We start from the raw sequence: 72,089 nt of genomic DNA on the forward strand, positions 1-72,089 counted from the left end.
TTGGTTTTAGCAAGCCTTCAACGAGGATAATCCTAGGCAAACATTGAGCCGAGGATGTCACCAAAGTGGCCAACGAGTCCACATGTGTGTTTCCACTTCTAGAAACATGAGAAAGGATAAACGAATCAAACTCGGATTGTAAACACTTGACCTGGGTCAAGTACTCTTGCATTCTTGGATCCCTAGCCTCCATGATCCCTGTCACCTGACCCACAACTAACTGAGAATCCGAGAACATATGAACTTCCTTTCCCCCCATTCTACGTACCATATTCATACCAACCAAGACCGCTTCGTACTCGGCCTCGTTATTGGTGGCCGAGATCGCTAATCTCAATGATTTTTTGAAGACGATTCCCTCAGGGGATACCAAAACAAGTCCAACACCAGACCCCCTCTGGTTGGCTGCCCCATCAACGGACACTTTCCAAATCGGAGGTCCTTTGTCCATAATCATGCCAACTGATTTTTCATCCATGTGTGATTCCTTCGCAGTTTGTTCTAACGATGGTTCGACGAACTCTGCCACCAAATCCACGAGAACCTAGCCCTTCACCGAGGTGCGTGGCATGTATTTGATATCAAAAGCTCTCAAAATAGTTCCTCACTTAGCTACTCTTCCCGAGTAGTCAGCACTTTGTAACACTGACTTGAGAGGCAGTTGGGTTAAAACCACAATGGTGTGGGATTGAAAATAGTGAGGAAGCTTCCGCGTGGCATGAACTACAGCCAGAATTGCCTTCTCTAAAGGCAAATAACGCACCTCAGCTTCATTCAAGGATTTGCTGACATAATAAACCGGTCTCTGTACCTCGCCGTCTGCCCTTATAAGAACCAGGCTAACTGCATGGATGGCTACGACTAGGTAAGCGAACGGGATTTCATCGACCTCCGGCCGAGACATAATGGGCGGCCGGGAAAGATATTCCTTAAGTTGCTGGAAAGCTAAAGCACACTCCTCGGACCATTGAAATCATTTCTATTTATTTAACAGTTGGAAAAAAGGTCTACACTTATCAGCTGACTAAGAGATAAATCTACCGAGAGCAGCAGCCATCTTGGTTAACTTCTGAACTTCTTTTGGATTCTAAGGTGGTTGCAATCCCTGAATGGCTCTGACCTGTGCCGGATTCACCTCTATTCCTCTATGAGTCACCATGTAGCCTAGGAATTTTCCGGAACTCACCCCAAAAGAACACTTTAGGGCGTTAAGGCGCAGCTTGTACTTCCTAAGTATTTGAAAGGTGTCGTCCAGATCTTTTACATGTATAGGTAATACCTTACTCTTTACTACCATATCATCCACATATACCTTAATGGTCTTTCCAAGTTGCGATTCAAACATTCTAGTCATCATCCTTTGGTAAGTGGCCCCGACATTTTTCAATCCGAACGGCATCACTTTATAGTGGTAATTCCCTGTTGGAGTTATGAAAGCAGTCTTTTCTTGGTCACCCAACGCCAATGGTATTTGGTGATAACCCTAGAAAGCATCTAAAAAGCTCATCTGAGGATGCCCGACCGTAGCATCCACAAGCTGATCGATGCGCGGCATCGGGAACGAGTCCTTTAGGCAGGCTTTGTTTAGGTCTATGAAGTCCACACACACTCTCCACTTTCCGTTCTTCTTTTTCACCACAACTGTGTGCGCCAACCACTCCGGGTAGAAAACTTCTTTAATAGCACCAACCCTTTTGAGCTTGAGTACATCTATTTTGACAGCCTCAGAATGCTCTTTGGAGGAACGCGGAGGTGGTTGCCTCTTAGGAACAACGGCAGGGTTGATGTTCAAATGATGGCAAATGAAACTTAGGTCAACCCCTGGAACCTCATAGGGATCCCAAGCAAAGACATCGATATTGTTTTTCAAAAACTTCACCAATTCCATCTTCTCTTGGTGTGGTAACCGTATCCCAACTTGAAAGAACCTCTCGTGGTCATCGGCTATTATAAACCTCTCCAGATCTTCACACATAGCTTCCTCTGCTGTCATCGCAATGGGCGCATCCAGAGTTGTTAATTGCTATAAGTTTTCCATAGCCGAGGCCGAGGACTCTGATTTTGCTTGATGTAGTACTGCAGCCGATATGCATTGCCTGGCCATTGACTGGCTGCCAAGAATTTCTTCGATGAATCCCCCCGAAGGGAATTTTACTTTAACATGCAAAGTCGAGGAGACAGCACCCAAAGCGTGCAGCCAAGGCCTGGCAAGGATGGCCGTGTATGGGGAATATGCATTAACCACAATAAAATCTACATCGACCGTTTCCGAGCCTGACTGCACAGGCAATTGAATCTATCCCTTTGGTACAACAGCCTTCCCTTCAAAACTTATTAATGGCGAGTCATAAGGAGTGAGATCCTCCAGTTTCAACTTAAGCCCCTTGAATAAGTTGGGGTACATAATATCCACACCGTTGCCTTGATCGATCATCACCCTTTTGACGTCGTAATTCCCTATCCTCAATGTGACCACCAGGGCGTCATCATGGGGTTGAATGGTCCCAACCTTATCCTCATCAGAGAATCCCAAGACAGGCACACTCCCTCTGATCCTCTTCGGCTTCGAGCCTGACTCATCGGTTTGGGAATGTGACACTACCATCACCTTAGTAGGATAGAAACCAGTCCTGCCAGTTGCAGCGAAGATGACGTTAATCTTTCCCAAAGGTGACAGAGATGAGTTGTTCTTCTGATTATTTGAACCTGACTGACTGCCTTGCCCGTTAGGTTGGTATAGGTGCTGCTTCAACTTCCCCTCACTAACAAGCTGCTACAGATGGTTCCAGAGGGTCTGAAAGTTCTCGGTAGTATGAACCACATCCTGATAGTACTGGCAAAAAAGGTTCTGATTCCGTTTCGTAGGGTCCCCCTCCATCTTACTGGGCCATTTGAAGTAGGATTCCTTACGGACTTTCTCCAATAGTTGGTGCACTAGTTCTCGGAATACAGTATTAACTACTTGAAGAGTGGCTGGACCAGATTGCCTAAAGTAATCTCTCCTCAGCTTGTTGTTATGGTACCTGTCCGACCTTAAATCCCTTCTCTCCTGCGGAATAACCTTCGCCTTACCCTTACCTTGCTGTTGATCTTCCTCAACTCTTTTGTACTCGTCAATACGGTCCATGAGGCGACGTACGCTCCGTACGGGCTTTTTGGTCAGGGATTTCCTTAAATCATGATCAGTGGGAAGGCCCACTTTAAAGGTATTAATTGCCACCTCGTCAAAATCTCCATCTATCTCATTGAACATCTCCAAATACCTGTCGGAGTATGATTTCAATGTCTCTCCCTCCCTCATGGCCATAGATAATAGTGAGTCCAACGGTCGAGGAACTTTATTGCATGTAATGAACCAAGACGCGAATGCCTTAGTAAGTTCCCTGAACGAACTAACAGACCCCGACTTTAGTCTATTGAACCATCTTATAGCAATAGGTCTCAGGCTAGAAGGAAAGACTTTACACATCAAGGTTTCGTTATGAGAATGCATCGCCATCCTCTGATTAAAGTGGCTCACATGTTCCACCGGGTCTGTCCAGCCATTATAAATGGTGAAGGTGGGCTGGGTGAACCGTCTAGGGAGCCTTCCATTCTCAATCCTGCGTGAGAAGGGCGATTTGGAGAGTTGGTGTAACGCTCGGCTCATAGCATTGTTCCCCAAGCCCCTGAAGGGAAGCGTCCTATGCTTACGACCTGGTAGGTCATCCCCTTCGCAAGAGAAGGTTTCGCTAGGGGGAGTCTTGGATCTTGAACTGTAACTGCTTCCCCGGGATTCTCCTGAAGAAGGATTGGATGGGGGTGAAGCCCGCCTTCGTCTGACACGGTGCAACTTCTTCTTGAGGTGGTCAATCTCCCTCTGCATGGCCTTGGCATCATCCTCATGGGTGGCACTGCCTCCGCCACGCGTATGACTCGCGCCAAGATATACGATATGAACACTTCCCTCTCGATCCCTTCGGCACTCAAGACGCTCAAAAAGATCTTTGGGCTGTGATCCCTGAAATTCTGCATGATGCGAACCTAAGCCTGCCATGATGTTCCAATTCCTTCAACGCTAGATTTCCCACAGACGGCGCCAATTGTAAGTGCATAATTGTACCCGGACCCAAAAACTAGAGTTAAGCTCAGGCCCAATGAGCCTTATACAATGAAATTTGTAGAGTATGGATTTGAAATCTAGGTTCGGGATGTTGGAAGTTTGATTAACAGGTTAGAATACCACAATCTGTGCAAATGATAAACGAATATGACAAAGAGACCTCCTCGGACGTAGGCCGAGGACGCTTAGTATAAATATTCTCCTTCTATGCCAAAGTTTACAATTCTTAGTTCTTATTTTTTCTCAGCAGAAAGTGCAGATTCCCCTCTCTTTCCTCTCTCGTCTCCTTATATACTTCTTTTTCTTCATTGGTTCATCCACGTGTCATACAAATCTTGCCCTTGGATATTTGTCCCATCCACCACATTCTTGAAGTCTTCAAATAATAGCAGGAATGCTGAATTCTACTGTTCAGAGGTCATTTCCCCATTAATGCGGCCAGGGAGGTAGATGCAGGGCCTTTAATGTGGTGGTAGCAGCTTTTTTCTTAGATATTTCTCACATGTTCCTGCTTCTAAAGGGTGCTTGGATCACCCTCTTACCCATCAGTTCTTCCAAAATTCTGCCTCTAACCCATTTAGCAAGTTCCAGGGTCATTGTTGGACCTGTCCTAGGGGAAACTCCTCCTCGGACAACTCCTCGGACTATTACAGTGTGGGTTGACTGGTACCAACCGATCAGGCCCAAAGCCCAAACGTTTATTCAATAGCTTTTACCCCCTACACCTATACTATTATCTTTAACAACATGCATGCTAGCTTTGGTTTGTTGATTAAAGTTTAAAAAAAAAAAACTTGGTTTAACCCTAATTCTTTTATCTCTCAGGTACACAAATTTTTTGGAATTATTATATATGATACAAACCTCCCATGAAGTGGTTGTTATCTAAGAAATTGTTGTAAAAAATTTTCTTTTGTAATAAAAACTATATTTATTGTTTGTATAATTCTATGTGAAATTCAATTTACATTTTTTTTAATAAGTTTTCATTTACTACTACATTAAAAATGTTAAGTACCTTTCCTCGATTTTAAAGGTAATTGATAAATTTTAAATTTAAGCTATTTTTAACTTTTGTTATGGATGTGTAGTAAGTAGCTAACTTTTGGGACTAAAAAAATTAAAATTTTGGATTAAACAAAAATTGATAATTGTTATTACATTTAAAAAAAAAAAAAAGAACAACAATACCACAAAAAAAAAAAGTGTATCTCTTGCCATACATAAAATTTTAAATTTAAGCTTCTATTTACTTCTGCTATGGATGTGTACTAAATGACTAAATTTTAGGATTAAACAAAAAAATATAACTGACATACATAAAATTTGAAAAAAAGAACAACATCAACAACACCAAAAAGGAAAAAAAAAATGCGGATGTGTAGTTACTAAATTTTAGGATCTTTCCAGGTGCATTTCCTTTAACAGAAATGTTATTAATTTACTACTCCATAAAAAATGTTACGTACCTTTTTCTCTGTTTTAAAGATAGTTGATGATAGGGCATGCTAAAATGCAACTTTAGCGTCATCCATGAAGGTCATCCAGACAAGACCAGGAAAGCAAATGTTGTAAGAACCTCGTCTTAGGAGATTGTCCTTGACAGGAAGATGCTTGGACGAGGTTCTCATGGCCATGTTTTACAAAACCTCATCTCATCCAAGGAAGCCATCAACCTCGTCCTGAATAAGGTCGTCCACAAAGGAACAACCTCCCTTAGAAACGAGATACGCTTAGCAAGAGGACCTCTAGACGAGGATAACTGGACGACCCTTGACACTTAGAAAAATTCCTGAGTATGTACAACGACTCCGTATCACGCGCATAACTTCCAATGACCGTTACGTGAGAAAAATGTTACTTCTAAGTAGTTATAGAGGTTATCCCTGAACCCACACACCTCCTCAAATCCAGGGGAGGTTACAAGTCTAATAACTGCTCTTATGGCACTATATAAATGCTCATTCAGACCAGACAAATGGTACGTTTTTACATTTCCCAAAAAGTTAGAACTCCGAAATTATAGAGAGAAAACTAACTTTGCCATCGGAGGGTTCTTGGCTGGCAACCCCGGCTACCTTTGATTTCTTTCCTTTCTTTTTTAGACCACCAAGGCAACACGTAGTCCTTTCAAGTCCGAAGCATCCAGCCTACTGATTTTCTTCACATCATCAGTTGGCACCGTCTGTGGGAAAATGTATTCTTTTTGTTCGATTGATTGTTTTCAACGATTAGCCTTTCCTAGACAAAAGGCTGAATGGTTCGAACAAGATCAAGGGCTACCAGCCTAGGCCACCAGGAGAGTAGGGATACTTCCAGTAATCCCCTCCGCGATCGTCAGTCAGCGCCTGTCATGCAACCGCCTTCTGTTCAACACATACAGTCCATGGCTGCCGCTATGGCGGAATTGACCTGTCAGAATCAAAAGTTGAACAGTGAAATCAATCTAAGGAGGCAGCGCCATGATGGGCACATGGAAGGGCGAGCCCAGAGTCAGGAAGGTGGAGGAGAAAATGTTGAGTCAGAATATCAGACAAGGGGTACTACTTCAAGAAGAGTGCCACACTTGGAGAGGGAGATGGACCGGATGAGAAAATCCATGGATGAAATGAAGGAGAATATGAGGCGGGCGAACCCCGTGGATGATTTAGTTCACCGAACGGACTCCCCTTTCACGGCTTCCATCAACAGTCACCCTTTACCCCCGAAATTCAAAATGCATTCCTTGGATTCGTATGATGGAAATTGTGACCCGTGTGATCATATCGCTACCTTCAAGACGACCATGCACTTCCAAGAGGTCCCGGATGAGATTATGTGCAGAGCTTTCCCTACCACACTTAAGGGACTAACGTGGGTGTGATTCAACAAAATACCCCCAAATTCTGTAAGTTCATTTGAGGAGTTGAGCAAGCTATTCGTCAAAAATTTTATTGGGGGGCAATGCCACAAGCGTTCCTATTCTAGTTTGCTAACTATAGAACAAGGGGAAAATGAGAGTTTGCGGCCCTATATTACCCGGTTCAATAGAGAAGCCTTGACGGTGGACGAAATGGACGACAAGTTGTTATTGACTGCCTTTTACAATGGGATTAGCTCTATGAACAGGAACCTCAGACTATGGCCGAATTCGTCCACTCGGCCCAATATTTCATGAATGCTGAGGACGCTATCATAGCCAAGAAGAAAAAGAGAGCAGAACGCTCGGAAGGTCACCAACGTTATCTAGATCAGGGTCCTCATCCAAAGAAGGCTAGGGCAGAAGAGAAAAAAGAAAGGGATGGTAAGAAGACGAGTTCCTCAGTGAGAAATCAGCAATACACACCCCTGAATATGCTACTAAAGCAGGTGTTTATGCAGATCAAGGATGATCTGTCCTTGAAGTGGTCGGAGAAAATGAAAGGAGATCCTAACAAGCGCAATAGGAGCAAGTATTACTGCTTTCACAGAGACCATGGGCACGACACGGACGAGTGTTTTGATTTGACGCAGCAGATAGAGAATCTTATTAGGCAAGGGAAGTTAAGGAATTTCCTTGGTCAAGATCAAAAAGATAAGAAGCTGAAAGCCAAGGTGGAAGAGTCATCACGACCCCCACTTGGAGAAATCAGGGTTATTATAGGGGGAACCTTGGCAGTAATGGTCGTCCAAGTCGAAGAAAACATAGCTGAAGGTGGTGTAAAACGTCCAGCTGTCTGGACAACCTCCAAGGACGAGGGAAGCAAATGAGCAAGCCATTATGTTCACGGACGAGGATGCTGGATGAGTTCACCACTCACACGATGACGCGATAGTCATTACCCTACTCATTGCTGACTATATGACCCAAAGGGTGTTGGAGGACAATGGCAGTTCGGCGGACATTCTGTATTACCCCGTCTTCCAGCAAATGAGGCTCAGACGAGATCAACTCTGACCAGCGAATTCCCCATTGGTGGGATTTAGAGGAATGAAGGTGTAGCCTGTGGGCACCATCACATTACCAGTGGTGGTTGGAGCGTATCCCCAGCAGATAACCAAAGAGGTAAACTTCCTTGTTGTTGATTATGCATCATCATATAACGCTATTATTGGAAGGCCAACTTTGAATAGTTGGAAGGCGGTAACCTCTACCTATCATTTGTCTGTCAAATTCCCGACTGAACGCGGGGTAGGCCAAGTACAAGAGATCAATTAGCCGCTAGAGAGTGCTACCTAGCCATGTTGGCAATGGATGAGCACGTACAGACAATGAGCATAGACGAGAGAAGGATCACAACCGAACCCACTGAGGTGTTAGAAAATGTCCCTTTGGACGAGAGTAGACCCGAGAAGTTCACTAGAATTGGAGCGAACATGGAAGAAGAGGTAAAGCATACTCTGGTCCAGTTTTTGAAGGAAAGCCTTGATGTCTTTGCATGGAGTCATGAAGACATGCCGGGTATTGATCCGAGTGTCATTACTCACCGTCTGAATATGTGTCCCTACTCCAAACCAGTACGTCAGAAGAAGAGAGTTTTTGCTCCTGAGCGAGACAAAGCCATCAAAGAAGAAGTCCAGAAATTGATTACCGCAGAGTTCATTCGAGAAGTTTATTATTCGGACTGGTTGGCAAGCGTAGTCATGGTAAAAAAGGCCAACGGCAAGTGGCGAATGTGCATGGACTTTACTGACTTAAACAAGGCTTGCCCTAAGGACAGTTATCCATTGCCACGCATTGACTAGTTGGTGGACTTGACAGCAGGTCATAGGTTGTTAAGCTTCATGGACGCCTTCTCAGGCTACAACCAAATAAAGATGGACAAGGCAGATCAAGAAAAGACCTCATTCATTACTAGCCAAGGGTTATTTTGCTACAAGGTAATGCCCTTCGGTTTGAAGAACGTAGGGGCGACTTACTAAAGACTGGTTAACCACATGTTCCAACCTCAAATCGGGCGAAATGTGGAGGTTTATATGGATGATATGTTGGTAAAGAGCCTGGACGAGGGAAAGCATCTAGATGACCTTCAAGAGACCTTCGATACACTTCGACGGTATAACATGAAATTAAATCCAAGCAAGTGTGCTTTTGGAGTTTCGTCGGGGAAGTTTTTGGGGTTCATGGTTTCACACAGAGGAATTGAAACAAATCCAGACAAAATCCACGCGATACTGAATATGAAACCACCGAAGAACATCAAAGAAGTCTAGTCTCTTACCGGACGAGTTGCCGCCCTTAATAGGTTTGTTTCGAAAGCTACTGACAAGTATTTGCCATTCTTTAAAGTCCTCAGGAAGGCATTTGAGTGGATGGACGAGTGTCAGAGGGCCTTTCAAGACCTGAAGACTTACCTCATGACAGCACCATTATTAAGTCCATCTGTACCTGGAGAGGAACTATATTTGTATTTGGCGGTGTCCTCGCACGCTGTGAGCTCGGCGTTGGTTAGAGAAGAAGGACGAGTTCAGAAACCGGTGTATTACACAAGCCGCGCATTAAGAGGGGTGGAAGGATGATATCCGATGATGGAGAAGCTAGCCTTTGCCTTGATCACGGCTTCTAGGAAGCTGAGGCATTATTTCCAAGCTCATGTTATTAATGTCTTAATGGATCATCTCCAAAGAAAGCAATGAACAAGTTGGAAGCTGCAGGGTGACTGATTCAGTGGGCAGTGGAACTTAGTGAATTTGATGTTAGATACCAGCCAAGGAGCGCGGTAAAGGCATAGGCATTGGTGGATTTCATTGCAGAGTTCACCCCCAGCCAAGATGAGCTGAACAAAGACGAAGGAGATGAAATGTGGGTTATCAATGTAGATGGGTCATCCATACTATATGCAGGAGGGATTGGAGTCATACTAAGATCCCCGGAGGGTGACAAATTAGAGTACGCAGCCTGTTTGCAGTACCAAACCACCAACAAAGAAACTAAGTATGTTGTGCCACTTAATGTAGCATTAGCATAGGTAAAAAAAAAAGATAAAAAGAAAGAGAGAAAAAGAATAAAAATATTTTATATTATTTTAATGAGTTGTATCTAAAAATAAAAACTGAGATGTTGGTTGAGTTATAAAATGAGATATTATAGTAGATAAAGTAGGTTTTGAGAGTCTAAGATAGGAATTTTTTTTATTCAGCAAAAAAAATAATAATAATAAAAGGAACTTTTTTGCATCTCCATATGCTAATGCTCTAAGTTTTCTACTTTTATTTGTCCACTGAGAATTAGCACAACTTTCATATGACAACAAAATAAAATTATGTCTGATTCAAATAATAATAATAATAGCCTGTTTCGGTTTTGCACTACATGTTAAAATGCAGGCTCATACATGAATAGCCTGTTTCGGTTTTAAAACTATCATTCAACCTCAACATGAATGTAAATTTAATTATTAGACTTTTTATTTGAACAAGTAACTATATACATATTAGATTTGTGATGAATCAAATATTCTATTAGTATTTTCCCTAAAAGCTTTTTAATCACATGATCAATACTTTTGAATGTCCTTTCTATCATGTATACATTATATGATTAAATTCAGTGATTTTTTACGGTAATACTAATATAAGATTTAATTTCTTACAAATCTAATTTGCAGAATTGTTCAAATAAAAAATCCAATGATCAAGTAGACAATCATGTGAAAGTCCTAATGTGAAGTGATGAACCAAATTTCTAATAATGTTTTCAATTCTTTATTTAACGGTGACTAAGGCTCTTTGAATATTTTCTGCGGGCATGATTAATATGCTCATGATTTGATTATATTAGATTATTTAGGTGTGTGTTGTATAGGTGTGTGTTGAGTCTTACACATGATGTTTATTAGGTGAATTTTAGGCTTATAAGTGATTGTGAGAAGCTCCAATTATAACATGACTTTGTCCTTTTGAGAGATGAGCACATATGTAGCTATCACTTTCCTCTAGTAATTACAAATAGTATCGGACTAAACCTAGTAGCACCATGTGGCTTGACACAGGATGTGAGTTCTCATTCATCTCTTTACAACCTAAAACTACTTATTCACTAATCTAAGTATTGCATGTCAGATGGAGTTTATTTCCAAAACAATAGGAAAATTTCTCCAAAACAATGAAGTCATTACATGGCGATTCGAATGACCATCCAAGTGTACATGTGGCTTGACACACAATATGGGTTTTGATTCTTCTCTTTACAACCTAAAACAACTTCTCCACTAGGTTAGATAATGCGTGTTGGCTATCAACACATAGATAAAAAAGGAAACAAATGAAGGATAGTGTTTATTTCCAAAACAAAATGAGCCGTATGATTTAATACAATTGGATGGATTTATTAATCACCACATAATGATGGGTTGGATGGAGAATAAACCTTGTTCATATCAAAATTATACAAAAGACAAAAAAGAAGAAGAAGATAAAATATAAAGAAGGCAAACATGAAAACTTGCTTTACAACTTATCTATGTGAGCACACACAAGGAACTTAAGGAATAACTTAGATATCAGATTCCCCTATTTCTGTTTCCAAGAAGTGCCAATTTGATTTTGTTAACCTTGGCCACCACGTCTTTGATGTTGTGTGGGCCTTTTTTGCAAATGTTGGGTTGAGCCGCTTGCCGCTACACTAGGCCCAAAGATTTCTGGATCATGGAGTTAGGATCGGTCCAAGAGTAACCCTCCTTGGTCCAGCTCGTGTGCAAATGATGAGTCCAAGCCCAAGGGAAGACGCTGCAAAGTGGGATTATTCCTTATTTCTGCCGCAGAAGGAACTTTTCCCTAGTTTCTGCCGCAGGTCTAACTTCTCTGCTATGCAGTAAAATTGCCTGCTGTAAGGCCTTCTGCTGTGCAACAAAGCTGTTTGCTGTGTTAATAAAGCTGTCTGCTATAAAGTCTCCTGCTGTGCAATAAAGTTGTCTGCCTTGCAGTAAAGCCTTATGAAATATGAATGACTACTCTTCATTTTTGCTACAGAAAAACTTTTCTACTTCCTACACATAAACAAATTTAAAACCCAAGGAAGATACCAATCGAGCAAACGTTAGGTTACATGGGTTAGCATATTCTCAAATATATACATAAACATATTCATAAATATACTTATATAGGTGCACAGAACGTGAGAAACAAAATATATGTATAAATGTACTTATGGCAGGATAATGGGTTAGAAGTAAAACACGTAACAACAAATGTAGAAGAAAGCTTCGATAGGAAAGGTTTAGATAGTATAATAGCTAATACGGTAAATACAATAAAAAGGTGCTACAACAGAATAACTAGTTCAACAAGTAAAGATTTCACAGTAAGACAACTGATGCGGCATACATGATAAAAAAAAAACGTGCTATAGCAGGATAACTAAATACAGCAGATATAAGTTTTAATGAGTGAAATCAAATATGTTTGTGATCAAAATCAAATATTGAGTCTTCTCATAGAATAAGTAAACCAAGAAGGAACCCAACCCCCAAATTGAACAACCTTGTCATAGGCTCCTGCCATAAGCTTTTGCCATCAAAGTTGTGCATTTTGAAGAATAGGCCTAAATGGCTACTAGCTATTACATTTTTGGAGACTTCAAAGAGTGGGTTTGCTAAGAGGGAGGGAAAAGATGGTCTATTGATGCATGCTCCTATTCCTGCCGAGTTTTCTCTCTTCTTTTTACCACTTTTTGTCTTTCTCTCCGTTCTTTTTTTTACTCTTAGTTTCCTCACTGCTATCTTGCCGTAAGTTGTTTTTCTCACTTGGGTCTTTTCCTTTAGGTGTTTCCTCTCTTGGGTCCCCTTCCCACTGAGTCTCCCGTGCTTACTGCCTCCCCCCGTCCTCATCCATGGCTACCTCCTTTTATAGTGAACAAATTCAATGAGATTTCTCCCTTTTACCCCTAGGGCTTCACCAATTGTTTTTTGGTCCGTTGTGGGCATCCATTCAAGACTACCCATTGACCCATTGGTTGCCCTGACCACTACCATTGCTCAGTTTGTTTGCCGCACCATTACTCATTTCACGACAAAATTCCTTTTTGCTTGTTCTTGCTGTATACCTCTACCTCTTGGGCTATCTCACTACCTAACTCTATGGCATGCATCAGATGGTCCCAACCATTTATTACTTCTTTTGTGTAAGATACCATCCCAGCAAGGTATACTCCTAAAAGAAGTTATGGTAGGAAACCAAATATAGACCCCCTTTTCCCCCCACCACCAAACCACGCCCTCTGAATCTCCTTGACCATGGGCCCACCTCCCTTGTATTGGCTGGGTACAGGTTGGTGGTGCCCCGACCTTTCTGTGCTTGCTTCTTTGTCTTCTTTCGTTCCCACGTCATTCCTGCCATAGCAGATTGGTTCTGTTTCTTCCTACTGCGTGTTTTTTGTCTTATTTCTTCATGCGTTCCTGCTGCATTTGTCATTTTCTTTGGTTTGACTTTTCTTTCCTTCACGTGATTCCTGCTGCTGACACTTTCTGCCGTGCCTTGTTTCTTTTCATCGTGCTTCTTCATATTAGCTTTCACGCCTATATTTTTTTTTATGCAAAATGATTTGAGTCTTTGTGGGCCAAATAATGATGAATGGATCAAAAAGGTCTTGGGCCCAATTCATCTTCATCTGCCGAAGCCATTCTGCTGAAGAACTATATTCTGCGGTAGATCTGTATTCTGCGGCAGATTCGTATTCTGCGGCAGATTTGTATTGCTGTAGCTCATTTTCCCATGCATTTCTTCCTTTAGACCTCTTTTGCTCTTTGGTCTTCTTGGTGGGCCTTTGGGCCTTACTTTTCATCTTGCAACTTGTTGGGCTTTCTTCCTCATAGGCTTTTGGGTCTGAATTTGCAAAAATGGGCATCAACAGATGTCAAGTCTTTGATCTGGTAATTCTTTAGAGCACCTCAAGCCTAATTCAAAGATAGATGATAGAATAGTTTGCATGAAAGTTACATCCCTTCCATCTTCTATCCTAAGTAAACCATCATCCACGACTTCCATTTTGTAAGGTAGTGATACAATCCATTGCCTCATAGCAAGTTGTCCAACAAACATATCATCGGTGGGCTTCTTTCTAGTGATCATCTCCAATAATATTATCCCATAGCTATAAATGTCACTTTTGGTGGACACTCTCCCTTCAAAACCATACTCTGTCATGCTCACATTTGTTAAGAAGTTTTAAGTTAGTGATCCACATGCTTGAAAAAAAAACACTTTACAATTATGTCCTTTTAATACACCAATATTACACACACACATTCTTACATTATTTTTTTTTTATGTGTTTACCATATCCATATATACTAGATTCCTTTTCTTTTTTTTTCCTATTTTTTATAGTTCATTATTATTATTGGGGGTCCTATTATGTCCTAATGGTTTATCTTTGTTATTTGGATTTTGGAGTAATTATCAGGCTTACTTTGTGCCTCCATTTAAGTTAGACATTGAATGATTTATATTAACTTGGAGGCTTGTCACCATAGTTGAAGTTTTTTTTAATCAATTTTAGGACAAGTGAAGTGATTGACTGTTTTGGTAAAGTGGTCTCAAACCACACATTTTCAAAATACAATTTTAATTTTTTTTTTAAACTTCCATTTTCTCTATGTAAAGCATTTTCAAATAAACAGATTTGAAAAGAAAGAAAAAATTTTAAAAATAAACTATACCAAAAGTGCATTAGTATATAGTCAACAACTATAAAATGAGCTATAAGTGGGCTTAAGGCAAGCCAAACAAGTATTATGATTGTATTAACTAGTCCAATACTGAAACTCACACTATCTCGATCCTATTTAATTAATTCGTATTTCACTAGTCAGCATGGCTCATAAAACAAATAATTTGAGTAAAGTGTATATTCCTATGAATTTAATGCAACTACAAATTTGAGCTAGTGAAAATTGGCACACATAACACATTGTTTTTCCTGCAAATAGCCATTGTTAAGTTATTCATGAAATTAGCCTAGTATTAAAATAAGTAGAGGTGAATTAATATACCTGGTGCGATGTAGCCAATAGTACCAAGGGTTTTGGTTTGTGTTATGTCTTTATTTTCAACCAAAATCTTTGCAATGCCAAAGTCACCCACATGTGCAACCATGTCTTCATCCAGGAGGATATTATTTGGCTTCAAATCACAATGAACCACAGGTTCTGATTGACCATTATGAAGATAATCCAATGCTAATGCAACATCAACCATAATGCTTACTCTTTGAACAAGATTCAAACAATAGTTGTGAGAGTATAACCACTTTTCAAGGCTACCATTTGACATGTATTGCAGCACCAAAGCTTTAAACTCCGTGTTGGAGCATGCACTTATAACTTTAACTAGATTCCTATGTCAAATTGCCCTTAACACCATGCATTCAACATCAAAGCTTTTAAAAGCACCCTCTAATTGTAGATTTAAAACTTTGACAGCAACAATAGCCCCATCAGACAATGTCCCTTTGTACATAGAACCAAAACCTCCAGTTCCAAGCAAGTTGCTTTCACAGAAGTTGTTTGTCCCACAACAAAGCTCATGATATGATATCATTTTATAATCCACAGAAGGCAAAGTGATAGGTAAACCTAGAATATGTATGTTACATCTTGGATGTCTTCTCAGCATAATGACAAGTGATGCAAAGATTATAAATGATGCAATGACAGGTACAATATATTTAAGAAAAAGTTGCTTCACCTTTAATCCTCGAGAACTCGAACTTGTGCAAGGTGGAACTCCAAAAATTGAATTCCCACAAAGTGCTTTGTTACCTAAAAATGACTTCCTTGTGAAGTTTGCAAAAGGTCCACCAAATGGAATTTCTCCTGATAAGTCATTGAAGGACAAATTCAAATAGTTGAAATATGGAAGTGCATCAAGAGACTTGGGAATTGCACCAGAGAGATTATTGTATGAGAGATCTAGTTTTTCCAATCCTTTCAATTGTCCAAAAGATTGTGGAATGTCTCCTTGGAATGAGTTCATTGACAAATTTAGATAACTTAGGCTTTCAAAAGTACCAATGGTACTCGGAATGTTTCCAATAATTTGGTTATGAGACAAGTCCATGTCTACAATAACAACCAATTTTGTCATGTTTGTAGACAATGATCCAACAAGGGAATTCAATGATAAATCCAAGAATATTAGATTTTTAAGACTCCACAAATTCAATGGGATTGATGATGTTAGCCTGTTATGACTTAGGTATAATGTTTGCAAAAGATTGAGGTTTCCAATGCAATTTGGGATGGATCCAAAGAGGCTATTATTTGAGAGAATCAATTCTCCCAAATTCTTTAATTTACAAAGTTGTTTTGGAATGAATCCTTCAATCTTGTTGTCGCCAAGACGCAATCTTTGCAAGCTCTCCAATCCCCCATATGATGACGGTATTTTTCCTGTCAAACTATTACCCGTCAATTCAATCAAGTTCAAGTTTTTCAAGGAACCCATTTCCATTGGAATTTGACCCTTTATTTGGCATCGACCTGCATAAAAGCGTTTAAGTGAAACTGAAAGGTTTCCAATGGCATCCGGGATTGTAATCTTCAAGGGATTGAGGGATATGGATATCTCCTCCAAAAATCTGCAACTAGCTAAAGATGTAAGGAAACTATGCTCTTGATCTCCAGGCTCCCCAGTTAGCTGATTATCACCCAGACTAAGTATTTTGAAAATTTTCAAGTTTCCAAGACTTCTGGGTATTGGCCCAGAGAGTAAATTTTGAGCAAACTCTACTTCGATGAGGTTGGAACAGTTTGAAAGATATGATGGGATATGACCACTGAATTTGTTGGAATCAAGACACAGAATTTCAAGATTGGGGCAAGAGATCCTAGTATCTAATGGAAGATCTCCAGACAAAAAATTGCCGTCTAAGTCGAGCTCTTTTAGAGAGGTAATGTTGATAATATTTTGGGATATTGTTTCAGTGAAATAATTCTGGGAAAATTGCAAAAATTTCAAATTTGGCTGACGCCATAAGTCACTTGGAATGCTACCTTTAATTTTGTTGTTCGCAATGGAAAACTTTTGTAACATGGACAGGTTGCTTATGGTTGGAGGTATATTTCCAGTGAAGTTGTTATCTCCGAGATCAAGAATTTCAAGCTTTTCTAAACTCCCAAAACCTTTTGGAATACTTCCATCAAACTTATTGTATGACAGAGATATGAGTAAAATCTCTCTACAATGATTAAACTGCGAGGAAAGCTTACCGCTGAATTCATTGACGGAAAAATACAGTCCTTGAAGATTAGGACAATGCTTGCAAAGATTCATCGGAAGAGTTCCTGAGATGTGATTTTCTGAAATAGCAATAACCGCTATAAAAGACAAGTTAAAGATGTCAAGAGGGAATGTACCAATGAGGTTATTGGATTGCAACTCCAAAATCTTTAATGACGACATATTGCCGAGGGACCGTGGAATTGCACCCATAAGACTGTTAGAGCCAAGGAATAATTTGCGAAGCATAAGTAGCATGCCCAACTCTTTAGGTATGCCACCACTTAACTTGTTGTTATGAAGATTTAAATATTCAAGCTTCTGGCAATTATGTATGGTTGGAGGGATACTACCTTCCAATAGGTTGGATGACAAGTGAAGTACCCTCAAGCGGTGTAGACTACTTATCTCATGAGGCAGAAAACCATAGAAGCTGTTGTTAGAAAGATGAAGTGAGACTAGGAAGTGTTGGTGTTGTCAAAGTTTATTCAGTTAATAAATCCTATTATTTAGGACACGTAGGTAGAGTTTGACCATTTCCTTAACCATTTACCATGTTATTAGCCATTTAGCAAGTGGGTTGTTCAACGTGGGTTGTTTGTTTCCTATTTTGTCTCTTTGTAAGGCTTATATAAGTCAACAGTTACTTTGAATTCAATAAGATATTTGTTTCAGATATTTTCTGAATTGCTTTATGCTTAAAGTTTACAACAATTTGGTATCAGAGCACCATCACGGGGCCTGATTGTGAGAGAAAAGAAACCGCAGTTTCTTAAGAAGAAGAGTGAGAACGAGAGAGAATTGAAGTATGGCGGCGGCTGAAAATAATTTCGTTCAATCGCAATTCCTAAGTTTGATGGCCATTACGATCATTGGTCCATGCTTATGGAAAATTTTCTTCGTTCAAAGGAGTATTGGAGCTTGGTGGAAGCGGAATCCCCTGTGCTTGTAGAAGGAGTGGAGATCAACTGAAGCACAACAAAAATCAATTGCGGACCGAAGGCTGAAAGACTTGAAGGTCAAGAATTATACGATTTCCAAGCCATTGATCGAACCATTATGGAGACGATCCTCAACAGAGACACTGCCAAGCACATTTGGGACTCTATGAAGCAGAAGTACCAGGGTTCCACAAGAGTCAAAAGAGCACAGCTTCAAGCTCTTCGGAAGGAGTTTGAGGTTCTACAGATGAAAGTGGGTGAGAGTGTTGATGCGTACTTCGCTTGAACACTCATCATAGCAAACAAGATGAAGATTCATGGTGAAAACATGCAGCAAGTGGTGATCATTGAAAAGATCTTGAGATCAATGACCTCAAAGTTCGACTATGTTGTGTGTTCGGTTGAAGAGTCTAATAACTTAGACACCTTAACCATTGATGAGTTGCAGAGTAGCTTATTGGTACATGAGCAGAGGATGAACGGGCATGGAGAAGATGAGCAGGCATTAAAGGTGGCCTACGATGATAGAATTGGTGGAAGAGGAGGCGGTCGAGGTTGTGGAGATTTTCGAGGAAGAGGCAGAGGAAGAGGAAGACAAGCATTCAACAAAGCTACAGTTGAGTGTTATAAGTGTCATCAATTAGGGTATTTTCAATATGAGTGTCCTAAATGGGAGAAGGAAGCAAATTATGCTGAGCTTGAGGAGAAAGAGGAAATGTTGCTGATGTCATATGTGGAGCTTAATCAATCAAGGAGAAAAGATGTCTGGTTCCTTGATTCAGGGTGTAGCAATCATATGTGTGCAAATAAGGAGTGGTTCTCGGATCTTGATGAGGAATTTCGGCACTCTGTGAAGCTTGGGAATAATTCCAAGATGGTTGTGTTGGGAAAGGGTAACATTAGATTGCAAATTGTTGGAGTAACTCAGGTAATCAGTGATGTTTTCTATATACCTGAGTTGAAAAATAACTTATTAAGTGTTGGACAATTGCAAGAAAGAGGTGTAGCTATTTTGATACAACATGGAGTATGTAGAATCTATCATCCCAAGAAAGGGCTTATTATGCAAACAGCAATGTCTGCAAACAGGATGTTCATATTGCTTGCACAAATTCTGCAAAAGCTTCCATTTGCTTCCAAACAATTCTTGAAGACAATACTCACCTTTGACTTGCTGAGATACGGGCATCTAAGTTTCAAGGGTCTGAGAACATTGCAATATAAGCAAATGGTGAGAGGGTTACCACAATTGAAGGCACCATCCAAAATATGCACTGATTGCATGGTGGGAAAGCAACACAAGAACGAAATTCCAAAGAGGAGTTTATGGAGAGCATCACAAAGACTGCAGTTGGTACATGCGGCATGCATACGCGGACCTATCAAACCTGTTTCCAATAGTAAGAAGAGGTATTTCATAAGCTTTATTGATGATTACAGTCGTAAGGTGTGGATATATTTTCTTGCTGAAAAATTTGAAGCTTTTACTATCTTTAAGAATTATAAAAACCTTGTTGAGAAAAAGACAGGAGTTTTTATTCGTTGTACGCGCATACGGATAGGGGTGGAGAGTTCAACTCTCACGAGTTCAATGATTTTTGCAAAGTTAATGGTATTAGCGGGCAGTACTGCGGCCTACACTCCCCCGACAAAATGGAGTAGGCGAGCGCAAGAACGGGACAATCATGAACATGGTTAGAAGTATGTTATCGGAGAAGCAAGTTCCAAAGAATTTCGACGAAGCGATAAATTGACGGACACGTGCTCGATAGAAGTCCTACATTGGCGAGTGAAAGATATGACTCACGAAGAGGCTTGGAGTGGTGTCAAACCCAATGTTCATTATTTTCGGGTTTTTTGGATGCATTGGCCATGTTCATGTGTCGAACGTAGAGAAAGAAGCTAGATGATAAAAGTTTTCGGTGTGTCTTGCTAGGGATGAGTGAAGAGTCTAAAGCATATAGACTTTATGATCCAACATCCAAGAAAGATAGTTGTAAGCGAGAGATGTGGTTTTTGAAGAAAATGAGTGCTTTGGGATTGGGGAAGAAGTAATGAAGAAGCAAGACTTGATATCCTTGAGTGGGGAGATAGTAATGAAGAAGGAAGTAAACATGATCAAAGTGAAGAAGAATCGAGAGGAGGTGGCGGCGAGAGAAGAAGGAGGAGAGGATAGCTTATCTTCAAGTGAGTCACTTGGAGAGAATTCTCCAACATCTGAAGAAAGCTCACCAGAAGGGAGGAACAGAAGAGTACCGTTCTGGATGGAAGATTATGTGAGTGGGGGAGAATTTTCAGATAAAGAAGTTGAGCATAACAATTTGGTTACTTTACCTCAACTTCGATCCGACTACCTTTGAAGAAGCTATTCGAGTTCCAAGTGGAGAGCTGCAATGGACTTGGAGATAGAAGCGATCGAAAGAAATGGAACTTGGGAGTTGACAGATTTGCCTAAGGGAATGAAGAAGATTGGAGTAAAGTGGGTTTTCAAAACTAAACTCAACGAAAATGGCGAGGTTGACAAGTGTAAGGCTCGGTTGGTGGCGAAAGGGTATGGACAGCAGCATGGCATAGATTATACTGAGGTGTTTGCGCCTGTGGCTAGGTGGGATACGATTCGAATGATAATTGCTTTAGCAGCTCGAAATAGTTGGAATGTGTATCAGCTTGATGTCAAAAGCGCTTTCTTGCATGGAGAGCTAAATGAAGCAGTGTTTGTTGAGCAACCACAGGGGTATGAGAAGAAAGGTGAAGAGTATAAGGTATACAAATTGAAGAAGGCATTGTATGGCCTTAAACAAGCTCCTCGTGCATGGTACAGCCGGATTGAAGCATATTTTGTCAAAGAAGGATTTGAGAAGTGCAACTGTGAACACACCTTATTCATAAAAAGGGGAGATGGAGGTAAAATTTTAATTGTTAGCTTATATGTTGATGATCTAATTTTTACTGGTAATGATGAGAGTATGTTTGTTAAGTTCAAGAATTCTATGAAACTTGAATTTGATATGACTGATTTGGGAAAGATGAAATATTTTCTCGGTGTGGAGGTTTTACAAAATCCTGAAGGCATTTATATTAGTCAAAGAAAGTATGCAAAAGATGTTTTGGAGAGGTTTAGGATGGAGAAGAGTAATAGTGTGAAGAATCCCATTGTTCCTGGAGTTAGACTAATGAAGGATGAAGAAGGATCCAAGGTGAATGCTACCATGTACAAACAATTGGTCGGAAGTCTTATGTATCTAACTGCAACAAGGCCAGACTTGATGTATGTGGTGTCTCTCATTGAGATTCATGGCAAGTCCAAGTTCGAGTTGCATTTGCAAGCTGCGAAAAGGGTGTTAAGATACTTGAAAGGTCTTGTGGATTTGGGAGTTTTTTATCGAAAGGAGGGTAATGGAGAGTTGATGGCATATACGGACGATGATTATGCGGGAGATGTAGATGACGGGAAAAGCACTTCCCGGTTATGTGTTTCTCACTCACCGGAAGGAGGCTGTGTCCTGGTCCTCTAAAAAAAGCACTGTAGTTGCTTTGTCCACTGCGAAGCGAGATTTGTGGCAGCCTCTCTGTGCTTGTCAAGGGGTGTGGATGAGGAGAGTATTGGAGAAGCTTGGTCATTCTCAAGGCAAGTGTACCTCTGTGTTATGTGATAACTTGATTCTACCATTAAGCTATCCAAGGAATCCGAGTCATGGACGCAGCAAACACATTGATGTAAGATTTCATTTCTTGCGTGATTTGACCAGAGATGGAGTTGTTGAGCTAAAGCATTGTGTCACACAAGAACAAGTTGCAGACATAATGACAAAACCACTCAAGCTGGATATGTTCTTGAAGCTGCGTGAGTCAATGGGTGTGTGTGTGGTATCACAAGTAAACTGAAAGCATTACTGCAATCAGTTTAGGGGAGGAATTGTTGGTGTTGTCAAAGTTTATTCAGTTAATAAATCCTATTATTTAGGACACGTAGGTAGAGTTTGACCATTTCCTTAACCATTTACCATGTTATTAGCCATTTAGCAAGTGGGTTGTTCAACGTGGGTTGTTTGTTTCCTATTTTGTCTCTTTGTAAGGCTTATATAAGTCAACAGTTACTTTGAATTCAATAAGATATTTGTTTCAGATATTTTCTGAATTGCTTTATGCTTAAAGTTTACAACAGGAAGGAGAGGTTGGCAATATGAGGGGAAATGGTGCCGTGGAGACCCACGTAGGAAAGGTTCAAGGCCGAGACTCTTTGTCTGCGTCGACTGCAAGAGACACCAAACCACTCACAGAAGTTTGTTGTTGTTGACCAGTTACCAGCAGCAGTGAAGGCAGTATCGTTTGGAGCAAAAGTGATTTTAGATTTGAAGGCAATAAGAGCTGATTGATCAGTAAAGTTGTTGGAAGATTGGGACATGTGAGGTATGCATGGCTGCACTAAGAGAAAAGCCAAGAGCAGAAGCAAGAGAGTGGATGGCATTTCTATTAGCATCATGACTTGACTAGTGTGCAAGGGAGACACATAGAAGAAGGCTTGAGTGTGCAAGAAAGACAGCTTGAGTTTAATTTATAGGTGACGATTCGATTCCTGTTGGTGGGTGGTGTTCATATCGTGTGGTAGGGGAATTCTATTTTATGTGTGAACATAATCCATCCTATTATTTAAGGAGCTTTTCCTGTTTGGACCAAGTTTTTATGGTCTAAGATACTCCTATTTTCTTAAGTTTAAATAAAGACAGAACTAAAGGACAACAAAGTAAAAATACATGTTTAACTCCTACTAAAAAATTGCTTATAAAATAAGATTACTCTCTCACAAACCAACTTATTCAAAAACAAAGTTCAAGCTTAAACTTTTCTCTTTCTTTATTTTTAATTGGCCGAAAAGATTTTTTTTTTTTGACACCCACATTAAAAAGTTAAAACCCTACATTCATTTCCTTACTTTTTTTTTTTATAGAAATGCTATATTTACAACATTTTCACAACATTGCCTATAAAATAGGATAACTATTATTTAAGGAGAGGTGTTATGTTCACAACATTTTTACAACAAATCATAGATGATTAGTTGTTATTAGTTCAAATTTGAACCTAACACTAAAATTACTATTTTGCCCCAACAATAATAACTAGTAACAACCTGCCATTTAAGATTTGTTGTAAAAATGTTGTGAACATATCATTTCTCTTATTTAAGGGGCTTCCTTTGTTTGGACCAGATTTTTTGGGTCTAAAATACCCCTATTTCCCTAAGTTTAAGTAGATACAGAACTAAATGACAACAAAGTAAAAATACATCTTTAACTCCTACTAAAACATTGTTTATAAAATAGGATCACTCTCTCACTAACCCATTTACTCAGAAACAAACTTCACGTTTAAATTTCTCTCTTTCTTTATTTTTTTAATAGGCCCAAAAGATTTCTTTTTTTGACACCAACGTTTGAAAAGTTAAAACCCTACATTCATTCCCTTACCCTTTTTTAATTTTATTTTTAGAAATGCTATATTTATAACATTTTCACAACATTGCCTATAAAATAGGATAAATTTAAAAAAAAAAAATTTGAAGAAAGGGATATGAGAGTGCATAACATTTTCACATAATACTCACTACACCCCTAGGTTTTTTTTTGTGATTGAAAAATGTAGTAATCTCAAATTAGATTAAATGCTCTAAATTAACCCTTACCCAAAAAATAGAAAAGCCTCTGACACGTGCTCAGAGGCTAGTATAATTTTATTGTCTTAGAAGTCACGCGCGTACCCAGAGGCTAATATAATTTTATTGCCTTAGAAGTCTTGGCCAACCTCAACTTTACGCATAAATTATGGATAATTGCTCATAGTGTGTTACACATGTTGTGTGCTTTTATAAACTGAAAACGTAACACACGGTCTATTAAATAAACTATAGAACTGATTGGCAATCTCACATGGAAGTCTATGCTCTATAGTTGCCAATGACTCAAAATTCCACTCCCGTCCCGTCCCGTCATATGTTTTTTTTTTTTTAAATATTTTTTAAAATATTTTAAAAAAAGGGATTGCACAAGACACTTCCACCACGCAAGAAAAAATGGCCCAAGCAATATGTATAATTTTATTGCCTTTATGAGATGCTGTATATCCCAAAATTCTACTCCGGTCATTGTAGATGATGTAAACTGAAGAGGGATTTTCTACTTTTAATAGGTAAATTTACAAATGATGTCCTTTAAATTTGAACTATAGACCGGGGCGGCCCGACATAATTTGAGGTTTAATGCGAAAAATTTATGTGTGGCCTTTAATATGTAAATATTAATTAAACAAAATTATTTAATACTAATCAAATCAAGATTAATTTGATACATTAATTAAATACATAATAATTAGATGAATAATACCAACTAAACTAATGATAATTTCATATAGAGAATTGAATATCATAGTTGAACCATAACTTTAATAAAAGAAATAAAAATATATTATGATTAAAAAAGATATTTTATTTTGGATATATGACAATTCATAGTTAAGTAAAGTTGTAATCTAATTTTTAATTTTTTATATCTTATTTTTAAGAGAAATAGATAGATATTATTTGGTGTGTGGCTCTATGAGAGATAGGTTTACAAAAATTAAAGTATCAAACTTTAGGAGTGATTAATCTATAATTGATGATTTAACACATTTTCAACATTTTTTTGCTGCATTTTAATATTTCAATTGGATTAGGTTTCTATTGGTCTTGTACTTTGGAAGTCTTTTTTTTTTTTTTTTGATAGGAATGAGAAGGAAAAATGAACTAAGAGCACTACAAAATGTTCACAATATGGTATAACAATGACTCTCATTGATGAACTTCATCAATTTAATTAATGAATGTTTAAATTACTTTTTGGATAAATTATGTGTTTGGTCTCTAAACTCTATGTTGTATTTCAATTTGGTCTCTAACATTTTAAATGTATCAATTTGGTCCATAACGTTTGTGTGGGCTTTTTTTGCAAGTGTTGGGCTAGGCTGCCTACCGCTACATTAGGCCCAAAGATTTCTGGATGAAGGAGTTGGGACCGGTCCAATAGCAACCCTCCTTAGTCTGGCTTGTGCGCAAACGATGAGTCCAAGTCCTAGGAAAGACGTTGCAAAGTGGACTTATTCCTTATTTCTGCAGCAGAAGGAATTTTTCTCCAGAATCTGCCGCAGGTCTGACTTTTTTGCTGTGCAGTAAAACTGTCTGCTGCGCGATAAAGCTTTCTGTTGTGTTAATAAAGCTGTCTACTGTAAAGCCTTCTGCAGTGCAACAAAGCTTTCTACTATGCAACAAAGCTATCTGCTGTGCAATAAAGCTGTCTGCTGTAAAGCCTTCTGCTGTGCAATAAAGCTGTCTGCTGTAAAGCTGTTTGCTGTGCATTAAGTCTGTTTGCTGTACATTTGAGCAATTTGCCGTACAGTAAAGCCTTATGAAATATGAATAACTACTCTTCGTTTTTTTTACTGTAGAAATATTTGTTTACTTCCTGCACATAAACAAATCTAAAACCTAAAGAAAATACCAATCAAGCAAGTGTTAGCTTACATGGGTTAGCATATTCTCAAATATATACATACATATATTCATAAATATATTTATACGTATACACAAAATGTGAGAAACAAAATATATGTATATATATACTTGTGGCAGGATAATGGGTCCAAAGTGTAACACGTAACAACAAATATAGAAGAAAGTTTCGGCAGGAAAGGTTAAGATAACATGATAAATACAATAAAAATGTGTTACAGCAGAATAACTAGTACAACAAGTAAAAAAATACCACAGCAGGATAACTGATGCGGCAGACATGATAAAAAACGTGCTACAACAGGATAACTAAATACAAAAAATAATAGTTTTAATGAGTGAAATCAAATATATTTGCAATCAAAATCAAATATTGGGTCTTCCCATAGAATAAGTAAACTAAGAAGGAACCCAAATCCCAAATTGAACAACCTTGTCATAGGCTCCTGCCATAAGTTTTTGCCATCAAAGTTGTGCATTTTGGAGAATAGGCCTAAATGGCTACTAGCTATTATTTTTTGGAGACTTCAAAGAGTGGGTTTGTTAAGAGGGAGGGAAAAGATGGTCTATTGATGCATGCCCCTATTCCTGCCGTGTTTTCTCTCTTCTTTTTACCACTTCCTTTCTTTCTCTCCGTTCTATTTTTTTTTACTCTTAGTTTTCTCTCTACTCTCTTGCCGTATGTTGTTTTTCTCACTTGGTCTTTTCCCTTAGGTGCTTCCTCTACTGGGTCTCCCCCTATTCCAGTCTCCTTCCTCCATCCGGGTCCCTTTTCTCATCTATGGCTACCTCCTTTTATAGTGAGCTAATTCAATGAGATTTCTCCCTTTTACCCCTAGGGCTTCACCAATTGTTTTTGGTTCGTTGTGGGCGACCATTCAAGACTACCTACTGACCCATTGGTTGCCCCGACCACTGCTCAATTTGTTTGCTGCACCCTTACTCATTTCACACAAAATTCCTTTTTTTTTGTTTATTACTGTATACTTCTACTCTAGGTTCAAACGGATAGGGATTGGGCTGCCTCACTATCTAGCTCTATGGCATGCATCAGATGGTCCCAACCATCTGCTACTTCTTTTGGGTAAGATACCATCCTAGCAAGACATTTTCCCAAAAGAAGTTATGGTAGGAAACCAAATATAGACCCCCTTTTCCCCCACCACCAAACCATACCCTCTGAATCTCCTTGATCGTGGGCCCACCTCCCTTGTATTGGCTGGGTACAGGTTGGTGATGCCCCGACCTTTCTGTGCTTGCTCCTTTGTCTTCTTTCGTTCCCATGTCATTCCTGTCGTAGCAGATTGGTTCTGTTTCTTCCTGCTGCGTGTTTTTTTTTTGGTCTTATTTCTTCATGCGTTCCTGCTGCATTTGTCATTTTCTTTGGTTTGACTTTTCTTTCCTTCACGTGATTCCTGCTGCTGACACTTCTTGCCGTGCCTTGTTTCTTTTCACCATGCTTCTCCATATTAGTTTTCACGCCTATCTTCTTTATCCAAAAGGATTTGGGTCTTTGTGGGCCAAATAATGTTTATTGGATCAAAAGGGTCTTGGGTCCAATTTATCTTCATCTGCCGAAACCATTATGCCAGAAAACTGTATCCTGCGGCAGAGCTATATTCTACGGCAGAGCTATATTCTACGGCAGATTTGTATCCTACGGCAGATTTGTATTGCTGCGGCAGATCACTACTTCTTTCTTTGGACCTTGCTTTTCCTTGGGCTTTCCTCCATATGGGCTTTTGCGTCTTGCAAATTATTGGGTTTTCTTCCTCATAGGCTTTTGGGTATGGATTTGCAAAAATGGGCATCAACAACGTTTTAATAGTGTATCAGAATGATCCTTACCGTTAAGTGATCAAAGAAAAATGCTGGCGTGGATAACTGACAAAATTAAAAAATAATTCATATACCACTACCATTCCACGTGGACTGAATTAAACTAAATAAAAAACAACTCTCGCATGGCATGGATTTGGACTTCGACATCCAAATTTACTCTCTTTTGCTCTGTGTGTGAAAGCCCCACACTTTGGCCCATTGTGTTCTTAGAATTTAGAAATATCATCTCAGGGCTCACCAACCAGGTTTAGACCTAGACAATGCAGTCATTTACTTTTTGTTCATTTCTCTTTTTCTCTTTGTCCTCATCAAATTGATTAATTACAAGAAAAATGTTGTAAATTTTATGCAAATGCAAACCAATGAACCATACCCAAGTCCTGCTATCGAGATGGATCGCAAGAGAGGAGTACTCTAATTTTTTCCATTGGATCTCATCTGTGTTCTCAACTACAAAAAGTCATTCATATGCACAATCATTTTTGAAAAGCTGTTTGCGTCAAGTCGGGTTTTGCCGCCAGTCTTCACCATCGGGTGTCACTACCGTGAGAGCTAAATCAACAACCTCTTCTATTATTTGGGATTTTGATCCCAATTCGAGCCTCACATGTTTGAACATGAGCTTACTCACTAAGTTGGGCTTTTTTATTTTTTTTTTTTTTAAAGAAAAAGTTTAGGTAATGTTGACATGGCAGGTGGTAGTCTTACATGGTATTAAACAAATATTTTATTTTAGTTGTTAGCTACGGCATTATTTTTTATCAATCACTTAACAGTAGGGACCATTTTTATATAATACTAATAGATTAGATAAAAAATTGACACATTTAAAATGTTAGGGACCAAATTAAAAAATTGCGTAAAAATTAAGGACCAAATATGTAGTTTAGTTTTACCTTTTTATGATTGGTAACATCCTAATTTGTAAGCCTAATTAAAATTTGTGATATTATTAGTATCATTAATAAATAAAAAATAAGTGGAAAATCATTAAATATATATATATATATATATATATATATATATAATTTCATAAGATTTTGGGCCTTTAATAATCAAGGAGGGCCCTTTTTCCTTAGGGGATTTGTTTTTTGGTGGTGGGGCCTTAGGCTTGGCCTTGGGCCGGCCCCTGACTATAGTACTCATTGGCAATCCCACTTTGAAGTTTGAAATCTACCCATGTCCCCAAATTTCCCCGTCAATACTCATGTCCCCAAATTCCACTCCCGTCAACACGTAAAGAAAAAAAAAAAAAAACTATAAAACTGATTGGCAATCTCACTTGGAAGTCTATACTCTATAGTTGCCAATGTCCCCAAAATTCCACTCCCGTCAATGTTTAAAAAAAAAAAAAAAAAAGGGGTTTCAGAAGAGACTTCCAACACGAAAGAAAAAATGGCCCAAGTAATTGTGAAAGTTGCGTGATGACGGAGAAGAATCAAAGGTAGCATAAATATGTTATGTTATCTCAGTGGATTGTAGTAAGCCTTGGCTGATAATTTTTAATTATTTCCAACTGTACTGAATCTTTAGAAGAAACCCGTGATTCTAGGCAGGGGCATGACTTTGGAGGCCTTACTAATTAATTCTATAATCTTGTTTTAAATGTGAAACTACTAATTAACTACACGTAGAATTTTTTATTAAAGAATAAAAAAAAAATTATTAAAGAATAAAAATAAAAAAGTCTCTAGATACAAAAAAAATTTGATAAAACTTTTCACTTAGCATTGATATGGCAGATTGATAGTGATAAGTAAAAATATGATGTTAATGGTAAACTTAGATGAGAACTAGTAAAAGTTTGTCATAATAAAAGTTTGCTAACTAAATTGTTATGAAAAATGTTGTGAAATTTTGTGTGTATTGCTTTTTTTTTTTTTTTAATGAGAAATGTTACATTCACAACAAATCTTAGATGTTAAATTGTTACTAGTCCTAATTTTAACCCATGAAATTAATTTGAACCCACCTGAAAAGTTTGCTATACATTTTTTTTCAACATCTTTCTCAAATGCCTTCAATGTTTGTGCGACGAAATCTTGGTCATTAACAAATTATCAATGGCAATATCAGGTTCATGACCAGATCAGCTGCACTCAGCGTAAATTACCAGAGATCAAAATAAAAGAATAGTATGAACTATGAAGTAATCTTTTTATCTCATAGAGAAAAAGAGAGAGCTACTAGCTGTTTATGCAGCAGTGCATGACCATTAGAAGCTTGACAAAAAAATTACAAGCTCAATCGAGGTCTTGCCTGTTCCTTGGTGACTTAAAAAGTATTTGAAACTAAACCACATTACAGGCTCTTTTACTTTCACAAACATCGGCCACTGCCTATACACTGATGTATCACACCAGTGACTGCAAAAACAACACCTGGCGTGACCTACCCTTATGAAGGGTTATGTAATCATCAGATTAAACACGACATTGGACGGTAAAATATAACCACGTCCCAACATGCCCTGTTCTTGGTGCTCCTACAATATTTACAAACAAGATTTATAGTTCAACCTATGGCTTAACTTCAGAGTTGTCACTTGATGTTCAGGGCTGCTGACATGGTACGTAGCTCCTTTGCAATCTCTGAGAAAGCTGGTCTAGAGTTAGGATCAGATGACCAGCAGCTCCCCATCAATGATCTCCATGCAGGGTCGCACCAGTTTGGAATTTCGGGTCGCAGGTTGCCTTTGATTATACCAGCTGAAATTTATCAACTAGATTTGCATCATCATCCTTTAATATAAATGGATAATAAGCAAGTATTTATATCAAAATCATGCACTTTGGGTTAATTGTTGTCCAGTTTACACATAAATATAATGTAATATTATATATGTTCAAACACCACTTAATTTATACTTCCCAGTCTTCGGTCCCATGTATAATTAAAAACCCTAAGTTATTACATGGCAAGTAAAAGTATTAGATGTAGCACTGATAAGAACATTATTGAGATTCTGTTAGAGCTAAACAATCCATGTCATTGACCTCTTCAATAGCATAGAATTTATAGATGTGCAGATAAAAAAATTATTATCAATTGGATAAGAACCTTCAGAGGACTAAATCTTTAGAGAGAGAGAGAGAGAGAGAGCACACGCAAAGAGCACCAACAATTGGGAATTGATTTACCAGAAAATACAGGGCAAAAGGGTTGTAAGAAAAGATTGCCAATTTATCTTAAGTGGAGGTATATCTCCAGATATAATGTGATGGCTAACAGTTTTCAGATTCCAAACTTATATAATTTGGAATGTGGATAGACAACACTATATTGAATTCATGACGGTTATGAAATTACTCTGAAAATTATTCTAAGTGTCTCAATTACCAATGAAAATAAGAGTTTTTAATATACTCACTTTCCATTTTCAAATTAAACTATACCTATTAATTCCTCCGAACGCATTTTCGCAAAGGGTTCCTCCCCAGTCAAGAGTTCCCACATGACTATTCCGAAAGAGTAAACATCAACCTACAAGAGGCAATAACACATTTAACAACCAAAGTGAATGGCAACAGATTTAAACTTAATATGTTTGATAATCTAAAGTGGGCATGCTCACTTTTTCTGTAACCATGCTGTCCTTACTATTCAAAAGTTCAGGAGCCATCCATGGTAGGGTCCCTCGTACTCCACCAGAGACAAGTGTCCTCTGTTTAATTTTTGATAAGCCCAGATCACCAATCTGAAAGAATGATTGAAAAAGTTTCAAATTTGTTTAATTAAAATGATGAAAGATTCTGAAAACAAGAAACTGAGGCCAGGGACACTGGACCACACAGTAAAAAAGGACGTATACGATAAGAAATTCTAATCAAAACCAGCGATGGCTCTTATCAAGTAGATTACCTTGCACACTGGTCGATGAGGGTCCCTCATATTCACAAGGAAGTTGTGAGATTTCAAATCAAAGTGGACAATGTTCTTCCCATGTAAATATTCCATACCAAAAGCTGCATCCATGGCTATAATAAGCCTCTTCCTACGATCAATTGTCCTGTAATTGAGAATTGGCATAATTCAATAGAGAAAATGAGTTCCTACAATAGTGTTCAACAACTTAAGGCCCAAAAGAATAACAGAAAAAATGATAGATGTAGCAGGAAACATAGTCAGAAAATGCACAACTTCTAGCTAGGGGTATTAATGAATATTGTATAAGCTAACCTTAGATGATCTACCAGACTACCAGCAATGTGTAATCTTGCCACGTCTGAATTTTCAATATGATAGTGGTGATGGTCTCACCAATGGAGGATTCTAGATGTGATCAAACTGATTGCACAACCAACTCCAGAACGTGTAGTTAGACATTTGAGGTGTTCATACTCCTTGCACGTAGATTATGGTACACCCCTACTCACACAACTCATACCCCATAGCAAGTTTGACATGACCATGTATATAACTGGAAACCAAATTGCATTGCACATGCTTGTTTAAGTTCCTTCTCACTCCGTAATATTTTCTTATTCCCATATGATTACATCATGATAGACGTTTGATACTTGATACATTCACATGCAATATATTAATATACCCTTAGTATTTGATGGACAGATGTTATCCAAAATTCTTTACTTTTCTTTTTAATTTTTTTTTTCTCTTTTGTGCACGCAATCAAGAAACGAAATAAAGCACATTAATATGCACTATTATAGCATAGCTGAATATGAGGGTTAGACTAAAGAGATATATAAGCTAAATCCAGGATCCTCAACATTCTGGAACATTTTTACATATTATGGTGGTCCAAAAACTCATGGAATTCTTCCATAAATGTCCATTTTCAGATAGATCAATATATAAATCAAGGTCAGTTTAACATCCATTTAAGATGATCACATAAAAAAGTAGAAGCAGAGTGTCCTGTATTGATGGAAAACAATCAAACACAATTTGCAGTAAAGAGTCAAACTGAATGAATTATAGATTGAACCATAAAACAAGATTGGATACCATACCGATCTTTTCTTCGCAAAACTTGTTGTAGGGAGCCATTGACCATGTACTCTGTCACTGTTGCCAAATTTGTCACAGGTCCGTCCCTAACTACACCATAAAATGCCATAATATTTGGATGGTGAAGCTGTCCTAGTAAGTGAGCTTCCCTCCAAAAGTCTGCAACCTGCAAAGGAGTAGATAGTTACAATTAACTTGATGATAGGGGTAATTTTTAATTGGTAAAATAAAAGAAGTTGGAACCCGTCAGCTGGGTTATGTATGCTGATGACTTCACGCGAGATGAAGCCGTCAGTCTCTAAGTTGACGACTTCATCCCACGATTTGAAGGCGTCTACACTTGGACGGGATGAGGAGCTGACAGGGAGAAAGCCAAAGGCAAAAAAGGGAGAAAGCCGAAGGCAAAAAAGGAAAAGGTGACGAGTCTAGCATGGCTATACTTGGCCCCCAATAATATACATATAAGGAAATATCTTGCGCCCCACGGTTAACCCTAATCAAGGGGATCCTTACAAGGAAAGTATCCCGCGACATACGCGTGTTAATGAAGATCTTCCCTACAAGGAAAGACCCTTTCTGCCAAGAAACGGATGTTAACTCTACGCTACTATAAAAACCCCAAAACCCTCACAAACCAAGGTACGCATAATTCACCCTAACTCTGGTGCTATAGAGAGCAGTGAAAAATCTCTAACTTGACCTTCGGAGGACATTTGGCCGGTACCACACCGGTACCTTCGTAGGGTCTTCATCTTTTGTGTTGTGCAGGTTTTTTTCTAGAGCATGTGAGGACCGTGTGGCTTACTGGCGATTTTCGACATCATCAGTTGGGATAATATGCAGGTATTCATAGTGCTGAAAATAACATAGCCATTTCCCTATTTCCTCTCTAGTGCTTTCTTCCCTGGAAAGCATCAGCTTTAGGGTTTCATTATCACCATCCTATGCACATAATTTCCTTCTCTTCAGATATTTAACTGATTTTAAATTTATGAGATGTAGGAAAAATAAGGGACATGAGTTGAAAGCTTCAAAACTGAGAGAGTAGGACATATCCAAATCAGCAGCGCAAAAAAAAAAATTAATCTCCTACTCAGGTATCAGAATACAAATAAGTTCAGCCAAAAAGAAAAAAAATTAAAAAAATCCAACAAACTTTTCATGAAAGGTAATTTAGAAGAGAATGGTCACCATTCGATAGGTTAGAGCAATATAACTCAAAGATCAAACCACCCAAGTGAAAATGAAATTGTATGAATTATAATTGACAGGTGATTGTACATGTCTAAGCAAATCAATGTAATCAGATGACAGAATAAATTTAACAGAGGAACTGTGGGAAGAAAATATGAAAATTACCAATCGGTCCTCCTCCAATGAACCTTCAATGAAGCAACTTGGCTTGATCCTCTTAATGGCAACATCAGACCCCTTCCATTTTCCATAGAAAACAGTTCCAAATGTGCCCGAACCAAGCTCCTTTATATATTCAAGGTCAGTATTTTTAATAGTCTGCAGAAAAAAGCAGAAAGGAACATTTTTTGTTATACTTTGCTCAGCTCAACCTCTACCAAGTTAGACTTATAAATCGTATATGTTTGACAAATTACCTGCAGCTCTCTAGTGGCTAGATGAGTATAAAATGCGGTCAGGTCACTAGGCACTCCACCAATTACCTTAGAGCATTTAGAACTTTCATTATTGTCAGCCTAAGAAACCAGAAAAATCATTAGTAAGTCAAAGGCATCAAAGTTCAAAGTCAACTATCAGCCACTGAATCTAGCAATATTTTTCTTAAATCTTCTAATAAAAGAAATAAAATATCTGTAGTTAGTACCTTTTCATCAATGCTTAATCCAGATGGAGGGTCTTGTTGTAACTCTTCTGCATGCACGTCATCGTTTTCCATTTTGGTTGTATTCTGAGAGGAAGGATTGGATGCAACTTCATTTGATTCATCAGCTTGGGGCCCTGTGCTGAATTGCTCTTCATCCACGGGATCCACAGGTTTTGATTGAGGTTTTAGCAGGGCATCTGCACTGTTGCAGGTAGCAAGAGAAGACAGCACAGGAGGTCCCACTTCTTTGGAGGATGACAATGAAAGGCTATACAAAGAAACATCCACTGAAGATGCAACTCCACCTTGTGTGTTATCAGTGCCATTTCTATAACTGCTTAACGAGTTAATGCCGGGTTCCACATCTGACTGCTTACTATTGCACCTGAATTCTGTTCCATTGCGATAAACCATATTATCTGAAAACCCTGAGATGTTAATTACCTTCTTTTCATCAATCAGGAGCGGTTTCTTGTCAAGATCACTGTGAATGGGCTCACAATTGATGGATACTCCATGAAAATTCTCATATAGAGCACGATATGGAATTTTGGGTGTGTCACAATTAGAGCTAGTCAAGAGATCTTCCTGAGTATCCACAATTGTCATGCGTGACAAATGTCTCTCAATACCCACATATGGACCATGGTAAGCTAAACGACATTCCTCAGGATTGGAATATCTGTAATGTGAAAATTCAGGGCGAACCTGCTCTCTTAATTTCTCATTACCATATAGAACATCAAGAGAGGAAGTACCTTTATTCAAGGAAGAATCCATCATTCTCACCCTTCCTTCCAATGCTTGATCAGGCAAACCAGACCACAGTTTCCAAAAATTGGGATAATAAACCCTCATAGACTGACCCTGCTTTAACATGTTCGAATTTGGCCTAAGCCCATGGTCGAATTTCCCCGCTGAAACCCTTCCATCCAACCTAACAGTCCGATGGTTCCCCATCTCAACCGGATTGTTCTGATGGATACTTACATGATTGGAACAAATCCGCTGAATCCTAGTATCATTTACACTAAACCTATGGTTGCGGATGCCACTATGTAAGCCACCCCAAACCCTTTCATCTGTACAAGAAGATCTCGGCAGATAAGCACACCCAACCAAATGATCATCGCAAAAATTACAATTGGGACCCCATGGCATAATGTTCTCCCTATTCAGTCTACTCATTGATGCCTGCTCAACATTTCTGAACTCCCCCTTAACCTCACAACCATTACACATCGAAACCATATTAGAACCATTCAATTGCCTTGAAAACTGCCCTGCTGCTGTTGCAGCAACTGACTGACCAAAATTCCCAACATTCATCCCAACCCCATTACACACAACCTGACCATACTGCCCTGACAAACATCGCAAAGAACTATTATTCTCCACACATATATTCCCATCCCTCGGATTCAAAGGATTCAAATTCCTGCAACTCTCACTCCCTATATTATTACCCAACACATCCACTCTACACCAGTTCTCTAAACCATGAGTTACACTTACACCATTAGACCTCACCGAAACCCGGGATTCAGGGACCAAACTCACAACTGGGTGCTTACCATGTTTCAGTTTCTCACCAAAACATGGAATTCCCATCTCAGTCCCAATAATCCCACCTACAAAACCCGGTTTTTGCTTAGCCAAAAATTGTTGCTTCAACACCATTTTCCTTAGAGAATCATCCCCATACCTCACTAAATTCTTGGCCACCTTACTCTCAAACTGACCTCCATTAAAACTCAGATGGGTCTCACTCAAAACTCCATTTAAACTCTTATCCCTCCCCACACAATTCACACACAATTCACCATTTCCAACACAAGTACAACAAAACACACCAAAGCTACAATCTTTCTTCTTGTCATTATCATTAGAAACAAATTGATTGGCACAAACAAAAAGCCAGAGCCTAGCGTTCTTACCGTGAAGCTGATCAAGCTCATCGACCATGCAGCGAACGTCGTCGTCTGTGGCAATAGAAACAAGAGGAGGAGTGTCATCATTCTCTTCGGAATTACAGGCTGTATTGTGTTTTATGTGAGGATGAAGAAGGAGCTGGTATTTGAGAGAGAATGAAAACGAAGGAGGAGACGACGTGGTGGTTTGGAAAAGATCCGAAATCTTGGAACGGAGCTTCGAGAAGGTGATGGAGCGGTCTACGGAGATGATTCGGGTCTCTCCCCCAACGTATCGGAGCTTTCCAGAGAGCGGTCTTGGCTGAAACGAACCGTTGAAGCTACACACAAGCTTGAGCTTTGTACTCGGCCTCTTGCGCCTACCCACAATAACATGTGCTTCTTTCATGGCAAAATGGCATGGCATTGCAGAGAGAGAAAGAGAGACAGAGAGAGAGACTGTGTCTCTTTGGTGAGTGAGACTGAGCGTGTGCGAGAGAGAGAGAGAGAGAGAGAGGGGGGGGGGGGGGGGGGGGGGAGAGTTTATATAGTTGCGTGAAGAGTTGGGGTGGTTGAGATATTGGGCTTCAGGTTGGTGGAATTTGCGAGTTTGCCATTTGTCTCAGGTGGTTTTTTCTGTTTAGAAGGATGCGCGATATTATGTGGATGGAAAAGCCTCTTTTTATAATGCACTCTCTTCTCAGGTAAAGATAGACTTTCACGTCAATCAATGACCTTTTTTTAAGTTTTTTTATTTTTTATTTTTTATTTTTAAAATTTTTTTATTTTAGTCTAATATAAGAATATATATATATATATATATATATATATGTGTGTGTGTGTGAAACTCCTTCATAAATACTTGAACCTCATTGCTTACTTCCCACACTCCAAAAAACCTATACTTGTAGAATTATTTTTATGATTGTGGAGTGACTGTCACGCTAAATGCGTACAATGGTTAAACAATGATCTTATCAAATTGCTTTTTCTTTCCTTAAAAAAGAAAAAGTAGCTTTAATTAAGATAAATTATGTTCATGTATTTAATGTCAATAAATTATTCATTTAGAACTATTAGAAACATTTTTATGGAAAATGATAAAGTAAATAATTTTTTTGACAACTTTTTATATTTCTCATGAATGTAGTGTTAAAAACTTTCATAATATAATTTATTAAGAATTATTCTAAGAACACCTGTTAACCTGACAATATATCATATATCATAATCTAAACAGCATACTTAGCAATGAGTTTAGTTAACTCAAATGGCAAAAGTCTCGACATCCAATGAGAGATATGAGGTTTAAATCCCGACAAAAAAAAAATCAATTAGTGTCTTAACCTGACGATTGATGATAAAAACAGTTATCATAAAGTGGACGTCATACATAGTATTTCTATCATATCTAAAAACAAAATATTTAGTAAAGTACATGTATTACACTATGTATTACACATATGTACTAGTATCTAACTTTTTGGTATTATATCAAACAATGTTGTTTATTTCGTTTCCAAATGAAATATTTTGGTACAGATCAATTTTAGTTTACCATTTTGGGATTGCTCTAAATAGCATGGTTAGTAGTGGGTTTTAGTTAGTAAAGTTTCTAGTCATCCAATAAGAGATATGGGTGTTTTAGAATAATAATTAGAGCATTTTTCATGGAGTAGATATTATAAAATGAATTTCTATTGTACCTATAAATAAATAAATAAACATAGTTAGTAAAGTATATATATTATACTGTGCATTACACATATGGACTAGTCCTTAAATTTTGGTATTGTATCAACCAGTGTTGTTAATTATGTTTTAGTGTTAGTTTTGGAATGGAATATTTCAGTACAAATTAATTCTAGTGTACGGTTTCAAGATTTGTGTTGATATATATATATACTCGAGGTAATGTTTGTAAAATTAGACCTGATTAAACACTGTGTATTTTGAAGGATGTGTTTGGTAAAGTGGATTTTAGAGAAGATTAAAGAGAGAGAGAGAGAGAGAGAGAGAGAGAGAGAGAGAGAGAGAGAGAGAAAACTTTTTGGAAAGTGTTTGGTTAGGAGGGGGAGGGGGGAAAATGATGGTAAGATTTAGGTATTTTCTACTCGAACCCACCAAAAAGTTTTCTCCCCAAAATGGGGAGAAAACTAGGTGGAGAGAGTTTGATAGGTAAATGACGAAAATACCAATGTGCACTTGCAAATAGATTTCGTCCAGTAAGTTGATCTTTTTTTTTTTAATATTTTTTTATATATTTTTTTTTACTTTTGATTTCCTGGGCAGGCTTTGTTACACTCTTCTTCTTCTTTTCTTTTTTTCTTTTGCTTTCTTTTGTGTTTTTTTTTTTTGGACACAATTTTCATTTTTTAATAAATTTGGGTGATTGATTTTTTTTTTGGTCACTTTTTTGTTTTAATTAGGCATCATTTTTTAATAAAGGTATATGAGTAAATTTATACAAAAACACTTTTTTCATTCCTTTATTTTTCCACTCCCAACCAAACAAAAAATGGGGAAATTAAAATTTTTTATATCCTCCCACTTTTCCACCTCCTACAATTTTCTATTCTCTCATTTTTCCTCCCCTTCAACCTAATGAACACTTAGAGAAAATAACATTAAATGCGTATTGTTTTCACTTCATTGCCAAATTAATAGTATTTTTTTTCACCGTACTCCCTTGGTATGATGGTCACTCAGGGGATAAGGGCTGAGGTTCAAGTTTCCAAGAGAGAGTATCATACACATATATACTTAGATTAGGCTAGAGTAGAATTTCTATCTTGTATAAAAAAAAAAAAAAGTATTTTTTTCCTCTCTCTTTATTTATTGCTTTCTAGTTTCCACATTTAATATCACAATCTCCAAGAATCTATGAGTGTAAACTCTTAACTTCCCCAAAAAAAAACAAAAGATTTAAGAGCATATACATATGAGCATAGGTTTTTATTTTTTATTTTTTAAATCAACTTTTTTATTTTTTATTATAAAAAGGAACCAAATATTATTAAAAGAAAACTCAGCCAAAGTCGGCTAAAGTTATAGAAATTAGGTGTGGAGGAACATCATCTGTTCACATCGATAAAACAGTAACATGTCTAGCATGCCTAGCTAGGTTGTGAGTTACAGAGTTGCCTTATCTACGTGTATGGGAGAAAGTGATTGCACAAAAGGTCTTGCAAGGGTCTTGACTTCATCTTCCAATTGGCCAAACGAAGAGAGGGATACCTCTTCGCAATTGAGAGCTTTATGCACAGTTTCAGAATCACCTTCCAAAATAATAAAGGAGAAGCCACATTCACTGGCAAATCAAAGAGCTCCAATAGCTACCAAACATTCCACCTTGTCAACCGAAGGTAGGAGGTTTTATATATATATTTTTTGATTGATCACCATTAAAGGAAAGATTTATTCTTGAAGTTAATATTTCAAGAATTAATTGTCTTTAATCTTTGAAGAATTTATCTCATTTAAGACTTCCATTATTAAGTCATTAAATTTATATTCCAAATATTTATGGCTTTTAAGTTTTAACTTTCTAGAAAATATTTTGTCATTCAATGCATTATCTCATTCTTATAGACCACTACACATCCTTAGCATCCTTGGCATGATAGTCACATCATAAATATAATTGCTTGTAGGGGTGGGCGGAGTTAGAGTTGGAGTTCAAGCCTCTAAGAGGAAACTTTACATATATACATTTAAATTATTTATAGTAAAATTCTATCTATAAAAAAAAAAAAAAAATTCTAATCTTAAAGGGAAGGGAATAATTGGTAATTAATAAATACTTTTGGTATTTTATTTTATTTTATTACCAAGTGCCCCAAATATTTGTAAGGCTTTCGTATTGAGTCATTTTGTATATTATGCAAAATAAGGGTATTTTAAAAGTGAAGGAAAGAGCCCTACTTTCTACTTAGTAGTCAGTACTCTGAATTTTTTATAACATTCCGACGTGGATCCGTTGCTGGGACAAAAATTTGGTTTGCACTTTGTGTTAAGTATTAGATAGGTTGTACATATCTTTGTTATTTGTATTTTGTACATATAGGAGTAAACTACAGTAGCTTAGTATAGTTGATGATATATTGCTGTCGTTTAATATTGTACAGTTGATGAGTTAGCTAGGTTAGTTATAGATTTAATACACGTGTACAGCAGTTTGTATTGGGTGAATATTTTTGTTACTGTTTACACCTCTGTTCTCACTATATAAGACAACAGAGTCTGATAATTTAATACAAGAAATTCATTTTACAAGTTTACATTTCTCTCTCTCTGTGGTTCGTATTTCCTCCATTAATAGAACCTTCGAAGCTTGTATGTGAGTCAATACTTTGCATACTAAATGCATAAGCATTATATTATTTTAATACGATATGCTATCTTGCCGCCGAATGTGCACGTGTCCTCCTACTGGTGATTTTTGGAATTGATAGGAAATAAGACAGTAGAAGAAAGGAGAGGGAAATAATCAAAGAATAAGAGAAAAAGATAAGAAAAACATTTTCTTGATAAATTTGGGACATGCCTAATACACTGGACATAAGCTTAACTTAGAAATTTGACGGACGAACATGCTGGCCATATAGCAAATACCAGCTCATAGAGTGACAAACATGCTTGCCCTCACACCTCATAAGCACTTATACTTATAGAGTGACCATCGCACCAAGGGTATGCGGTGGTCCAACTCATAGATTCTTGAAAGTAATTGAGTTAGGCAACTTTGACGTGTTCCTTATCTTTTTTGGACCGAAATTGGAGAGTAATTGAAATCACAATTTTAGTCATTTGCACGTAGTGCCTACAAAAATCACTTCCCATAAACTAAAGAGCTACTTTTAATCTTATAAAAAAAAGAAAAAGAAAAAAAAGAGCTACTTTTAAGCAATAAAGTTGCATTAATCTTTATTATGTTATGTCGATAATATAAACTGCAGGTTTTATTATTATTATTATTATTTTAAATACTACCTTCTAAAAGAAAACTTTTATCATAATCAACTTGATAGTGCACAGTGTACGTGATTGGAATTCCACCTCCTCGTTTTCTATTATTTATCTATCTTAAAAACCATTATCATAATCATTATAGGTGTTTTAATGGAGTCCAAATCTTCTATCCCACTTTTCCTGCTCCACTCTATATTCCACCAATAAAAACTTGCCACGTGTTTACCTAATTAATTAAATAGTATCATTATTGACCTATTAATGCTACCGTTATTAATTAATAGTAGTATTTAATTAATTAGGTGAACACGTGGCAAGTTTTTATTGGTGGAGTATAGAGTGGAGCAGGAAAAGTGGGACAGAAGATTTGGACTCGTTTTAATGAGGTTACAACACTATAGAATAGGAGTAATTATTCAATACTATGAGAGCACAATGTCATTATGCTCCTAAAGTAATGAATAATTAATTATAGGATAAATTATAACTTGCTTATATGTGGTTTGGTCGAAATTTTAGTTACTTATGATTTGAAATTTGATACTTTACCTACTTGAGACTAATTTAGTTAGAGTTTCGTAACCCACTTCTGTTAAAAATATGGCTAAATATGTAATTTTACTCAACTTTTATGTCTCTCTCCTAAAAATTACAAAAAACATAAAAATACAAGATAAAAGGAATCCAGCACAAGAATTGTATCATGGGATTTCAAATTACAAGTAGACAACTTAAATTTTGGTTAAACCTCAAGTGAGTAAAGTGTCAAATTTCAAATCATATGTAGGCAACTTAAATTTCTATCAAATCACAGGTGGGTAAGTTGTAATTTATCCTTAATTATATTTGAGAAAATATAAGATTTAAATGCTTTGATACATAATTACTAAACTTATATATATATACACACACACACACACACACACCTATGTCGTTTGCTTCATGATAATTATCATGGTTTTAAAAACCGAACCGAGGGCAAAATCGTTTTTGCCTCTGATTCCCTATTCAACTTGATTTTGACTAGTTTTTGACAATTTTGGGGGGTTTTTCCAAACCAGACTAGTGGCTGGTTCCTTATTGAACCGATCAGACCGACTGGTTCGGTCCATTTTTAAAACCATGATAATTATTTATACCTATGTTGTTCGCTTCATGATGTACAATACACAAGCTGGCGGAAATGAGCATACCAACTTCAGTGAGTTATAGAAGCTGGTGGCTACATCTTGACCCTCCACGTGGACAACTTTGAATTATAGAAGCACGGGACTTTGGTGAGGGAGGCTACACCTTTGGCACATGTCAATAGCGTGAATGCCATTAGAGGAAGAGAAATGTGTAGTCTAGCATGGACATCGAGCACTACCATGAGAGAGAATTCAACCCCTGTTGATCAAATGCTGCAAGACACCTCTCATTGGTTAGTACAAGTTGGGATCACTGTCAAGGACACATGCTAGTACAAAACTGCCCTTTAGCCCACCACCTTGAATGATATGGTTTTCCTCTCTCTTCCAGCTGTGGAATGGTACTAGTGGTAGTTGTATTAGGGTTTGTAGGGAGCAATGAGAGTGAGACACCTATCCTTATACAGCCAGCAACGTTCTTCGTATTATAAGAGAAGAATGTTGCTAAGCAAAGAGAAAACAACAAGGAGAAATCTCAGTAGAGAAAGAGAGCAGAAAAATGCAAGGGTTTTGGGGGTTGAAATACGGTGTAATCCTTAATTTTTCTTAATATTGCATAGTCTTTGAGGGATAAGGATACCCCATCCTTCATCCTACCGTGGTTTTTTTTTTTTTTTTGTTTTCTTTTCTTTTCTTTATCCATATTCATAGGGTTTTTCCACATACACACCCTATCTTTCATTACTATTTTGTTCTTCCATTTCCCCTTTTTATGTTTTGGTGTTAAAGATGTCATTTTTAATACTTAACAAGCATGACACCCAAATGTACCCTTAGGATTTAGGTCACAAAGCATTTGAGTTATTCTAAATTATAACTTGCAAGTACACATGATAATTATTTTTATCACTGGCCAAAACACTAATTGATTTTTGATATAGAAGGAATTCAAATATAGGGTTGGTCCCTTATTTGACGACAATATACTTTACCAATTTAACTATTTGAAACCCAGCTATTAAACCCATACTGAAACTTGACATGATGTAGGTTTTAGATTATTGGGTTGTTGAATGAATGGTAGATTCAATTAAGAAACAAAGTAGAACTCTCCCCCCCCCCCAAAGTAGATTAGCAATATGTATACAAAGTAGATAAATGGTTAAAATTTAATAGGTCAATTAACAAAGAGTTATTTAAAGATTCAGAAGTATATAATGACATAATTACAATACTATTTGATTTTTTATTAAAAAGAAAGGCAAACATCACAATTCACAATTCACAGTACTCTATTACGAAATAAGTCGGGGACATATATTTAAAAAGTCAATTTATTTACAGAAAAATATTAAGAAAAAAGAAAACTAGGAAACTAAAATACCATTTTGGGACTAAATTGACTGCTACCAAAATGCATATAAGGACCAAATTGATAATGATCTCAAAATGTAGTGACCAAAATAGTATTTTCCTTAAAAAAGAATGATAAACATCAATATTAATTAATAAACTTTCTTTCTACAAGTTAGAAATAAAAGAGAGCTCTATTATAAAAGAAGTCCAAAACATATTTTAAGAAAGTCAATTTATTTGCAATATATATATATATATATATATATATATATATATATATATATATATATATATAAACGATAAAAAAAGAAACTGAAAAGAAAATAATTTAAAATTTTCTTCATAAAAATATTTATTTAAATTAAGAGAGAGAAAATTTTGAAAATAAATCATTGAAGATATAATATTCCTTTATTTCTTTCTTTAATATAGTAATTTTTTTTCTAAAATACCAAAAATTGAATATCTTATTTAGAACAGAATTTTAAAAGTTAGGGAAATAAGTAATTCGAAGTACACTAAAACATTAAAATGGTTCTACAAAATATTTTCAATTCGATTAGGCTATAAAAAAAAACTATTAGACTTTATTGGATTTAATTGAGTCATATACTTAAACAATCTAATTAAACACTCAAATTGGTCTAGACATCATATTACCAGTTCATTGGTATAATTGGTGGAGTTAATTTGAGTTTAATAATAATACTTTAAAGATCAATTTGGTGAGATTAATTAAGGCTTTCAACTGACATGAAAAATTGTAACTGCGCCAAAGATGTTGTAGTTCAACTAGTACTTCTAGTATTTATTTTTAACAAAAATATCTAAAGTTGAAATACCTCTTGTAATTATGGAATTATAAAGAAAAAGAAAAAGAAAAATTAAAAATACTATATCAAGTAATAATTGTATTAGATTCAAAAATTAATTATAGTATTAAACTTTTTATCAAATTTTGGCAAAAGATAAAAGAATGTTTCTTCCCAAAAACAACGCTATAGATCTCATGCTTTTTAAGATGACTCATGCTTTTTAAGATACGCAGCATCCTTTGGTTAAAAGAAATAAAAAAATAAATAAAGAGGGGGAAAGGGCACACAGCTCAATTCTCCCTTTCTGAACAATCACTCCAATTTTCCAAATATATTGGCGGGTGGTGTTTTTCTTTTTCTTATTTATTTCTAATGCACATAAGGGAAAAAAAGGAAATTTAGTTTCACTTAAAGCATGTTTGTTACCATTTGATTTATGCTAATAAAACAGTCAACACATGCAATGCATGTGAAATTTTAAATTTATCAAAACATATTTATAAATAATGCACGCGCGCGCGCGCGCACACACACATATATATATACATCTCAACAAATAACAAATTAAATCAAAGAATTAGTATGAAATAATCTACATAATTAAATGCAAAACGTAGGTTAATTAGAAATTGTGTAGAGACCTGTTGCTTTATTAGATGCAATGTATATGTTTGAAATAAGATTTTGACAAAACAAAATTCAATAATTTTTTTTTTTTAATGTCGGGTTATTTATTCTAATAAAATAGTAAGTTCTAATTGGTTTTGGATTGACAAATAACCACAACCAATTTTTTTTAAAATTTGTAATTATGATGTGAAAAATGTTGACATCCAAATATTTATGTGAATAGCATAAAAAAGAGCCAACTATATATATATATATATAATAGCCCTGCATATTTTAATGTCACCAAAATAAGTTAAACCAAAAACACACTAATTATAAGACAACAATTTTCGTAACCTAACATAGCGGCTTCATGTTTATGCAATTTCTTCCATTTTCCGTAATGAAAGTAGAATGATAGAGATATTTACAATTTCTTCCATTTCCCATAAGTGATTGTATGTCAAATATCTACAAATTACTCTGTTTTTTTTTTTTTTTTTTTCCTAATGAATAATTGTATATTTTGATTGTGTACAGGTGTCAGGTAGTACTATACGTGGCAAACATAATATGGACTAGAAGTTCCGTATACATACTTAATTATGATTCCATGACAATCATAATATGCTTCTGACACTTACATTGATCATGAGAGGTGAAGTGTACTTATAATGTGAAAAGACCACCACTGATATAATTTTCTATTATAATAATTTAAAGCCTCCATAAACAAAAATCAGTCTCTTCATTTTAGATAAAATTAGAAAAGTATTCCAAACGCATCACGAATATTTCCTGCTTGAGAGTAGCATCTAAAAACCGCGATTGCCTAAACTACGAAACACACACACACACACACCGCCACACACACACACACACACACACTAGAAATGTATTCCAAACGCATCACGAATATTTCCTGCTTGAGAGTAGCATCTAAAAACCGTGATTGCCTAAACTACGAAACACACACACACACACACCGACACACACACAATGGTAATATATTTTTTGATGGAAAAAAATGGGTATATAAAGGGACGACTTAAGTTGCTGTTTTTCACTTGAATGTGATCTTAATGACACTCTATTTGTTAGGCTCGAGTATGAGAGAATAGAGAATTCAAATGGAGCATAATACCATATAACATATAAATAAAAGAAAAAGGAAGTGGTATCCTCATTTTTTTCCCCTTAAAAAATTGAAGTGGTATCTTTCCTAGTGTAAAAGGGATACAAGCGTACAACTATTTAATTTTATTTATGCTAAGCTTTTCAACACAGAAAGATAGGGGGGAAAAAAAAGCACAACAACAACAATAAATACATGCATGTGCTTGAGAAATGAGAATGTACGTATTGAGGAATTGAGGTTGACATTCTTCATTGGTTCACTTTAGCATGTCGACCCCATTATAGTGTCCTATTCTATATATTCCAATACTTCAGCATCAAGTTAGGCATAACTTCCATCTTCAACTTTGTTCGGCAAGAAAATTGAGTGCATACGTAGGCCACTAATTAAGATCCATTTCCAACTCATTCTTGAAAACAACAAAAGGTGATTATATTGATACTCCTTAGTAGTAATCGACAAGTGACAAGTGACAAGTGAGCCGATTCCATTGAGTTTAGGTGATAAGGTGGGAGTAAATGTGTGCCAAGTAAATAAATTAGTCAGTAGTCAGTCTCGAAACCATTTCTATACTGGAAGATGCCAAATTATTAAATTTTTGTGTGATAATGAATATAATTATTAATTAATGCCATTTTAATAATTAATATATAAAAAATTGAATCACTTTTCTATAATTGATAACACATCAGCTTACTTAGTTAAAATTATAGTATTTTCAACATCATTCTTCTAAATTAAGGATAGAAATATTTTTCTCAATTTTTTTCATAACAACTAATATGATTGTTTCTAAGAGAAATTAGTCTTTTTATTTGAGTCTATTGTCGATACTACTTTTATAATGTATCAATCACAATCACAATAAATTATATTTGAAACAAAATTACAACAAATATGGTATTTCAAATTTTATTATTTCAACAAGTAATGCTACATATACAAAATAATTAATATTTTTTATACTAGTTGTGTTGACAATTTTTTTTTTGTGTGCTTAGAATTTTTCTATTCCAACCCTCCCATAAGAATTCAAGGGTGGGTCCCTTGGACTAATTTACATGTGGAACCAAGAAGCAAACCAGTGAGATTTATGCGTGTGTTTGATTTGATGCCGAACGTTAGGAGTTAGAACTTAGCTAGATTACTCATGGAACTTATGGAAGTGCTTTGCGTCAAATGCTGGTTTCACGTATTTTATCGTTTTGGGTTGTGATAAAATACACACGTTAAGCTCATGTGTGGCTCACATATTTGGACTAGAATCACATTTAAGAAAATATTTAAAGATGACAATAATTCAATGAAGAATCGTTTTTTTTTAGATGTAGAAGTTGTCTCACACTTGTGTTCCCCTTCATACGGATGGATGGGTGACACCTAGACATGATGAGACCTGTTTCAAATCATATTCACATTTTAGAATACTTAAAAAGTTTCAACTGCGCAATACGATGAATTTCACTTCTATTAAAAAAAAAAAAAAATTCGAGAAAGAGAACTTTCAAGTAAATATGAAGAGAATCTTGCAACTTGGAGAACCTAAATTCAAGTCTCTTCCAACATTAAGAAATAAAAAGTGAAGTTTTCATAACATTATCAAGATTTTAAAATATATATAGAGTTTTCATGTGTCATCTATTGGAACTAAGAATCTTATGCATAACTAGCACACTAGTCTTTGGAATCCTCCTTTTGCTTATGCTCGCATGATAGGAACTCTTCGGATTTTAAGATTATTTTTTAAGATTATAATTAATTAAGTATTTTAATTTAATAGTTACAACAATGATAGACGGAGATTCAAATTTTAGTTCTTATAAAGAATTTTTTTTTGAGATTAAATATCACTAAGTTATAAGATTCTTAACTAACTACTATGCTTATTATTTGAAACAACTTGCTGAGACAATCACCTAAAAATTACATATTTCAATCATAATTATTTTTTTACCTATTGATGTACCTAATTTGATAATACATAGACTAATGTGGGAGGTTTTGGGGTTGGTTGGGCAAACTATGGGACTTATTCTATTTTCCAAGGATTGATGTGAATGCTCATAACTAGATAAATGAAAGAGATCAATAAGAGTGAAGAGTCCAAATTTGATAAGAATTGAGTGTAAAACTCATGTTGTACATCATCCAATAAACGATTATCACATCAGTATTTTACTAAAATTCAATACATCTTGCTACACCTAATAACATTTCAATAAACTTCTAATTTGGTTGGATTTATATATATGAGTATTAGAATTAATTGGGTGTGGTTATGCTTATTCTTAAATATGTGATAAAATGATATGACATGTTGGGATTGGAGGAATAAAACATAGGTTTTACACCACATCTTTATAGAATTTAATCTCAATAGTGAATAGTGATTGGATAGCAGTGAGTTTCTTTTTCTTTTTCTTTTTCTTTTTTCATAGAAGTCAATATTGTACCGGGAAAATATACTGTACCATTCATTAAATCGGTACCAGTACTCCTCTAAAATTTACTAGAAAAAAAATATTGGATCGTACTGACTATAATGCCTATACTGGGCATATTTTGGATGTTTCAGTTAGTTCAATAAAATTGTTTCTTAAAATGTTATTTAAGCTAACATATTGGTTAATGTACTTCAAGGGCGGCCTTATGTTGATGGTAGGGGTTCAAATGAACCCCCTGACTTGAGGTGAAATTTTTTTTTATATAATATATATATTTTTTATTTTGTTTTAACCCCCCTAAAATATAAACTTGAACACCCTAACCCCCCCCAAAAAAAAGAAGAACATGAAGATGACAATATAGAAAGATTCACAATGCAGGATTAGAGAAATGTTCATTTTGCAGTGGAGGAGATCAATTTTTCGTAGCTTTGCAGCAGAGGAGGTCCCTCTATCACGGTGGTTTGTAGTGGTGGCCATGGTATATGTAGACGGCAGAGGAAACAATACTTATGGCTTGTTGGCAATCTCTAGAGAGAGAGAGAGAGAGAGTAGTAGGTCAACAATAAAATAGAAAGAAAGAAGTATTGAGATAGGTGGGGAAATTAATTGGGATGATGCGTTCTACTTTGCTACTAGTTATTGTGTTCTACTTTGCTACTAGTTATGCGTTCTACTTTGCTACCCGTTATTGTAAAAGGACAAGAATAAGAAAAAAAAATAAAGGAAGATAGAGGAATAGAGAAAGAGTGAGATTAAGGTAGATAGTAGTGAGGAGATAAAGAGGTAAAAGGGAGGGGAGGGGTTAGAAAAAGAGTAAAAATAATTTGGGGATTAATAAGAAGAATAATAGTTAAAAATGAGAGAAAGAGAGAGAGAGTTGGAAATAAATATTACCTTTTATCTATATATAAATTTGTTAGTATGTATTATTTCGATTTAACTCTATTACTACTATACTAGAGTCTAGTAATGTGAGTGAAATAGTCAAATCAAATGAGTTTTGGATTTTTGTGTGTGCGTTAGAACTCATTTCCCTCTCCCTTGTGTGTGAAATGGTAATGTGGTGTGCCTTTGTGTTAGAATCTCTTTCTCTCTCCTTTGTATGCGTTTGTTTCTCAAAAAAAAAAGAAAAAAAAAGAATAAGAGTTTTGGATTTTAATGCTTTTGCCTTTTGTATTATTTTTCCTTTTGGTTTTTAACTTTTAGTTTTAACTATTGTTTTAAGAAAATAAATGGAGGCATGACCACTGGCAAGGCAATGCAGTGCTTTGCACCTTTATGTATCTAGCACCTAGTCAGGCGTGCAATCTAAAATTTTTTTAGGAAATTTTTTTTTTTAAATGGGTTTGGTCAAGGGTTAGCCGGGTTAAGTCATGGGTTGACCCGCAAAAAAAAAAGAAAAAAAAGAGCCAGGTCACACGTCAACCTGTTTTTTCTTTGGGGCAAAAATTTCGAGTTCAAGTTGAGTATTTTCCTTCAGGTTCTCATTGGGTCAGTGAATCCTAGCTAACCCGTTTTGCCATGTCTAAATTTTATACACCAACTCAAGTATTTTCTTCTATTTGAAAAACTTATTTTAGAACCTTGAATTCTAAAAGTAAATATAAACATAAATATCATAATAAATATCATTCTTTGAAAAAAAACAAAATTTGAGATTGAGATTGAGACTTTTTTTTTCCCCTTCCAATCTATCATCCATACGTTTTTTCTTCTTTAAAATAAACTAGTCGCAAATTCACACTATGCGTGGGAATATATCATTCTCTACAAATACATCATTCTATTATTTTGAATTTATTTTTTGGAAAAAATTGGGTGTGTTTAATTGATATTATTCATGTTTTATTTATTTATTGAGAAGAGCTATTATTCTTTTTTGAAGTGATCTATATTCTTCAAACTTTTGTTATAGTGTGTTATGTTTTCATTTTTTATTTCTACAACTAAATATTTTAAAGTTTCAAATTAATTATTTAAATTTCTCATTCTCTTAAGAAGATTTTCATGTTAATCAAATCTCATCACAAATTTAAAATTGATATTACTAAAATAATTGATAGGCACATTCAAATATTACAATTGTTCTCTTTGATTGTTAAATGTTATCCTATTACATTATAAAGAATTAAAAATAGTATATAAGAATTTTTTTTTTTTGTTCTCTTTTATTGTTAAATGTATCATATTCTATTATAAAGAATTAAAAATAGTAGATAAAAATATAATATTATTCTATTCATAACATGATTTGGATAATTTGGTGTTTATTATTATATCTTTTTTTTTTTGCTTCTCATCTTATTTTATTCACCATTTAAATTCAGCCACATCTTCCATATCATTAAATTATTTATATTTTCTCTCATTTAAAAAAAATAAATTAAACATATAATATTTTACTTAAATTCAAGTAAATAAAAATATAATTTGATGAGAATTTGACAATTATATATGATGAGAAACTCACAAAATAGACCACCAAATGCATCAACGCAAAGTATCAAAAGTAGAGTTGCAAGAAAGAATATATATATATATATATATATATATATAGAGAGAGAGAGAGAGAGAGAGAGAGAGAGAGAGAGAGAGAGAAATCACATATTCTAGGAGAGAATGTGAGAGAAATAGAAAAGTTATATAAAGTAAAAGAATATTCAAAAGAAAATGTATAATTGTAAACAACAAATGATCCAAGCTATGCTACATAGTAGAATAACATCATATAACCAAATTAAAATAAAAAGATAACAAATAAAAAGATAACCAAATGCATCAATCCAAAGTAGAGTTCAACAAAAAAAATTCTTCAACCTAAATTAGATGAGCAACAAAGAATTAAAAATTCACCAAAAGAAAGAAGAGAGGGAGAGAGTATTCAATTGTTTGTGTGGGCAAAATATAGATAGAATGGAAGAGAGAAAGGCAAATTCTTATAGTAAAAAAAATGGAGAGAAGAAGAGTCAAAATAAAAAGAATATGAAGGGATGGAGAAATTGTAAGGTTAAGGTATAGAGTAGTGGGGAGATAAAAAGTTAAAAGTGGGGAAAATGTTGGAGGAAGAGTAATTGTAAGGTGATAAATTAATAAGGAGAAAAATAATAAAAAGAGAGAGAGAAAATGTTAGAAGTGGATAATATAGATATTAAGCAACATGACTTAACAGGAACATAGCAACAATAAATATTAAGCAGCTTTTAAATATAATATAGATACGGATAGATAGCAAAGGCGGGGAAATCTGAAACAAACGCAGCATTAGCTCTGCGGCTCCTTTTAAGATGATAGAATCTAGACTATTATAGTACTACACTGCTACATCAGTGTGAGGGATCTTTTGTCAATTTTTGTTACTCAACAAAACAAAAGCAGAGTCTTTCTCCCAACCAAGTTCTTTACCATATAGTAAACACTATCACACTAACAACTCCATAGCCCAGAGTACAAACTAAAAACTGTAGTATCAAGGCCCCAATCGGATGTTTAGGAGGGGGAGCTTGTACATCTATCTCAAACACACACTACACGCATGCTACATTGCGATCACGTTCACCACTTTGGTCAAGAACTTAAAAGAAAAGGATCATATTGCGTATCTGTACATCAGTTTTCAACCAATGTCTATCCATCGAGTGTCACTTCTTTGTCTCAAGCTCCTCCGATGCTGCATTCCGATTTTTGTTCATCATACGTGAAATCTCTGTCCAGCATCTATCCCAGCCCTCTGGTGCTTCCCATGTTTGACACTGCTCCATAGATAATGTAAAAACATCTTTGTCCTCGTTATTAAGGTTAGCAAGGCTGCCATCAAGGTTGTTCACAGCCTCTAGCACGTCTTGCATTTCATCCATACTAAAGGAGGAAGAGGACCTCGGACGCCAACAAAACTGCAAAGTAACATAAGAAAGATGAACTACCAAATATAATTAGACATTTGTTAAAATTTTTGAAGGGAACTCCAGCAATGGCATTTTATATTGTCAAGAACATAGACTCACAAAGCTATGTTCAAAAACTATAGGCATATGCTAATACTAAAAAGCCCTGCACATATTACTTTCATGAGCTTCATGCTATGATGCTGTTAGGGAAGGCTCACATATGGCAAAGAATAGCAACATATAAAAGACCAAGCCTACCACAAACTACACAAATTCTTAGCATGAGATCAATATCGCAAATCTGTTCCTAAAGGGTGAAGATTCTTGGTCAAACAAATTAACCAGCTATTTCCCTCAAATAAGGGTTAAACCTCAAATAAATTTTAAGACAATACGGTATCAAGAATCTCATGGACTAAAACAATGGGAGAGTTTAAATAGGCAGATAACTGTTTGTACCTCGTACTTTTACTGAAATATCCTCTCTTTTTTTTCTTTTCTTTTTTCTCCCTTTTTTTATAATTTTGTTCCATTCACATGATATCACTAGTTATACCTGTTTAAACTTCCTCCTTGGAATTTGACACAGTAGCACCCCAAAGAAGGACCAAATCATGATTCGCCCCACATCCATTTCATCGGATATAGCTGCAACATACCTGCATATATAAAGGGTTGACATAATTATACAAGTAAAATAAATTGTATTTCAGCAAACTACCAACTGATAGAAATCAATTATAGCAAACAAGAATATAACTGACCCCAGCTTTGTTAAAAATAAAGATGGATAATGTATCCAACAAAAGGAACTATAATGGTAGATGATTAGGATGTGTTCAAAACCAGAATAAATGTTGCCAGATTGCTAACTATTTAAAAACAAACAATATACAATATGATGCTATTGAAGTATGCATCACTTACCCTCCAGTAGGAGACCACTCAATGTTTGCTGCCGCAAAATTCTCAGTAGCTAAGGTTCCAAGAGCAGCAGCATCATAAAATATCAAGTCTCCACCACAACCCTTCATTGCTGCTACTATAATGAAACGCCCAACAGGTGACCAGTGAAGAGATCCTGCTTGCTCAACTTCCAGAGTCACAAGCTTTGAGAATTGGAGCCTATTGTGAGCTTTCAAAACCGAGTAAAAACTCACATTTCGCCTTTCACCCAAAGCATGGATGACTGCAAATCTTTGGCCTTTTGGCTACCAAGCAAATGCAATAATCATATCATTGTTATTCTCAAGTTCGAAGTCCTCAATGGGGATACCAGGATCTTTGATACCAAAGATCACAAACCGTTGGTAAGTGGTACTCCTTGTTTCGTTGAGCTGGTTAAACATAACAGCAAGGTATTCCCCATTGCTTTGCCAAAACATTTTGCAATCTCTAACACCATTGAGATTTTTCCTCCTTAACTCCTCTTTACTGGGAACCTGTATCAGACTCACCTAAAATAGAAAGAGCAAAAAGAAAAATGAAAATATAATATGTGTTTGTGTGTGTATAGAATTTGTTAAGGCATTATTTAAGCTTTCCAAAAATATGAATTTGTTAGGGGAGGAGTTTTAAATGCGCACCCTGGCAGGCTGCACCTCATCATCATCTGTAGGAACAAATAGGGTTATTATAGGATCGGTAGGTGACCAACAAAAATCCATTACATTTTCAGCCTCTAAGGGTTCATTGTCAATGAGGCCAAAGGTCTTGGTTTCATATATGTATATTTCATTTTTTCCGATTCTGGCTAAGTACTTGTCATCATTTCTACCACTCCATCTACAAGAGATGCAGTACAATTTATGAAAACCGGAGCTAATAAACAACGCTTAAGAACATCATTTTTTTTTTTTAAACAAGAAGATAACTAAATTAAAACCTGAAAACAGGCCAGGATACTTGAGATATGGCTTCGATTCCCCCAATCGCGTGTTCGAACTTACTTCTATTGATAACCATCTTTACTTCTCCAGTTTCAACATCAAAGATTTTAAGCACAGCTCCCTAATAATGAGTTCACATTAGAATTAGCTTATAATTCATTCTACTAACATACAACCAAAATTATAAGAGAATATACAAACTCACATTTATTTCAAACTTGCTGTAGCTAACCAAATATTTCTCCCCAGGTGAGATATCAATCAGCTTAACCTGCAATACTTGCTCAATGTCAAATCATTACAGAAGGCAAGCACAATTTTATAGGAAAAATATGAAAATAAAGCTCGAGAAGAAAACCAGTTTGTGATCGTAAAACATTAATGGGCTAAAGAAGGTGGTGCCTCCCCAAATAATAGATCCCTTCTTGAAAGTGGTGGCCAAGTAAGTCCCAGAAGGAGACCACATAACAGATTCTGGATAAACCTGCAATGGAAAGGACAAATTTTATTGATTGTTATTTGTATGTTTTCATTTCCTTTCAGGAGAAAATTTAATTGGAATAACAAGGAAATGAAAAAGGAATAAAACTAAGGAAATGAAAAAGGAATAAAACTACTCCAAATTAATTAAAAATGAATTGACATTTTGGTTCCTATAAAAACTTCAGTTGCTTTTCACCATAAATCTGCAAATAACAAGATTCTTTGCTCGAATTCCTTATCTTATTATATTACTTGTTTATCTAAGTATTTATTTATATATAGTGTGGAAGAGGACCATCCATGATAAAATTTCTCAATCTGCATATACTCATTATCAGAAAATTCCTTCTCTCTAGTTGCATACAAAATTTGAAACTGTAATCTTAACATCAAGCATGAGGATGAGAATGGGATAGCAAGGCATACATGCTAGTTTTTTTTTTTTTTTTTTTTCAAGATAGTGCACTACTACTAGAAACTCCCTTAATGTCTAATAATTTAATCATGAAGCATCAATGTTCACTACTGCAAATAATATACGACAAACAAGCAGAGAGGATGCAGGTGATCAATAGCTAGATTTTGCAACTTGCAAGCAAGAGTAATAGGGAGGTAAGAGTGTTCTCCCTTGGATTATATATAAAACTTACCACACGATAGTCAAAAAGCTCGGGCTTCAAATGTCCCGCACCAATGTTCCAATAAACCTCAACCTCCCCAAAACAGTGAATAAGAAACTGATCTCGAACACTTTTGTCAGTAAGCCAATTTTGAAGATGTACCTATACGATACTCACATGTGTAACTAACCACATAAAGCACCATCTAGTGTGTCAATTTGTATGTGAGAAATAGAGAGGAAGTATGTAATTATGATGGGGAATGGACAAGTCTATACCATCCAAACAATCTATCAAGCTTAGAATACGAGCCATTTCTACAATTCTCACATTTTTCTCAAATAAACGATGCAAGACATACTAATAGAAAGATGTTGATCCAACTCTGCAAATCAATGACAATCGATCCATATTGCACAAAAATTCCTAAAAGATTAAGCTCCAAAAATACATAATTCCGATAGGAATGAGTACTTTTAAATTGTCTCATGCATTTACATCGAGTGTGTATTTTGTTAAGTATAAAAGATTATCAGATTAAGCTGATCATGATCATACATCTAAATCCAACACTGAAGAACTACTTCTAAATTGTCGTGTATTTACATGGGTTGTACTTTGTTTTGAGCGTAGGAGATTATGCTCATTAAGTTTATAATCATACATCCATTTCCAACAATTAAACCGTAAGTGGCCTTATACCGTATCACTAAATTACTATGACATGCCGATGACTTCTTATTTTTCAATTTGCACAAAATAATTGAAAACCCATTTGCCTACGCCTAAAAAGACTCAAAACTCTATTAATGCATACCTTATTATTTCTCTACTATATTATAGTCACCAATTCATCACATGTGGCATGACAAAAGAATCTCAATAATAATAAAAAAAAATAAATAAAAGGACCATTGTCGAAGCAATCATTGATGAAAATTATTTAGTTACGCTCGTGTAGATTGACATGAAGGCACTTGAATAGAGAGTAATTATAAAATGGATAATTCGAATCTATTTCACTATAGTGGGATCATTAAGACAAGATGGTGCTTGTTACACGTACCCATCATCAACATGTGACAAGTGATATAATTTATCATTTCAAATGAATGTGGTGACTGATGTTATAAAATTGGATTTCAAAAAATACAAAAGAATAGGGAACATTGAGAAAATTACCCCAAAAGAGGATGAACTAGAGTCTGTAGGAACTTCCATGATGATCCTGTTTAAGTTTAACTCTGTCAAAAAGGGGGAACAATGTGGAATGGGTTATACTGTTGGCTAGGATAAGTCACCACATGTCAAATCACAAAACATTTTTAGAGTTTTCACATCATCAATAAAGTGAAATTTCACAATTTCGAAATCACACGTGATTACGCTTAAATTTCGAATACTTGATTCACAAAGTGATTGATCCCGGAATGAAAGTGAAGAGTTTCTAAATAAGATTATCACACAAGTAAAACTAAAAACTTTCCAAAACACATAATATAAAGTTCATTGGCTTCACAAAAAATTATTAAACTGTAACTGATATTAAAAACTTTGTAGACATTTTTTTGAATGAAAACGTTGTAGACTCTTGAAAACCAATGGGCATGTTATAAAAATGTATTTATTACCATTTTTTTCATTTAAAAAAAAACGTGAAAATTACAAAACGGTTAAGGAAAAAGAAACATGAAAAGAAAACCACTGTGAAGAAAGAATCGATGAAAGAAACCACCAATTTGAAGTTTTGGAATAAGAGAATTATGGAATTAAAAGGGGAATATTATATGGAGGAATATAATCTATTAATCTAATATGATTCATGAAACATAACATTAGTAAATTCCACATACAGCATCTTTATCTATGCATCTCATATATGTGCATAACACAACACAACACAACACAAGCGAATTGAGAATTGACATCGTTCTGTAGAGTAATCTGTTTCTGCAATTTCGCTTTTACCTTGTTCTTCGTGAATAATCTTTGTCTAGATAAATCTTCTTAGAAATGAAACCTATCCCTAATTCTTTCTTTCTATTATAAAAGAAAAAATCCCTAGTTCCCTACTTGACTCCTTAGCGCCTTCGGCCTTTCAATGTTTTTTTTTTTTTTTTTGAAGTCGTGTTACATATATACATGAAAGTAGCCCGTGCTCAGATGCTTTTAATTTTTTTTTTTTTGGTTTAATGTCAAAATTGAATTTTTTAAAAAATTCATAAAAGGGGGGAAAAAGACAGCATGTCATGATTCATAAAAGCATATTATGAACAGATTTAATTATTTTTTGCATGAGCTACGCTCGTGTTTAGAACTTTCATTTTTCTAATTTAATGTCATTTTTTTTAAAACAAGATATAAATTCTACTCTAACCTAATCTAAATGTATTTGTGTATGAAGCTCCTTCCTAAAGATTTGAACTCCGGTCTCTGTCCTCAGTCTATGCTCAGATGCTTCTAATTTTTTTTTTTGGATTAATATCAAAATTGAATTTTTTTAAAAAAATTCATAAAGGGGGGGGGGGGGGGGGAAGACAGCATGTCATGATTCATGAAAGCATATTATGAACAGATTTAATAATTTTTTGCATGAGCTACGCTCGTGCTTAGAACTTTCATTTTTCTAATTTAATGTCATTTTTTTTATATAAGATATAAATTCTACTCTAATCTAATTTAAATGTATTTGTATGTGAAGCTCCCTCCTAAAGACTTGAACTCCGGTCTCTGCCCCCACATCCCACAAGCATTTATACTTATGAAGTGACCATCGTGCCAAGGGTGCACGGTGGTCAAAATTTATTTTTTAAATGTTGTGAAGGGGGGGGGGGGGTTGAGCATATAATGCACATATTTAATTATTTTTGTTTGAGATTTTTTTTTTATTTTTTTTATTGAGATGAAGACTCAAGTGAATTGGGCTAATAAAAGTTGTAAGAAAATTTTTCATAAAAAATAAAGGTCCAATTAATGGGTGCCCATAACGCATTTGTTATTAGACCTAGGGGTGTCCCGCCCACACGACCAACCCACCCTTAGCCGACCCGTTGCCACCTGATCCAACTGCTAAAGGCTGTTAAACTCAAGTCTCGACCTTCAAATAAAAAGATACTCAATGTTGTTGAGTCGTCCCACATCGATAAGGTGTAATATTGAGAATGAGTTTATTACTTGTTCCGCGACACTAACTGCTGCATGCAGTTTTGGTGTTGGCGTGTAAGTGTATTCCCTTATCTCATCCCCCTTCTCATATATATATATATATATATACATACATACTTTTTTTTTTTCTTGGGGTAATGCATAATGCAATCTTAATTAAAATATGTAGATAAATATATAGTATTATATTAGTTAAAAGTGGGGGCCTTTTTTATTTGGAGGCCTTAAGCCATTGCCTCACTTGCCTATATGCTTGAACCGACTCTGACTATAGTTTCCATTACACTAGATTAACATTAACCAGTCTATGAATGTTATAGATTAATTATACCAAGAATTTCACTTTAGAAGCTTTAGAAGATTACAATAATAATATAGCTATTGTATGTTGATTATTGATTAGAACAAATAAAAAGTAAAAAAAAAAGAAAAAAAGAAAAAAAGAAGGTGCAAAGCAAAAGCATAAATCAAATATAAAGATGAAATGTGGAGAAACAAGAAAAGGAAACAAACATTTCATCAAGAAAGGAAACTATATATATATATCTTAAATCATATGGTGAGTCTCAATAAAAACATATAAATAATATTCAACCATTATTTGGGAGGTTGCACCTGCACTTTCACTTGCAAAATGCAATAAAAAAATTGAAATCAGCCACTAATCAAAATTTAACTCACTCAAAACCTATTATTGATTAAGCTAGAGTACACCAAAATTAAAAAACATTGGCATTAATCTCAAATAATATCAAAAAAATTTAACCAGTAAAATAAATAAATCAATCTTTGGCCACAAAATCATAAAATCTATATATGAAGAAAGCAGTCTATGAAAAAAAAAAGACATTAAAAAAAATAAAAATAAAATGAGATTAGGAAGAAATTGAAAATGAGAGAGAATGAGATGTACCTTTGAAGGTGGAGATCAAAAATAAAAATGCAATTGTAAAGCAAAAAGAGAGAGCATATTTAAATATAAAAATATGATCAGGAAGGGGGGTTGGGGGTGCGGGGGCAGCATATATGGAAGGTGAAAGGTTGGGGGAAAGAGCCATGACACTTTTAGAAAAATAAAATAAATACAACTATAATGGCAAAAATAATGATGTGATATGGTAATAAAAATATGTCGTATTATTACCCTTGTGACAAAAAAGTGAAAAAAGAAGAAGAGGAATTTCCTTAGTTCAGCATAGCGTTTTTTTGGTATAGCAGCATGGTTAAGACAATTAGCTGAATTAGGTTTCCTGCCCGTTCGAAGAAGACTTTATTTTTTTCAAGGGTAAATTGCAAATTACACTCCTAAAGTTTGGGGTGATTGGACTTTACATCCTGAAGTTTCAAAATTTGGATTTTATTCCCTAACGTTTTATGGTGTTTGAATTTTACACCTTGATATTTCAGAATTTGGATTTTAGCTCATATATTTTAGGGGTGTTTGAATTTTACTCCCTAAAATTTGAGTGGTGTTTGGATTTTATACCCTAAAGTTTCATAATTTTGGGGTGTAAAATTCACACTCATAAACTTTAAGAGGTAAAATCCAAATTCTGAAACTTTAAGGTATAAAATTTAAACACCCTAAATTTCAGAGTGTAAAATCCAATCACCTTTAAACTTTAGCGGTGCAATTTGCAATTTACCTTTTTTTTATGATGTATCTTGTACTATGTCGTTTATATCTTGCTGGCCTCCTTTTTGAACCTATGTATGGATTTATGCATTAACTCCATAGTTAATGTCATAGATACATGGTCCTAGAGCAAATGGGTTGGGAAAATAGCATCCTTTTCAAATAAGTTTTCAAAAACGTTTTCTTTAAGAATGATGGTTTTCAAAAACTTTTTCCAAAAAAAGGGGGGGGGGGGGGGGGGGGGTTTCAATGTTTTAAAGACTATTAAAATAAATAAAATTCATGGGGATTTCATTCTTTTTCAACTTTTCAAATCAAAATTCATGATGATTTTTATCCTTCCTCGTTTAGGGAACTTTCCAAAATAATAGATTTTCATCATTTCCTTTCTAGGTAATTTTCTAAAAATCAAAACTCATGAGAATTTTTACCCATATTCCTTTTAGAAAAAATTTTCAGGCTAAAAGTTCGTGATATTTTTCTTAAATCCCTTTTAGGAAATTTTTCTAATTCAAAAACCCATGAGATTTTTACAAAAATCTTTTAAGGCATTTTTCTAGATTAAAAACTCATGGGAATCATATTTTGGGTGTTTTAAAATGTGATGCTTTGCCCATGGCTTGAATTCATTAAGTCCATGGGTTCCCTAAGAAAAGCCAAACATAAATCCCCATTTTTAAACTAATGTCTTACTTTGTTTGTTTTGACATAGAATAAATGTGATTTATTTGGCTTTGTTAATTTAAAAGGGTGAGGTATATTTTCTTGCATCCTTGCTTTAGACTAATAATGTCTTTTACCTGTTATCCTTATATGTCATCCTAAAATAGATTATACATGTCTTTCCAAATGTCATTTATCCTATATAGGATAGATTACATGCCTTCGCTATTGTGTCTTCCCATTTCACATGTACATGCATATCTTTTTAGTTCCCAAAAATGCAAATTTTTAGTTAATATTAATTTAAAGGGTAGATTACATGCCTTCACCTTTGTTTCGTCCCATTTCACATGTACATGCATATCTTTTTAGTTCCCAAAAATGCAAATGTTTAGTTAATATTCAAAGGGTGATATTTTAAAATTAAATTGAAATGAAATATTATTCTTTTGGATATGCGTTGTGGAGTGCCTAACATTTTTCCCACACGTAACTGAACTTCCGAATCAATAATTTCTAATTCAAAACATTCTTTTATATATATATATATATATATATATATATATATATATATATATATATATATATATATATTAGCGTAGGAGACCTAGGATTTTCATAGTTGATTTAGGAAATAAAATTGATTAAACTTAGATGATCAATCACACCTTAGAATTCCAATAGTTGGTGGCAACTCTTTAAAATAAATATAAGTTAAAATATTCACTCTCACACACCTCACTCTAGTGTTGTACACATGTCACACAGTTGTTTATTTTTAGAAAAAACACATGTTGCCAGGCCACAAAATTCCCAGGCCATGGCAACTCGTTGTTTAATGCAGTGAGAATCCGGGTATGACAGTGCCACACCACTTGAAAAACGCCGTATAATTGTTCCGTTAGTTACATAAACATATAAATTAACAACAATTAATATAATTACGGAAAAACCAATAGCACTTGTTTTTAAAAGTTCAGAGTCTAATATTATTCATTTAATACTTTAGGGATAAAAAATGCTCATCTAGTAAACTTCCAGAATCAACATTGTCTTTTTGCCTTTATTTATTGTGATGATATGTTACGCAACGTTTCAAAAAACATTGCCAAGAGTCATATAGTTTCTCTTCCCCCCTCCTCCCCCCATTAATGTAATTATTGAATTATAAAAATATAAAAGTAATTTTGAAAATTGTTTTTGCCTTATTAGTCTTATTTTTCATAGACCATAGAGCATGCTTTCCATTGACTTGCATTTTCCATTGTACCAAACAGTATAAAAATGTTGAAATGCTCGGGGTGTGAATATAATCCAATTACTTGGCTGCAACGCAAATTGGATCATTTTCATTTCAATGAGTTTTACATTAAACCAAAAAAAAAAAATTGTGAACACGTGAACATAGCACAAATAAGGTTAGCATTGGACTATATATAAAGTGGTTAGCATTTAGGATTTAGCAATAACAGATCATATATCATCCATAGGTACCACCCACTTTTTCATCTTTTGAGAGAACCTCCCAAAAAACTTTTGCACAGCCATGGACATTGATGCTGCGGACAGAGATAGGACTTGTTTTTTGTGTGCCGACATTCCTCACAATGCAGTTAGGTTGGATTGCTGGAGGAGACAAGATGGAAACAAATTCCCAATTCCAGCTTGTAGGACCTTCGTTTGTGCCTACCCCAATACCAAAGGAAGAAAAAACTGTGTCACACAATTCCTCTCTAATGCTGGGGCAAAAGATTACTATAGCTTTGTTCGTTGGAATGATAGTCTAAGGACACTGGAGTACTTAGACGAGCGAAAACCGGAGTCTAGTAATTGGATTGTTGGCAAGTGTCCTATCTGCCAGGGCAATATCCGAGGTGTTGAAGTCATTGATAGCGTGAGACAATACTACAATGCACAAGTAAGAGAGTGCTACTATAATGACTGTACATTTGAAGGAAATTTTATTGCTATGCAACATCACGTGCTAGAATATCATCATGACCCACCTCTGGAAGAGGAGGAATGGGTTATACCGCAGTAGGTAATCTACTTTCTCATCAACTATATATTTACATATATAATTACATCATAAGTAGGCTTATACTATATCACTAAAATCCTAAGCCATGCCAATGACTTCTTATCAATTAGAAAAATATATACTTCTTTAATTATTTACAAAGATATCGAAGATATCAGAAATATTATAAGTCTTTAAGAATCATTATGCCAATCCATTAGACGTTGGGATTGAATTTGCATAAATACTTGAAAATCCATTTTTCTAATGTTTAAAATGTGGTTGAAACTTGAAATGCCATGTCTTTATGCCAAGAATCATCATGCCAAGTCTTTAATTTAATTTTTTTTTTCTTTATAAAAGATTAGAAGAGTATTAGAAAATTTGTCATTTGTAGTGTGACTAACATAAAAGATTCATTTTAATATATATGTTTTTTTTCTTGATAACAGATTAGAAGAATATTGGACATATGATAGAATATAATAATGCTAAGCAACTAAGATAGAGTAGTTTCAAAGCATTGTTTGAGTTTTGTTTTGTGTTTTTAAGTAGGAAACACTAACTAATATTTGGTTCGAAGAATAAGCCTCATCGAACATGCAAGACAGATCACAGATGCTTGGAAACTTTTCTATTTTAATTTAAAGTATTAAAATTTGTCATTAAACCCAATTCTGGAAATTTGGAGTTTGTCTAGTAAGATTTATGTGTTTTATAACCACTTATATAACCGCTTACCCTTTTGTCATCATTGTCAAGGCCGTCCCTGATGGAATCCTCCTTTGATGCAAGTCTGAGCAAGGTGCATCCACCGCCAACTACAGTCTACAAGCAGCCTGAAAATCAATGAAATTGTAAACTGATAAATACTTAATAAGTTGATAATTACCTTTAAAATATAAAACCTGTCTGTTTTTATTTTTAATTTTTGAGAATAAACACCTGTCTGTTTGTATTGGTGTACTTGTTTTTAGTTGTAATATGCAACTAGAAATCTAAAAACTTGTTTTTACTGTCACATTCAAAGACACACTCATAGCACATTCTCTAAACAAGAACCTCACAGCGTGGATTGCTTCCAGCAAATAGGAATCTAAAAACTGCACGAATCCTGTAAAGACATGTTGATATTTTAGTTAAACACTTGAACTCAAACCCGTTCCATACCAACTTCTAACAACCTTGTTTCCACACAACATTAATTGGAAACTTGGGTACCGCACATGTAGGGTTTTTTTTTTTTTTTTTTCGTTAATTTTTGTTCCATACAACCAGTTGCAACTTGCAACTCATATGAGATACGAAGGAATAGACTATTTTAAATTTAAAAAAAAAAAAAGTGTAATTAAGCTAGAAACAGAAAAAGTGATTCTTCTCAAAAAAAAAAAAAAAAAAAAAGAAAAAAAAGAAGAAGAAACAGAAAAAGTGATAAAGCACAAACAAAAACAAAGGAAAAATAAAAACACCAAACACAGGAAAGGAAATAAAGATGAAGACAAAAATATAGAAAATATAGAAAAACAAAAACCAAGAATATACAGAAGCAAAGCAAAGTGATTCCCACTGACGAAGCAGGCTCAACGCCTCAGCATATAAAAAAATGGAGCACCATTGACCATTGTCAAACACCATCTTCAGTAACTTCTCTATTTGGAAACGTTAGAGAATATATAGCAGAAACAAACACGTACGTTCCCCCATTTACATATTACTTTTACGAAGAGTGAATGTGAATCATGTGATAATGGGGGTCGAATCGGTCGATCTTTATCGATCAGTTTTTCCAAGTAGAATTTTATTGGTTTGCGAATGATGTGATCATTTTGCATGGCCACTCTATGCATTTAGAAACTTAAAGGCAAGAAATTTAAATGGGATCTTTTTTAATATTTAAATATATGTCTAATAAATATTTTGAAGCATATATTAAATACAATTCTTTAAACAAAATACGTCCTTACGTAGATATCTATTAGCAATTCTTAACTAGATAAATGGACGAGATAAGAGTGAATATTGTTTCCGTGGGTTATTTCCCTATAGGATTTTTGTGTGATCATTGTGATCATTTTTCTAGGGAGCTCACATGGGTTATTTAAAGACCCACTAGATTTCTTAACGTTCAATTTTGTTCCTATTAATTATAATATGAATGTAGCATTACTCGAATGTTAATATGCTCAATGTCTATTTCTTCCGGCAAATTAGGATATGAACTTTAAAATATTCTATGCTCTTTTATCTACCTCACTTATATATATATATATATATATATATATATATATATATATATATATATATATATATATATATATATATATATATATATATCTTTGAGAAGTGCACGTTTAATAAAGTCAAATCTCATACCTCGAATTATGGCCAAACATGCAATCTTCATCATTTATAACTATATTTTACTTGTAATAATACATTATTATGCAACGCTATTTTTCATAAAAAATAATATTTAACCGTTACACATTGCAGACTATTTGGCAACACAATCCAACATGAGGCCAAATAGGCTAGGATGTACCATGCATGTGACTATTTGGCAACACAATCCAACATGAGGCCAAATAGGCCAGGATGTACCATGCACACATGCATGGTGGGCTATTTGGCCACAATCCAACATATTATTAATTTTAAATATGATATTTTTTCTCTAAAATCTACTTTTTGGCATTTTGAAATGTAAAATTTTTAGTTAAGTTTTTGAATTCAATTGCTGGTAACATTTAATATTTCTTGTGATATAGTCTATATTAGATCAGATTTTATTATTTTTAATTTAGAAAAAGTTATTTATGCAAATCCAACTGTAACATATATATATATATTATAGTAAAATTTTGTGAGCAATTAATGGATTTGGATAAGACTCTATCCTTCTTATATAATTTTGTACATATATCTGTACATCAAATGAAGTAATTTCATCTTCTTCTTCTTCTCTTATTTTTTTTTATTTTTGAGAAGGAAGTAATTTCATCTATTTGAAAAACCTATTTTAGAACTTTGAATTTTGAAAGTAAATCTAAACATTAATATCATAATAAATATCATTATTTAAAATAAAAAAAGACTGAGATTGAGAATTTTTTTTCCCAATATGTCATCCCTACTTTTCTTTTTCTTTTTAAATAAATAACATATATCCAATGAAATAAATAGAACAAGCACTTTTCAAGAGGGGGGGGGGGGAATATGAAACAAATGGAGCATTAGAGTATGTTTGGTTGGGGTGAAAACAGGGAGAATGGAAAAGAAAAAGAGGAAAATAAGGTGGAAAATAGAATTTTTTTTTCTTATATGATTAAGGAGAGAAAACAAGAGAGATAGAAAATGGGGTGAAAAATAATCCCTTTGGACTCCACATAATTTTGTCTTCTCAATTTGGGAGGAAAACTAAGGAGAAAAGATGATGTGAATAATAAATTACACAAATATCCTCACCTTTATTGCACTTACCTACCCCTCTCATTTTCCCACTACACCTGTGACCTAATTAACCTTTTGCCTCTTCATCCTTATCTCTTTCTTAGTTACTTCATAGAATAGCAATGTGAACTCTAGGTTCTCCTCTCTTCTCTCTTCTATTATTATTATTATTATTATTTTTTTTTTTTTTTTTTTGCCTTGCCCTAGTTATATTCCTCATTCTATTGTTTCTTGTCCTCATTATATTTCTCATTAATCTGTTGTTTCTTGTTGATTTTTTTGTTTTGTATGAATTCAATTTTTTCTTTTTTTGAAAACGTCTTCCCAATTAACGCATAATCAATTTTTGTTGCCCATAAATTTTAAATTATATATAATAATAAAGAAAAGTAATATAAATGTATATGTATTTGTGTTAATTTTTATATTATTTAATGAGTGTAAATATATTTATTTCTTACATATATTATATAACAAGGACATAATAGTCAATTTATATAAACTACATTTTCCATTTTCCCCTTTTTCTTTGCAACCAAACAAAAACGTTTTCTACTCTTCCACTTTTCCACCCCTCCAACCAAACACACATGGGAAAACCAAATCTTTTCTATCTTCCCACTAATTTTTCATCATTTCACTTTTCCATTCCTTCAATCAAACAGACCCTTAGCTATGTGGCTCCTTTTAGCATGATAGAGTCTAGAGTCTAGACTAGTATAGTACTACATTGCTACATCAGTGAGGGATCTTTTGTCAATTTTTGTTACTTTGTTATGTAAAAACTATACAATTTTAGTATTATTATTATTATTATTTTTGTTCTTATAAAGGGGAACAGACAAATTCACTAACTTAAAAAATTTTAACTGATTTTAAGTTTTCTCCTATGATTACTATTTTTTTTTTTGGATAGGCTATGATTACTATTTGAATTCACTAAATTACAAGATTTTAACTGTTTTTAAATTTTCTCTATGATTACTGTGGGGAGTAAAAGGACCTAAATGGGCATATGGGCCTTTGGACTGTAGCATGAAGGGCCGACCTGCTCCAGAATTAAACTCTACGAATTGGCCAATACGCCAAGGGTCCAAGGGTGTAGCCGAGGACGACCTTCTCCTCGGACAAGCGCAAGAGAATTCAAAGCTTCATTATGAAGGTCAAAGCACAACTCTAGAAAGACTAATGGTTAAAGGGGGAAACTCTGAACCTTCTCGATACACCAGTATTGAGGAAAATATCTAGAGCAAAGGCTGCCACCTCCGCATTAAAGGCTTTGCACCTACCTCCCTGGCCGCATTAATGGGGAAGTGACCCCTGAACAGTAGGGTAGAAACTTCTAGTCAGGGTCCCAAAAGGCATCTAAAAAAGGGGTATTTAAGGGGGAGGAAGGCAAAAGAATGGGGGATCGCTCTTGCTCTCTCTCGCTTACTCTCTCTCTCTAAAGAAAAAGAAAAGAAATTAAGGATTGTAACTTGTAAGAAAGAAAGAGAAATAATACAGAATTGGTCCTCGGCTTACATCCGAGGAGGCCTATTTGCAATTAACAATTGTTATTCACAAGTGTTTGTAATTCTCAGGCTGTTGTCAAGTTCTCAGTACCTTTAACCTAGATTTCAAACCCACACTCTACAAATTTTATTGTTTAAGGCTCATTGGGCCTGAGCCCATAATCTTCTTTGGGTCCAGGTGCAATTGTGCACTTACAATTGGCACCGTCTGTGGGAAATCTAGTCTGGAAGGAGTTGGGATACTATGGCAGACTTGGGTTCTCACCATGCAGAGTCACAGGGATCACAGCCGGAGGATCTTTTCGAGCGTCTCGAGCATCGAAGGGATCGTGAGGGAAGTGTCCATACAGAACACCCCGGGGCTAGCCATACTCGTGGTGGGGGTAGCACCACCCATGAGGATGGTGCTAAAGCCATGCAGAAGGAAATTAATCGTTTGAAGAGAAAGCTACGCCGCGCCAGACGCAGGTCTTCACCATCCTCATCTGATCCTTCCTCAGAGGAGGTACGGGGAGGTAGCTACAGCTCAAGGTCATGCTCACCCCCCGGTGCAATGTCCTCTGGTGAGGAGGACGACCAGCCAGCTCGCAGACGCAAGAAGCTTCCTTCTAGGGGCTCAGGGAACGATGCTATGAGTCAGGCGTTGCACCAACTCTCCAAATCTCCGTTTTCACGGAGGATTGAGAAGGGGAGGCTTCCTAGGAGGTTTACTCAACCCACCTTTACCATCTACAATGGTTGGACTGATCCGGTGGAGCACGTGAGTCACTTTAACCAGAGGATGGCGGTGCACTCTCACAACGAGACCCTGATGTGTAAAGTTTTCCCCTCTAGCTTGGGACCTGTTGCTATGAGGTGGTTCAACGGCCTTAAAACGGGGTCTATAGGTTCGTTCGGGGAGCTTACTAGAGCATTCGCTTCGCGGTTCATTACGTGTAGCAGAGTACCTCGACCATTGGACTCGCTGTTATCCATGACCATGAGGGAAGGGGAGACGCTGAAAGCATACTTCGACCGTTACTGGGAAATGTTTAATGAAATAGATGGCGACTTTGACGAGGTGGCGCTCAATACCTTTAAAGTAGGTCTTCCTACTGGTCACGACCTGAGAAAGTCTTTGACTAAAAAGCCCGTCCGCAGCGTACGTCGCCTCATGGACCGTATTGACGAGTACAAGAGGGTGGAGGAAGACCAACAGCAAGGAAAGGGTAATGAGAAGGTTATCCCGCAGGAGAAAAGGGATTTCAGGTCGGACAGGTACCACAATAACAAGCCGAGGCGAGATTACGTTGGGCAGTCCGGCTCGGCAGCACCTCAGGCAGTGAACACTGTGTTCCGAGAACCAGTACATCAGTTGCTGGAGAAAGTTCGTAAGGAGCCCTTCTTTAGATGGCCTGATAAGATGGCAGGAGACCCTGCAAAGAGGAATCAGAACCTCTTTTGCCAGTACCACCAGGATGTGGGCCACACTACTGAGAACTGTCGGACTCTTTGGAACCACTTGGAGCAGCTTGTCAGTGAAGGAAAACTGAAGCAACACCTGTGCCAACCTAGCGGGCAGGGCAGTCAATCTGGTTCAAACAATCAGAGGAATAATTCATCTCGGCCGGCGTTAGGAACAATTAATGTTATTTTTGCTGCACCTGGCAGGACCGGCTCGGCTCCCACCAGGGTGATGACAGTTTCACATCCTCCGGCCGAGGAGTTGGGCTGCAAGCCGAAGAGGTTGAAGCTAAATTTGCCTGTCTTGGGATTCTCCGAGGAGGATAAGGTAGGGACTATCCAACCCCATGACGATGCTCTTGTAGTTACGCTTAGGATAGGGAACTATGATGTGAGGAGGGTTATGATAGATCAGGGCAGCGGTGCAGATATCATGTACCCTGATCTATTTAAGGGGTTAAGATTGAAGCTGGAAGATCTTACTCCTTATGACTCGCCACTTATAAGCTTCGAAGGGAGGGCCGTTGTGCCGAAGGGACAGATTTGTTTGCCCATTCAATCCGGCTCAGAAACGGTTGAAGTGGATTTCATTGTGGTTGACGCGTACTCTCCATACACAGCCATCCTCGCCAGGCCTTGGTTGCACGCTCTGGGAGCTGTTTCATCTACCTTGCATGTTAAAGTTAAATTCCCCTCGGGGGAATATGTTGAGGAAGTTCTCGGCAGCCAATCGGTGGCCAGGCAATGCATATCGGCTGCAGTGCTGCACCAGACAGAAGCCAAGTCTTCGGTTTTGATCACCAAAGACTTATAGCAGTTAACAGCTCCTGATGCATCTGGAATGATGACAGGAGAGGAGGCTCATTGTGAGGAGTTAGAGAAGTTTTTGATAGCCGATGATCCGGAGAGGTTCTTCCAAGTCGGCATACGTTTGCCTCACTAGGAGAAAATGGAGTTGTTGGAATTTCTGAAGGACAATATTGATGTTTTTGCGTGGGATCCGTATGAGGCTCCAGGTGTAGATCCGAGCTTCATTTGCCATCGTTTGAATGTCAACCCCGCCATTGTTCCGAGAAGGCAGCCACCTCGGCGTTCTTCCAAAGAACATTCCGAGGCTGTAAAGGAAGAGGTGTTCAAACTTAAGAGGGCTGGGGCTATTAAAGAAGTTTTCTACCCTGAGTGGCTGGCGCACACGGTTGTAGTTAAAAAGAAGAATGAAACGTGGAGAGTATGTGTGGACTTCACGGATTTGAACAAGGCCTGCCCCAAGGATTCGTTCCCAATGCCGCGTATTGATCAACTGGTGGACGCCACTGTCGGACATCCTCGGATGAGTTTTTTGGATGCCTTCCAGGGTTACCATCAGATTCCCTTGGCGGTGGAGGATCAAGAGAAGACGGCTTTCATTACTCCAACGGGGAACTACCACTATAAGGTCATACCATTTGGGTTGAAAAATGCTGGGGCTACTTACCAAAGAATGATGACCAGGATGTTCGAACAGCAATTGGGGAAGACTATTGAGGTGTATGTAGACGATATGGTGGTATAGAGCAAAACGATACCTTCACACGTCAAAGATCTAGCTGACACCTTCCAGGTGCTAAGAAAGTACAAGCTGCACCTTAACGCCTCAAAGTGCTCTTTTGGCGTGGGGTCCGAAAAGTTTTTGGGTTACATGATTACTCACAGAGGCATAGAGGTGAACCCAGCGCAGGTCAAGGCTATTCAGGATTTGCAGCCGCCTCGGAACCCAAAAGAGATCCAGAAATTGACCGGAATGATTGCCGCATTGAATAGGTTTATTTCTCGGTCCGCTGACCGATGCCGTCCTTTCTTCCAATTGTTGGATAAATGGAAAGGGTTTCAATGGACCGAGGATTGCGTGTTAGCTTTTCAGCAGCTTAAGCAATATCTTTCTCGGCCACCCATCTTGTCTCGCCCTGAGGCGGACGAGGTCTTGTTTGCTTATCTGGCAGTGGCCGTCCACGCGGTCAGCCTGGTCCTTATAAGGAATGAAAGCGGGGTGCAAAGACCGGTCTACTACGTCAGTAAGTCTTTAAATGAGGCCGAGGTGAGCTATTTGCTCTTAGAGAAAGCACTTCTGGCCATAGTTCACGCCACGCGCAAGCTTCCTCATTATTTCCAGTCTCACACCGTAGTGGTTCTGACCCAATTGCCTTTCAAGGCGGTGTTACGCAGCGCCGATTACTCTGGTAGGGTGGCAAAGTGGGGAACCATTTTAGGGGCTTTTGACGTTAAATACAAGCCTCGCACCTCGGTGAAGGGCCAGGTCCTCGCTGACTTGGTGGCAGAGTTTACTGAACCATTGCTAGAAGAAACTCTAAAAGAAGCACACACGGATGGAAAATCAGTTGGTGTGATCACGGCCGCAGTGCCTTCGACTTGGAAAGTGTACGTGGATGGGGCTGCTAATCAGAGAGGGTCTGGTGTTGGACTTGTTCTAATGTCCCCTGAGGGAATTGTCTTCGAAAAATCTTTGAGATTGGCATTCTCGGCTACTAACAATG

General features: G+C 36.1%; 3 protein-coding genes and 1 pseudogene across 3 annotated transcripts; all 4 read right to left on the minus strand.

Annotated features, from left to right (window-relative positions):
- Positions 1-11,562: 11,562 nt before the first annotated feature.
- LOC142628486 (uncharacterized) lies at positions 11,563-22,708 on the minus strand (annotated as a pseudogene).
- Positions 22,709-29,744: 7,036 nt separating this feature from the next.
- Positions 29,745-36,812, minus strand: LOC142640632 (uncharacterized). Its single transcript, XM_075814818.1, has 8 exons — positions 34,416-36,812; positions 34,189-34,287; positions 33,938-34,090; positions 32,581-32,744; positions 31,466-31,613; positions 31,179-31,301; positions 31,000-31,087; positions 29,745-30,312 (listed from the first exon to the last, which is right to left on the minus strand). Exons 1-8 carry the CDS (start codon positions 36,750-36,752, stop codon positions 30,146-30,148), a joined length of 3,279 nt encoding a protein of 1,092 aa, XP_075670933.1. The 5' UTR covers positions 36,753-36,812; the 3' UTR covers positions 29,745-30,145.
- Positions 36,813-51,965: 15,153 nt separating this feature from the next.
- On the minus strand, positions 51,966-56,398 carry LOC142622078 (eukaryotic translation initiation factor 3 subunit B-like). The gene is made up of 8 exons (XM_075795507.1): positions 55,698-56,398; positions 54,923-55,048; positions 54,770-54,835; positions 54,561-54,685; positions 54,262-54,460; positions 53,603-54,132; positions 53,232-53,334; positions 51,966-52,681 (listed from the first exon to the last, which is right to left on the minus strand). The coding sequence occupies exons 2-6, from the start codon at positions 55,028-55,030 to the stop codon at positions 53,887-53,889; spliced, it is 744 nt and encodes a 247-aa protein (XP_075651622.1). The 5' UTR covers positions 55,031-55,048; positions 55,698-56,398; the 3' UTR covers positions 51,966-52,681; positions 53,232-53,334; positions 53,603-53,886.
- LOC142634551 (eukaryotic translation initiation factor 3 subunit B-like) lies at positions 52,430-53,709 on the minus strand. The gene is made up of 3 exons (XM_075808855.1): positions 53,603-53,709; positions 53,232-53,334; positions 52,430-52,681 (listed from the first exon to the last, which is right to left on the minus strand). Exons 1-3 carry the CDS (start codon positions 53,707-53,709, stop codon positions 52,430-52,432), a joined length of 462 nt encoding a protein of 153 aa, XP_075664970.1.
- Positions 56,399-72,089: the final 15,691 nt, after the last annotated feature.

Source organism: Castanea sativa, chromosome 1 (genome assembly GCF_040712315.1).
Source record: "Castanea sativa cultivar Marrone di Chiusa Pesio chromosome 1, ASM4071231v1".
Lineage (NCBI taxonomy): Eukaryota > Viridiplantae > Streptophyta > Magnoliopsida > Fagales > Fagaceae > Castanea > Castanea sativa.

Excerpts from the sequence above, each read along its gene's own strand:
- LOC142622078 (XM_075795507.1), bottom strand. The coding sequence starts at position 55,030 with ATGTGGTCTCCTTCTGGGACTTACTTGGCCACCACTTTCAAGAAGGGA. Across the intron at positions 54,836-54,922 it reads TGTTTTACGATCACAAACTG|GTTAAGCTGATTGATATCTC; the intron begins GTTTTCTTCTCG and ends CAAGTATTGCAG. Across the intron at positions 54,461-54,560 it reads GTATCCTGGCCTGTTTTCAG|ATGGAGTGGTAGAAATGATG; the intron begins GTTTTAATTTAG and ends CATCTCTTGTAG.
- LOC142634551 (XM_075808855.1), bottom strand. The coding sequence starts at position 53,709 with ATGAAGGGTTGTGGTGGAGACTTGATATTTTATGATGCTGCTGCTCTT. Across the intron at positions 53,335-53,602 it reads GAGTGGTCTCCTACTGGAGG|GTATGTTGCAGCTATATCCG; the intron begins GTAAGTGATGCA and ends TTATATATGCAG. Across the intron at positions 52,682-53,231 it reads CAAGGAGGAAGTTTAAACAG|TTTTGTTGGCGTCCGAGGTC; the intron begins GTATAACTAGTG and ends GTTACTTTGCAG.
- LOC142640632 (XM_075814818.1), bottom strand. The coding sequence starts at position 36,752 with ATGCCATGCCATTTTGCCATGAAAGAAGCACATGTTATTGTGGGTAGG. Across the intron at positions 34,288-34,415 it reads GATTAAGCATTGATGAAAAG|GCTGACAATAATGAAAGTTC; the intron begins GTACTAACTACA and ends CTGGTTTCTTAG. Across the intron at positions 31,088-31,178 it reads ACAGCATGGTTACAGAAAAA|GTTGATGTTTACTCTTTCGG; the intron begins GTGAGCATGCCC and ends TGCCTCTTGTAG.